Below are 72,089 nucleotides of genomic sequence, written 5' to 3'. Positions count from 1 at the left end.
TTTTTAGAAAAATCCAGAAAAATATTGGAAAACAATAGGTTTTAACAGGGATCCACAATATTTTTTAGAGAAGGATTAGGATCTCCCATGGGGGAAATCTCGGCTTCTCAAGTCTGCTAAAACAAAATCCGAAACTTCTAGAGGGTTCAAAACATATGCTAATCCTTTATTTTTTTCATGATGATAATTATTTCAACATAAATCAAACTTTTTGCGAGAATTTTAGGACAAACAAATCTAATAACCATAAAATTTACAAAATTTATTGATGAAGAAATTCACATAAAATAACATGTAGACTTTGTGCTAAAATGAAATCTATAGATTTTAGACTAAATATTAACAAAGCTATATAAAATGAATGAAATGATTAATAAACTAATCTAAATGCACATTATAACAAAAAATGACATGAAAAACAAAAATCAATATGGGGTATAATCTATATTTTTTTTGTTGTTGGCTTATGAAGTGAAAGATCCAACCCATCGAATGGATGGATCTTCCATTCTCTTAGCCCATACATGTAATATGTGTGTGCTTGAAAGGAGGTACCTCAAGGGTGACTACAAGGACGTTGATGTGGTGGCTGCTTTGAGGAAGTTATTGTTGATGATAACCGACTGCAAGGGGATGATGCTTCAAGGCTCAAAAGTGTGGTTGGAGATGGTGTAGATTCACCACAGGGCTGAAGGAAGATGTTGCTGCTGGCCGCAAGGAGGGAGCCGGTTCTCCAAGGGAGTTGCGGCTAAAAGTGGAAGGAGTTAATGCTGGAACCAATTGAAGGTGGCGCCAAGGAAGTGGGCTGTGATGATGCTGGAGCTAATGTAGGACCTATACAGCAGACAAATAATGGTAAGGTATAGATAGGGCTATATTGAGGAGTATGGTGCAGGAATGACTGAATGGGTAGTGAATAGGTGGTCTTGGAAGATGGAGAAAGTGACATCGAGTGATTCATTTACTGTTTGCTTTGATGACAAATCAGTTTCATCATCCGAAGATGATGACCAACCAAGTTTAGAGGCACCTCTTAACAAAGTACGAAAGTGCAGAACCAATTGTAGATTTTTTTTTTTTAGAAACTGAGAGCAAGGCAGCAGAGGTTCAAGAAGTACTTGAAAAGGGTTTGCTTTCTCATGTGAAAAATGAAGTTAGATTGGCAGAAAGCCTTCAAAGGCAGAATTTAGACATGGCTGTGAAAGTGGCTTGTGAGAGCCATGGTACAGGTGAAAATTCTGATGGTGAAGACCTATTGGCTGGTACAGAGGGGGAGGCGATGGCAAGTATAACAGATGGGTAGGTAAATGGTTGGAATAGAAAGTAGTGATGCTTAGCCTTTCTCACAACAATAGTGCTGCCAAGCTTAACACTGCACAGACATTCAGTCATTCCCCTTTATTAAGGCTTAAATTTAAGATATATGCATACTGTAGTATTAACATTAGAAGAGCCCAGCAGATTAGAACCTTGGATTAAGCTGGACTCCCTTGTTTCATGGCTGTCACACGTCATGCTTACCTTGAAACCAATGAATTTGCCAAAACGAAAGAACCAACCCAAGATCCATCTATTAAAAGTGACACAAGACAGTGCTTATAAATCTAAAAGAACCAAACTAAGGACCACACTACAGCAGCTTTGGCAAATTTAATTTGGAATTAAAACTAAAATGCTAAACTTCATAAAGAAAAGAAAAAAAAATCTCCAATGTGGACAGTGGACAACAATCTCCAGAAGTTTCTAACAAGTAATGGAGAACTTATAGTTTTTTTTTTTAAAAGACATAAAACGAAACAGAAATGCATGGTGAAGGAAAGATTATGTTAAAAGTCTACACGTCAAATATCAAGCATCATTTAACAGTTCTTTCACAGGAAACACAATATTTCTGCATAAAGTTTCCATACGAGATATTAAGATCGAGGATATATAAAAAAAATAAAAATAGAAAAGAACAAGAAAGATGGAGAGAATGAAGATAAATGATGAACGAAATTGAATACACAATGCTGGAACGAAATCATGCATACAAAAAGTCAAATACTGATGAGTGAATATACAGGTGACACAGAATCACGGAATTCTGATCAACAATCGAGTCCAATCTGCAGGATTCAGATTGAAGCGTCAGCCTCAAATCAGCCCTGGTTGATACTGACATCCTTATCTTTTGAATTCGTTCCATGATATCAATTTAAACCGATAGTGGAAAACACAATGAAACTAATAAACCCAAAATGAAAGGGAATATGGAAATATGCTAATTCTGCATTTTCATAAAGAGGCTGAAAGTGATGATTTCTAACGAAACCTCTGGATCACCAGCTATGCACTGTATGATTCATCGGTAGAGGGGTACTCAATACCCATCTGTTTCATTCGAAGGCCAGCAATTTGATGAAACCCGGAGGGAATTTATGAGAAGATCAATCACGAATGAAAGCTATAAAACAAACATCTGATGTAAAAAAAATGTTGAAACGAATATTTCGATTATTGTAGCAAGAGATGGATCGACCCTGCTATATGCAGGTTGATCACACCTCTGATGCCTTATACTGACAGTAAAAAAAAAACTGTGAAGGGAAATTTCTTCAGAAAATGGAAACAATAAGGGGCAGAGGAACTATATACAATCAGAAAACATGTGATAATGCAGTAACAAGAGGGGAGATCTCCTATGGAAAACAAAACGGGAAAGAGGATTGTGGCTTACTTGCAGTTATGAGCAAAAAGAAAGATGCTCTTCTGTGTCTCTTGCTGGAACTGGAGGTCCCTTCGCCCACCAGATGAGGATGTAGACAATGTTTTGGATCGACTGGTCTTGAGCTGATGTTGTAGGAATTGCTTCCTCCCTCCGCCAGGAAGAGAATTAGAGGTAGTGAGAAAAACAAAGGATATGATAGCTGGGTGGATAATCGTCGATCCTAGGGGCGATAGGGGTTGAAGACAGATGAATAGCTGAATCGTGAATGGTTGATGGATGGTGATGCTCCTCGATGGTTGATCCTTGTTTTACAGAGCTTCTATTTGAAGGAGAGAGCTCAGATGAAGGTGGATTGTAAGGGATCGTTACCGAAGAGACGGATGATCGGGGTGAAAAGATGCTGAAAAAAAATCGGATCCTGAGAAGACGCTTGGATGCCTCTTCTTATAGAAGAGGTGGAAGGATCGAGAAAGGGGTTTAGGGTTTGTGGTTGTTAGAGATGAGCGGTTCGGGAAGAAGATCGTTGGAGATGGAGGAGTGGAGAGGGGAGTTCGGGCCATGGAGGAGAGAGAGAGAGACCTAGAGTGAGGGAGGGCCCCTTTTCGCCTTCTTCCTTCCTTACGAAGGTTTGTAAAACCCTAAAAAGGTTTTTGCAAAAGACCTTTTGATTTTCAATTTTTTACAAAAAAAGGGCTTCTGAGGTCTTTTTAGCAAAAATCGATTTTTACACTCCTTTGTTTTTCTCATAATTTTTCCATTTTTTTTCTTTTGGTTTTTGCGTTATCTTTCCATTTTTTTTGTATTTTTAGAATAAAATCCTAAGATTTGCGAGAAAGCAAAGGTTAAAACTATTTTTTGGTATTTTTGCAAAAATATTTACAAAAGAGAATTTTTCTGAGAATTTTAAAGCCATTTTGAGAAAATTTCTTCAGAAATGGGTTTGGATCTGGGTTTTGAGGAAATTTGGATTTAAAACACTGGATTCGGATCCGGAATTGATTTTGAATACATTAATATGGATTTTAATTCAGAAAATCTGAAGGATGACTGAAATTTAGTTTTGAAATCGCTTTTATTTTCTCAGAAGATGGAGTCAGGGGCAAAAGGGTCATTTTGCAAGTCTTTGAAAAAATTGGGGTGTTCACATTTGCCACAGCCTCGACCCACTTGGACACATAATCAACCGCCACAAGAATGTACAAATTTTCAAATGAAGACGGAAATGGTCCCATGAAATCAATACCCCAAACATCAAAAATCTCAACAATCAAAATCGGAAGCAAGGGCATCATGTCCCTCTTGGACATGTTCCCAATCTACTGACATCTAATGCAACACGTACACAACTCATGTGCATCCCTGTGGAGTGTGGGCCAATAAAATTCGGACTACAAAACCTTTGCAGTCGTCTTCCTACTGCTAAAATGCCCTCCATAGGCTAATGAATGGGAAAAACTAAGAATGGACTTGTATTCCTTCTCCGAAACACATCTCCTAATCATCTGGTATGCACAATATCTGAACAATTCTGGTTCATCCCAATAATAGTGCCTCACCTGAGATAGGAATCTCTCGCGCTCATTCTTGTTCCAATGCTCAGGTATCTGTCTCGAAACCAAATAGTTCACAATATCTGCAAACCAAGGTAACTGCGATGTCCTGACTGACATGATCTGCTCGTCGGGGAAAGAATCACTGATCGGCCTCTGATCCTGCGTGGTCTCCACGATCAGTCTAGAAAGATGGTCTGCTACTATATTCTCGCTTCCCTTCTTATCTCGAAACTTGAGATCAAAGTCCTGTAGTAGCAAAACCCAATGAATCAGTGTCGGTTTGGTGTCTTTCTTATTCAACAGATATTTCAATGCAGCATGGTCAGAATAGACAACCACCTTCGACCCGAGCAAATAAGACCTAAACTTGTCCAATGCGAACACTACAGCAAGTAGCTCCTTCTCTGTCGTGGTATAATGCATCTGAGCATAAGCCAGAGTTCTACTTGCGTAGTAAATCACATAGGGCTTTTTATCAATGCATTGTCCTAAAATAGCCCCCATAGCATAATCAGATGCATCGCATATAATCTCAAATGGAAGAGTCCAATCCGAAGGTCTCAAAATGGGCACAGTAATCAAGGTCTCTTTGAGAATCTCAAAGGCCTTCATGCAATCCTCGCTAAAAACAAAGGGCTGGTCCTTCTTCAATAAAGTGCAAAGCGGTCGAGAGATTTTGCTGAAATCTTTTATGAACCACTTATAAAAACCCGCATGCCCTAAAAATGACCTAATCTGCCTCACAGAGGTGGGTGGAGTCAACCGAGAAATGGATTTCACCTTCGCTCTGTCAACCTCAATGCCTCGCTTGGACACAATGTGTCCAAGCACAATCCCCTCCTGGACCATAAAATGGCTTTTTTCCCAACTTAGGACAAGATTTGTCTCTGCACACCTACTCAGTACTCGAGTAAGTTTTTGGAGACAATCTTCAAATGAAGAGCCATATACTGAAAAGTCGTCCATGAAAACCTCCATCACATCATCTATCATGTCTGAGAAGATAGCAAGCATGCACCTCTGAAAAGTTGTTGGGGCATTGCAGAGCCCAAACGGCATACGTCTGAACGCGAAGGTTCTATAAGGACATGTAAATGTCGTCTTCTCCTGATCGTCAGGATGGACCGCTACCTAATTGTATCCTGAATACCCATCTAGAAAGCAATAGTAGCTCTGTCCCGCGAGTCTCTCTAAGATCTAATCAATGAACGGCAACGAAAAATGATCTTTCCTAGTTGCCACGTTCAGCTTCCTATAATCGATGCAGACTCGCCATCCTGTAGTGGTCTTCATCGGAATTCTCTCACCCTTCTCGTTCTCCACAACAGTGAGTCCTGACTTCTTCGGAACAACCTGAATCGGACTAACCCACTGACTATCAGAAATAGGGTAGATAATTCTGGCATCCAACCACTTCAGCACCTCATTCTTCACCACTTCCTTCATATTGGAATTTAGCCTTCTCTGTATATCTCTCATCGGCTTGACTTCCTCATCGCAATGAATTCTATGCATACAGAACAAAGGATCAATCCCCTTCAGATCAGCAACTCCCCAGCCAATCGCTGCCTTGTGCTCTCGTAGAATAATCAACAATCTTTGCTCCTGCTCCTCAGTGAGCAGGGACGAGATGATCACAGGCAGAGTCTTACCATCTCCGAGGTATGCATACTTGAGTGAATCCGGTAAGGGTTTCAACTCAAGTTTCAGAGGTGACTCGATCGAAGATTTGGCGGGGGATTCTGCAAGTGGTGGGAGAGGCTCAATGATAACTCTCCAAGGTGGGAACTCTAACGACACTCTAGACACATCTACACTAACTGTACAACTACTCTTCTCTATATGATACAAATCTAACTGATCCTCAGTAATGTACAACTCGGGCTGCTCCTCCACTAACTCCTGTGAAATATCTACATAGAAGCAGTCCATGTCTCCCGTTGGTCCCATAGCGGCATTGAAAATATTCAGCTTGACCTTTCTGTTGCTGAATGAGAGATCCATGGCTCCGGTTCTATAGTTGATAAACGCATTGGCAGTCGCCAAGAATGGTCTGCCCAAAATGATCGGAGTCTGGTGCTGGCTATCCACTCCTTCTATATCCAGAATAATGAAATCGACGGGGAAATAAAAATCATCCACTTTAACTAGCACGTCCTCCAAGATACCTCTTGGTACCTTGACAGAACGATCTGCCAGTTGAAGTGTAATAAGAGTCGATCTCATCTCTCCTAGCCCGAAAGAATCAAAGAAATACCCGGGTAGAATGTTCACGCTTGCTCCAAGATCGAGCAAAGCGCGTTCTATCCGGATGTTCCCTATGGTACAAGCAATGATGGGGGCTCCAAGGTCCTTGAGCTTTGGTGGTGTCTGATGCTGAAGTACTGAACTCACCTACTCAGTAAGATGGACCCTGTTAGGAACTCTCTCTCTGGATTTCCTCTTTTGCGTACAGAGCTCTTTCAGGAATTTGGCATAAGCCGACACCTGCTGAATCGCATCTAGCAAAGGTAAGTAGATCTGCACATGCTTGAAGATGTGAAGCATGTCCTGGATCTTCGCACCCTGCTTCCCTCTAAATCCGGGAGACTCTAATGCTTTGGGATAGGGTGGTGGGGGAATATACGCGGGTGGTTCCTCCTCTTTATGAGAAGGCTCACTCCTATCTTTCTTTTGTACTGAGGATGAAGATGATGAAGGTGATGGTGATGATGGGGATGGGGATGATAATGATGGCTGAGCCGACGAAGGTGAAACAATGGTCTCTGGCTCCTCGATCCTCTCTCTACTCTCTCTCTCTACTTTCGACATGATACTCACGTCCACTCCTCAGGGCCATAACAAATTTGGCCTGCTGCTATGACTCAGCATGAAACAGTCTTCCAATCATCTGGTCCTTGCCCTTCGGGTTCATGACAGTCTGGCTCGGCAATATACCCTCGGGTCTCCTACTGATAGCCTCAGCTAACTGTCCCATTTGCGACTCTAACTTCGCAATGGACTACGTATGTGAGCTCAATATCTGGCTACACTTCTCGAAGGCATTCTGATTAGAGGTTTTCACCTCTTGGAATGCCTGGAGAAGTCTCTCCTCAAAAGATGTCTGTTGGGCAGACTCCTGCTGAATCGGGGGAGGAAATGAGGGAGAAGACTAAGAATAACTCAGCCTCAGAAATGTCTGAAAAAAAGATGGCGGCCGAGCTGGATGAGAGGATGTAGGCATCTGCATGGAAGACTGTGGATTCTTCCATGAAAAATTAGGATGGTTACACCAACCCGGATTATATGTAGATGAAAATGGGTTGTTCGGCGGTCTGACATAACCCTGAGTTGCCTGAACTTGTTCTTGAACAAATTCAGGGTACTGAGCTGTCGAAGGACACTCAGTAATATCATGTGCTGGACTGGCACATAGAGTACACACCCGCTGGGTAGTGGGTGGTCCTGAGAGAAGCTGGTCCAGCTTCTGAGCAATCATGTCTACCTTGCACTATAGTGCAGTAGATGGACCAATCTCAAGAATACCAGCTTTCTTCTTAATGCTGGGTGTGGCTCTCTCCGAATGAGAGCTCGAAGCATGGTGGAGTGAATTCTCGGCCAATGTATCAAACAACCTCCATGCTTCATCCTCGCTCTTCAAAATGAATGTCCCCCAGCATGAAGAGTCGATCATCTGACGATTCCTGTCAGACAATCCATCGTAAAAGCTCTGCACCAGCTGCCATCTCGGCACCTGATGATGTGGACATTTCCTGAGGAGATCCTTTATTCTCTCCCAGGTCTCATGAAAATGCTCACCATCTAGCTCCGCGAAGCTAGTGATGGCTCTACGATATTGGTTCGTACGACCAATGAGAAAGTATTTCCGAAGAAACTCCTGCTGCAACTGATCCCAGGACCCTATCTCTACAGAATCTAAGGACTTTAGCCAATACTTGGCCTTGTCCTTCAATGAAAAGGGGAATAGAGTCAACTTCAAAGCGTCATCGTCGAAATTCTGTATCTTTACAGTAGAACAGATCTTGAGGAATTCATCTAAATGCCGGTAGGGATCCTCGTGACTAAGGCCATAGAAAGATGAGAGCATCTAAATAATGTTGGTCTTAATCTCGTAGTGAGACGCTCCTACATCGGGTCTCCGAATGCAGAATGCCTGGACATAATATGTGGGAATGAAGTATTCCCGCAGAGGACGTGGATGAACTGGGGGTGGAGGTGGAGGATCCATGTCAACCATTGTTGTCGAACTTCGAGGAGAATGTAAAATCCTCTCTGGGTTGTCAACAAATGGATGTAATGGTGCTCCTAGACCTCGTCTCCTCTGCATACACTGGTACTAAGACCAGATGTAAGCACACGACCTAATACTAAAACTAAAACAGGTACTAGAATGTAAATAACACAAATAAAAGCAACTAAGAAACAAATATGCTAAACTATTTATGTCAGAATTATGTAACTAAATAAATGAAATAACAAAGTAAACTACTCTAAAATACTGAAAAAAGAAATACAGGAAATCACAAACTAAGTTTTTCTAAAACCCATTTGTCTACTCGCTCCTTGCAGAATGAATATAAAGTGAATCCTATAAAACAGTACGTGAATCCTATAATTACTAACTATGTTAATCCTATATTCACTTACTAATCCTACTAACTAGAAAAGAAAACAACTAATTAGCTAACTAAAACAGATTAATAAATCAAAATCTAAGAAATAAAATAAGTAATTCGCCGTTCCCCGACAATGGCGCCAAAATTTGGTTGATATTTTGGAAGTGGTATTTTTAAAACAATAATTTTCAATAAAAGCTTTGGAAAATCGTCAACCAAAAGTAAATAACCGACTTTCCACGAAGTGGTAAGTACGGGTCAAATCCACAGGGAACAGGAACTACTCAAATATTTCTCAAAAATTTAATTTATTAATCACAAGTATCAGTCTACAATCACAATGTTAATAACAACTACAGATTAACACTAAAATAAAATGGAAAAGCTCTTCAATCTTCTGTGCACGCCAAGGGTATTTCTATCTTTTCGTCTATTATCCACTCTTCGTACTTGGACAAGAAACCCTGAAAAATGATTATGCTTTTCAACCTAAAAACAAAATAAAATGAAGAGTTAGTAACTTATTCTAATAATGTAAGCTATAGATGAAACTAAATCTAATTTTCAAAAATTTAATAAAACAAATCCTAATTTTGATAAAACAATTAAATAAAATATTAAACTAATTCAAAAATCAACTAACCTAAGTCTAACAATGCTGTATGATGCAGATGCAGCACCTAATATGCAAAAAATACTGAAAACAGTACGAAAATGTTAAAAAGAATGAAATTACAAATATGCCCCTAACTAGAGTAAAATAGACTCCTGACAGCTCTTCGAAAAACCACTGTTTGACAGAGAAAACGAGATTCGATTTTCCCAAAATGTATTATGTTCTGTAACTAACAGATTATAGAATCTGACAGTTTTTACAGAATGATGTAACTTCAGATATAAGTGTTTCAAAACTGAGAAAAATCAGGATATCGCTGGTCCCGAAATTTTCAAATCCGAAAAAGCGGTTTTCACAAAACACTTAAAAATCAGACCAAACCAACTCGAATCAAGCTGAAATTTGGTATGCAGACAGTTAACACACCAATAAAGTGAATAGAAGAATAATATTTTGAAAACTCGGAAGTTTTGCACATGAAATGACGACAGTGCGACAGAGCAAAAATCGAGTTTTGCTTTGAATGCACTATTCACTTTATAAATCTATTTAAACACTAAAAAATTGCAAATTAACCTAAGGCAACCTAAATGACACTAAATGACAGATTATATGCTGATGTTAAATGCAATGATGCTAAATGAACTGTAAATGAAATATGATATGCACTTCATGGCTAAAAACTTAATGAACTAATAATGCAATTGCAACTAATGTACTTAAACTTGCACTTAACTATATGATTGAATGACTGCAATTAATACAACTAAATGCAACTGAACTAATTAAACCACTGACAAAAAAAAACAATTATGAAACACACATTAAACAAGCAATGTAAACTCTACTAGATCGATTAAGTGAAAACCTACACTAACTTATACTGAAGTTAATATAACTTAAAAATTAATTGTACTAAATCACTAAATACTAACAAGTGGTGGATTTAAGATAGGACTAGGCTCACGCCACACTTGGCTAGGTTGACTAGGACTAGGTTAAGCTCGGTTGACTCGGCTAGGGTTAGCAATGACCAATTTGTAAAAAGATAAGTAAAAATCTAATTAATTAATTACAACTATTAATCTAATAACTCTATACCTAACACACCTAAGATATTATTTCTAAGTAAAATTTATCTAAATAAGGACCTAATTACTAACTAGGGTTGACACAACTAACTAAATTAATGAACACTAATTTATTCTATCTTACTATAGACGGTTAGTGAAATAGGCAAGAGTAAATGCTCAAAAAGAACAACTTTGGAAAGTTGGTAAGTTCAAAAATCGTCCAGCTTGAGGTTTGTCTTTACTTACCTTAAATATTAATTTACAAAGGTAAGAGGTGGAAATCGTCCAACTAGGGACAATTACACCTCTTTAATGTCTTTCACAAACTATTTAGGTAAGTAGGCAATTTGGAATAGTCTAATTCAAAATAGCCTCCACGATTTTGGCTTACCAAAAATTATTTTCAACACAAATAAATACCTTCTATAAAACCGTTTAAACCTTTTTAGAAAAGATTTGAACTTCAATGTAACTTTCCAAAAAAATATTGATTCTCTCTTGAACTCAAATTCAACTTGCCTAAATGGGAGCCAACGATTTTTTTTTTCTCAATCAATTTTTCTCAAAACGTTTTTCTTTTTGGAGCAATGACTCAACCATTTCAACTTTCCTAAAACCACAACAAAAACATTTTCTATATTATCTCTAATGAATGTAACCACTAAATGAAATTACCTAACCTAAGGAAACTTACTAAATTTTCACTAAAAACGTCTAAACTAACTCCTCTAATACAATGTATCTAGACACACTAAAATCACTTACCTAAATTCTAACAATCTATCAAAAGCAACCTAGAGCTCGAATTGAGCTCTAATGGCTGCCGCCCCACCTTGGGGAAGAAGACTACCTAATTAAAAAAATCAACCTTTCACTTAATTAACATAAAATTTCAAAAACTAAAATAATATTATGCTAATGATCTTAATTAATCTAACTACACTAATGAAAATCACATTAACTAAATAAGATGCTGGAAGTAAACATTATATAGAACATGAACAACACCCTAACTACATGCATAACACAACACACCACGGATTGAAGATAATTACCACTAAATTTACCACAAAATAAAAATCGACTTTAACTAAATATTAATCAACAAGGTAAACTACTGAAACAACTGGAATTTAATTGAAACTTTCCTACAACTGGCTAGACCCACTACAATCAAGAAAACAATGACTCGGTTTTTATACTTTTCTCAATAGACACAAAACACAAAACGCCAAATGATTAACACAATATTTAGACAATCCTACAATGCTAAACTCAACCAGGACACCTTTTTTTAAAACTGTAAAATCAACACAAGGTGCAGGTACACAATTTGAAGTTGAAGATTGCACGCACTTCACGAAAACGAACTCTAATTCAACGATTATTGTAAAAACAAAGCACACGACAATCCTAGACTCAAACCAACCTATATCTGTAATGAAATCAATTTAGAATCAACCTAAATGAGATCTGATAACCACGTTCTTCTGCAAAAACGACCAAAGGTCACAACTAAAATTAACCAAGATCGGCTAAAATGGATCTAGCCGATTTTGGATGTTCAATTGAAAACGCCCTTGTAGGGTTGAACCCAACGACCAGAATAAATCAACCTGAGATTTTTAAACTGTTTTTGCTGTAAAAAGAACATCATAAAACATGCTGGATAGACTTGAAGAATCGGCTAGTTGAGGATCTAGCCGATTTTCACGTTTTGGATGAAAAATGTTGGAAAGCAATACTCGAACATAAAAACAATGAAACAAAACCTAGATCTAGCGTGCTGGTCTATGCACAAACTCTATACTAAGGTTGAAACACGAAAAATACAGCAAACACACAAAAAAGAAAACACGGAAAACAAGCAAACACGTTTTAGGCTTTATCTAGAAGAAAAGAGAGGAAAAGACCTACCTCAAGGGCGATCCAACGATCGTGGGGAAGAAGAGAGCGAACAATGGCCTTGATTTGATGTCCCGAACGGTTTGAAAATGCTGGAATATCATCACAAACAGTATTTCCACAGCTGCAACACGTTGGAGATCCACCGAAGATGGAACGGGTGCCGATTCGCGATCGTAGGGCTCAGAAAACCGGATGGAGGTAGGGTCGGTTCATCTTGTTGGGGTGTTGCACACTTCCAAGCAAGATTAATGGTCTCCACCTCTGTTACACCTGCAAAAATACAGAAAATGGTGAGAAAACGAAGCAAGGAAGATAAAGAAGTGAATAGAGATGAAATGGGAGAAAGAAATATGCTTGATTTCCAATCATAAACCAATCTTCAATGCACAAATGGGATGGAATGAGAGGTTGGAAGGGGCTGGAGCTAGATTCACTGTAGGGGGTGCCAATCTCAATGCCAAAGACGCCTAGGGTTCTTCTAAAAAGTATATTTATACTTTTTGGAATTTCAAAAACAAGGTTATAATAAAATTTTTCACTAGGCGCCACTTTCTGAGGGGTTTTCTGCAAAACTTTTTAAAATGGATATAAATATGCGTGTGGATTGGATCTTGGGCTTTCTAAAGGTTGATCCAAGGTCCAAATAGCCTAATTGGGTCGGATATGGATCTGATCCACCTCGAAATTCATGCCTGAACGCTGAAATAGCCATAACTCTCTCATTTTAACTCCGATTTCTCTGAAATTCGAACCATAACCCCTTACTATCAAAATGCATCTAAACATGGGTTTAAAACCTTAAACTCATTACAAAATACACGAAAAACTTGTTAACATGATGTGCATTTCATGCATCATCAAAGTCTCTCTCCTCCTTCCCTTCTTCTCCAACCGTGAGTGTGAGAGAGTAGAGTGTGTGAGGAGTACCTAGTTGGAGCTCCAACCATAGCACACACCACCTCCATCTTCATCTCCTCCATTGTTCAAAGTCGCGAAGGTGAGACGCTCCTTCACAAGACCGTGATTGTGGATTTTGGTTGAGCCATTTTGTTCTTATTTCTCTCATTTAAGAATTTAATAGATAGGTTGCATGCATAAGAATATGGTTCTTTGTTCGAACACGCCTTCATGTCGTGGTTAGCTTGAGAGCATTTCAAGTTTTTCTTCACCTATGTGGATTTTATTGAGTACACTTGCATGCATTGTAAGTTGGGTTTTGGTTGGGCAAGCCATCATGTATTTGCTTTTCCTCATTTCGCCATTTAGTCATTGTTGGCATGATATTGTTTCGAGATTTACTTACCTATTGTTGGATACATTGAGTATTCTAGCATGCATCGTGGATATGTTTTAGGATTGCGCAATGGTTGGAAGCCATTTTATAACTATGCATTTTCCAGCTTGTTTATTGAATTGTTTCGTGTCAACCAGAGTATTTCTACCAAGGTATTTTTGGTTGGCTGGGAATCCCTAGACAGACTCTATGACCAGCTGTCGTGCCCAGCTGGGTCGACCCTCTTGGGTTCGGGCAATGCTGGCTCGGGATGGTCGGGCTGAACCCCATTTTCCCTTTTTCCACTCTCTAAGATCTCTTTTTGGACGTCTAGAAAATTTCTGGACGCACATTTGCTTTTGGATGACCCCAGGCCGACCACCAACGGGTCAGCCTGGGCGCCCCTTTTCTCTTTCCGGTTGATGGTGAACCCCTTGAGCCGAGCCCAGTCGGTGGCTTTGGGGTTTGGTCACCATGTTTGGCCTGACATGGACTGAACCGAACTCAGTCCAGACCTGTCATAGGCCCTGGTCGAACCCAGTTCAATAGGAGGGGCGCTAAGCCCTTTGTTTTTGGGTTGATTCAAACCTTGCTGCAGCCATGTTGTGTTTGGGCTGCAGCTGGGCCTGCACCCCACCTCCTTTTGGTGTTTGCTGAATGTCAGCTGGATCTGGACTCACGGTCCAAACCGTGCTCATGCCTGAGCACTCCCTCCATGGTCTGGACCAATCAGTCCAGACCTGGACCAACTTTGAGTGGCTGAGCCATGTTGGGTATGGACACCCAGTCCAGATCCCTTTCTTTGTTTGTTTTAGCTTGGAGCGTGGTGGGACTACACAGTCCAGACCCGGGGCTATCTTGTGTTGGCTGAGCCCCCAGCCCGTGACCTTCCCTGGACCAGCCCCACTCGGGCAAGGTGTAAACACCCCAAATTTTCACTCACCTCCCTGACATCGCCCTCAATCATCACATTTCAGTTCTCTGGAACCAACGAAGGTCAAAATGGTCATTTTCTGAGATTGAACCTGGCAGAAAGTCCAAAATTTTATTCTTGAGCCTCAAAATTTCTATATTTAGGTTCAGAGACATCTTCAAATTGCAAAATTTCAAAATCCTTTTCTGGACAAGAAGTTAGAATTTCTAATTCCTGGTTCAGAGTAACATTTCTTGAAACATGTCTTTGCATCACATTGCATGAACACTTTGCATCATTTCACTGCATAGCATGTCAGTTTAAGATCTAGAACTTCTGAGTTTCAAAATTGTCAATCCAGATTTGATTTTTAAACTTTTCAAAATTGATTTTTAAAACCCTGGGATTTCAAAAGTGCCAATCTTTCCCATTTTACCCCCAGGACTTTGAATTACAAAAGTTTTTTTCAAGGAAAACAATCTGGATATTTGGATATTGATTTTAAAGATTTTATCTCAAAACTTTTTGCAAAAAGATTTTAAATCTCTTTACAAAATTTTTTACATTTACTTTATCCATATTTTTTTTTTCTCTGAAAAACCAATTTTTCCAAATTCTTGAAAACAAATAATGTTTTTATCTTGTATTTTCAAATAAATAGAGAGGGACCCGCCTTTGAACTAGCATCATACTCAGATTCCCAGGAAAGTTTCTTGTTTTCAAGCGGGACCCACCTGAAGATCGCACCAATTTGCAAATTCTTCTTTTTAATGTCTTAATGTTATTTGTTTATTTATTTTTTTTAGTTAGTGGGCCCACACACATGTGGCACCCAATTGAAAATAAAAGATTTGCCAAAACAAAATAAAACTTTATTTTCCAAAAGGTTTTTAATAGTAGGTTGAGGTGGCATTTCCATAAAAGCCTCTCATTTATTTATTCATTTTTTTTCTTTTTATTTATTTGCTTGCATGAGATGCTATTTTCAAAAGGAAGCAGCATTAAACGTGCCCACCAGAGCCGAACTTCCCAAAAAAAAAATTCATTTTACCTAAAACTTAGGTAAATGAAACAAAACTTAAAAAAAATAAGATGCGCCCCTTTTGATTTTCAAATATCGGTTTCAAAAGAATTTCAAAAACCATAACGGTGCTCTTAAAAGAAAATACATTTTTTTTTGTAGAAAGGGGCTGAAGGTCTTTAAAAAGACCCAGCCATTGATCGATTAGGAGGAGAAAAAATTGATTTTTTCTGGTCTTTTGGGTTTTCGCAGGAAGCTCCTTCTCAGCAGCGTGAAGTAGCACTTCATCTCTTTCAGCCCAGCCGCAGGGCACCTCTAGAAGCTGCCTCTCATTATCTTCAGCACACCAACTGAAATTCAAAGGGGTTGTCGCGCATTCACCTTCTTTCAGCCCAGCTGCAGAGGTCCAACAAGAAACTGCCCCTTTCCTTCAGCCCAGCCATCGTTCTCACCTTTTTCTTCAGCCTATCTGCAGAAGATACAACAGCAATATGTGTGGCTGCTGCCTCTTCTTCAGTCCAGCAAATAGAGAACGTACCTGTTGTCTACAAGTCGATGGAAGCAGGATCTACAATGCTATTTAGCTAGAATTGAGGAAATCTATAATATTCACTTAAAGCAAAAAGGCCTCCCAGCTGCAAAAAACCAAAAGAAGAATCGACTCTTCTGGTTCAAGGTGAGCCGTGCCCTGTTTGATCTGGGCTCTTTCCCCTTTCCCTATTCAGTTTTTTTTTTTTCTTCTTTGGTTTTCACTTTGTTTCACTCCTTATTTCCATGATTTACCCCAAAACGCAATATTGTATCCTTGAGCTACCAATAGTAGTATCGATGTTACATGATCTGCAACAATATCAATGGATTATTGCAGCTGAGGCCAACATATATCGTGCGATTCATCCTTTTGCTCTTATTTGCGATTTTTTTTTTCTTTCTCAGCTTTTGATTTAAAGGTTGATCATCTTGTTTAGGCAGGTTTTGTATGAATCCAATTGCTTTAGTTTGTAGGTGATAGCATTCTTATTAATGGTTGGATAATCTTGTTTCTAAAAATGTTTGAACATTATCTCCTCATGTTTTATTCCTGCTTGTTATTGATTTTCTGCATACCGGGTGGGTGCATTTCTCACCTTGTTTATCCGAGATATTGCATTGTGTACATTAAAATGCCAATGGTAATATTAGTATTACATATCCTGTAACCATATTAACATACCATTCTGTTTGAGTTTTTTTTTTTTTAGTCTAACAATAGTTATGCTGTTTGAATGTCTCCAGTTATGATAATTTTCATTTTTTTTTTTTACAATGCTGGTAAAAGTTTACATGGCTTTGACGTCTAACCCTGTTTCCTATTTTCATAAGTCTACCCCCTCTGCTATGTCATTTGCATCTTGTATGTCATTTTTTTTTCTGTTTTTTTTTCTCTTTTATCATCCCAGCATGTTCTGCATCCTTGTATGCCGTTTTTTTTTTGTTCTCTTTCAGTTACGTACATAAGTGTTGGAGCTCTCAATAGGGCAAATGTTTCTAGTTTATTAAATCCTCTCAAAATAGCTTATAAGGATATATTTTAGAATTGGTAATTTATTTGAGTATATTCTGCAGACACCTGTATAGCCACCAATGGCTTTTCCATCTGTATATTATCATTCACTTGCTATAGTCATTTCAATGTCTAGCCCTACATATGCTGTCCTTGCATATTCCTTGTCCATCATCTACCTGTGGCATACCTATCATGGTTAAAAAAAAATTTCTGTAGGTCTTTGCAGGTTAACCATTGTCTTCTTCAGCCTATATGAGTCATAACCTGTAGCCTCTTGGTATTTTTGTTAATCTCTTATCAATTGAAGGGATGCTGCACTCTTTCACTTTTTGTTACAAAAGCCTATCACCCTTCACAGCTACCACTTAGCGTAGCCTCCTTTGTATCCATACCCTTCCAATTTTCTGCAGGTACCCAGTCTTGATAATTAGCCATCTTCATGAACGAATATATCCATATCCGTTCATGATCTCTATACCATCTTTTACATGCTTTATTATTGATATATAGGGAAGCTTCATACCCAATTTTACTGAGAAATATGGCATAGTTTGGAAACTACGGCTTTGTGAAATCCCCTACAGAAACTATATATACCTGTATTTTCTGATTTTACCCATTATATGGAATTTCCATTAATATGTATATTTTCTCATTATATGTATATATATATCTATATATATATATATGTATATCTACGTATATCTACCTATATGTATATGTATATATGTATATATATATATATATACATATATATATACCTATATATATATCCCTTCATGTGCACTTATTTCCATATATGAGCATCCACGTATCTATTTTCTCATATAAATACACCTCTATTGTTACATGTCATTTAGTACCAATTTTAGCATTTGGACATATATATATATATATATATATATATATATATATATATATATATATATATATATATATATATATATATATATATATATATATATATATATATATATATATCTTCGTTGTATATTTATATATATACCCATTTTCTTGGTTATCTGGTACTAACTCTCATTTTGCAGGAAAATTTGGAGGATGTTGATTCTTTCTACACTATGTATTTCATTTATTTTGATTTATGTTAGAGATGTAATAATCAAACTTGGAATAATATTTACTTTTACTGCTTAGATTAGGCTGCATCTCATATAGTTTGATTTAAGTAATATCCTGATTCTATGATGCATATATCTCAATTTTCAAAATTCACCGTGGATGAACACGAATGGCACGTGCACCAACTCTTAGAGAGTTGATGAACTCGGTGGAATCCATATTTACGGCCCTAGTCGGAATATGGACAAGACCCAGATCCATCATCTCTCTACCAGTCACATTGAGCCTACACTCTTAGGCTATCTTAAAAATGCACATCATATTTCTAAATTTTCAAAATATTGTGAATTAACTCAAGTAAACTCTGAACATATTCATGGCCACAGTCAGAATATGTGAAGGATTTACTTTGGCTTAATCCACATTTTTCCAACAAATTTTTCAGAAATCTTTTCAAAGTGCATTCAGCCATTCAAATCATCTGCATCATCTGTTTTTCTCATGATTTTCTCAAGATTTTCTCAAGAAATTTTCACTTCATGGAAATAGATTTCTCAAGAAACTATAAAGATTTTCGAAGTTGGATTTTCCAAATCAAAGTTTTCCTGTGATTTTCCCTGAAAATATTATTTTCTTAAGATGCTTTCAAAAGGAATTTCTCATCTTTCTCAAGAATCAAAGTTGATTTTCAGACATTTCAAAGACAAGATTCTCAAGATTTCAACTTCCTAAGTTTTAAATTTCCTTCTCCAATGAGTTTTCCTATAAATTTTCCATCATTTTCCTAAGAAAGTTCTCAAAGTCTGAGTTTTCCCGATAAGCATTTTCCTTTTCAAATGTTCATCTTTTCTCAAGAATTCCTTCCATTTTCCCGAGATTCTCATTTCTTCATGATTTTCCAAATTTTTATAAACTTTCTCAAGATTTTCCCAAAATTCTCATTTCTTCATGATTTTCTAAATCTTTATAAACTTTCTCGAGATTTTCCCGAGAATCTCATTTCTTCATGGTTTTCTAAATCTTTATAAACTTTCTCGAGATTTCAAATCTTCTTTGTCTGAGTTTCATGAGAGTTTGATTTCCATCTTTTCCTGAAAAATTTTCAACTCCAAATATTTTCTAAGCATACATCATATTTTTCAACTTGCATTTTACAAGATTTCATAGCACATGCCTGAATTCTCTGTGCATTTAGGATAGAATACAATTTCGATGATTTAACTATGTCAAGCACAATTTTGGTCCTTGGTTCGATTACCCCTGTTAAAGGCGGTAGGAACGGTCGAACCTCATACCGACAGGTCGAGCCCCATCCCATGGATTTTCCCACAATTTTCAAAACTGAGGCGAGTATTTCAAAACATTTTTCAAAATCCGGTCAAGTTTGAATCGTGAAAGCATTTTCCTCTCTCTTTCGCAAGGAAGGGAAGACGGAAAAAATTTTGCGACGACAACAGGTTTGGCGACCGTGATGGGACTATTTGTTGAAATCCCAATACTGACCAAATTGATGTTAATGCAATTGGATGCAAATGAATGCAAATTGATGCACATGAATGCACAAGTGCATGTAACTGGGAAAGAAAGTTTGATCATTATTTAAAGAAAATAGGAAGATTACAAAGGAAGAATAGAGGCTTCAAGTATAAAACTTTTTCAAGTGTCGAGCATTAATGGGATCTGATAATTCCACCCCATCGGCGTTGATGAGCCGATATGAGTTGCGGGGTAATGCTTCTTTGATGACATATGGACCTTCCCAATTTGGCGACCATTTGCCGCCGGGATGATGCTTGAGATAAGCTGTGGATCGAAGTACCAAATCATTGACTTTGAATCTTCTTTCAATGACAGACTTCGCATATTGCCTGGCTACTCTCTGGCGATAGGATTGAGCATGCTATGCTGCTTTTAGCCTTCTCTCGTCGAGCAAGTCTAGCTGCACCAGTCGCTGCTGTTGGTATTGATCAAGAGGTAATTCTAGAAGCGATGCGAATTTCAAAGTGGGCTTCTCAACATGTAGCAGCAATACTACTTCTGTTCCATAGACCAATTCTGATGGAGTAGCATTCGTTGGAGTGTGAATGGTGGTCCGATAGGCCCATAGCGCATCGTGGATTTTCTCATGCCAGTCACGACTTGTTTTTACAGTTCGCTCCAAGATACGAATTAAAATTTTGTTGGTGGCCTCTGCCTGACCATTCCCTTGAGGATAGTAGGGAGCAGAAAAATGATGATAGATCTTGAACTTTGAGCAGAAAGTCTTCATTCTTTCATTCTTGAAATGACTGCCATTATCTGACACAATGTCATGTGGGATGCCGAAACGGCAAAGAATGCTCTTGTGAATGAAAGAGACTACGTGTCGGCCTTCTACTGTGCGGAGGGTGATAGCTTCTACCCACTTGGTGAAATATTCTGTTGCGGCAAGAAAGTATTTGTGGCCATTTGAAGCAGAAGGAGTGATGGGACCTACGGCATCGAAGGCCCACATAGAGAACGGCCATGGAGAGACAACAAACTATAAATAAGTTGTCGGAGCATGAATAGAGGGTGCATGTATCTGGCATTGCACACACTTCTTCACATAATGATAACAGTTTTGTTGCATAGTCTTCCAATAATAACCTGCTCTGATGATTTGTTTAACAAGGGTTTGGTAGCCGACGTGGCCACCACAAATGCCTTCATGTGCTTCTCGCACGACTTCTTTAGCTTCATCTTCATCTAAGCATCTGGAATACTCTGAACTGAATCCACAACGATACAGAATGTTGGCCAAAATGAAATATCGAGTAGACATACGCTGGATTGCTCGCTGCTCTTTCTTTGAGAGTTCTGGAGGAAATTTATCGGTTTCTATGAAAGTTTTGATGTTGTAATACCAAGGCTTCTTCTTTTGCTCAACCTGGTTTACTTGTTCTGTTGGAAGAAAAGCAGGTTGAGCAAGTCTCCCAATTTCGAATGCACGACAAAATTCTCCATTTTTGAATGCCATAATGGAGCCTAAACTGGCTGGGCTATCAGCCACTTGATTAAAATCTCTCTTGATATGGAATAGCTGAAATTCTTCAAAATTGCTGACAAGAGCTGAAACGATTTTCTAATAAGAAAATAGCTTCTGATCTTTCACTTGCCATTCGGCTCAGACTTGATTGACAACGAGTAATGAGTCACCGTAAGCATGCACTCTCTTGACATTGAAGTCTAGTAGGATCTTTAGATCTTGAATTAGGGCTTCGTATTCAGCCATATTGTGGGTACATTGGAAATCTAACTTGAGAGAAAATGGAATCATCTCTTTCTCAGGAGTGATTAATAAGATCCCAATGCCTATTCCAGCCATATTCTTGGAACTGTCGAAAAACAAATTCCAGACCGGGTATTGCTGGATGTTGTATATTTGCTCGTTTGGGAAATCATCTTCGGCTTTCACTTCTTCTGCCAGAGGAAAGTCTGTCAATTGATCTGCAATTGCTTGTCCTTTGATTGATTGCTGTGAGACATATTCTAAGTCATACTGCATCAATAAGACTTGCCATTTGGCGACTCATCCGCTGAGGAAAGGTTGCTCCAAAATGTATTTGAGAGGATTGAGTTTAGACAAGATTTTGACTTCAGATGCCAGCAAGTAGTGTCTTAGCTTCTGACAAATCCATACCAGAGCTAGGCAAGTCTTATCTATGTGAGAGTATTTCTTTTCATAGTCTATGAAAGTCTTACTCACATAATAAATGACATGCTCTATCAAGCTGCCTTCTTTGTACTGTGCCAAGAATCCGCCGCATGCGACCTGATTGACTAAGATGTATAATAAAAGAGGTTTTCCCAATTCTATCGGCTTCAGGATGGGAGGATTAAGAAGATACTTCTTGATGCGATCGAATGATTGCTGACACTCTGGTCCCCATTCGAACTTCACTCCTTTTTTGAGCAAGTGATTGAAAGGTTCGTATCTCATTGCCAAATTGGAAATAAATCGTTGGATTGATTGCATGCGTCCCTGAAGGCTATGCAGTTCTTTGAGATTCTTTGGGGGTGGCATATCAATGATAGCCTTTGCTTTGGCTGGGTCGACTTCGATTCCCTTTTTGCTGACCAGAAAACCCAACAGTTTGCCTGATTCGACTCCAAAGACACACTTTTGCGGGTTAAGCCTTAACTTGTAAAGAATGAGTCTCTTAAAGACTTGATCAAGTTTTTCGAGGTGATCTTCTTCCTCTTTAGATTTCACGAGGATATCATCAACATACGCATCCATGATTTTAAGCATCTGATCGTGGAAGACAACGGCCATTGCCCGTTGATACGTTGCTCTAGCATTCTTGAGCCCAAAAGGCATAACTGTATAGCAGAAAGTGCCCCAAGGCGTAGTGAAAGAAGTTTTGGATTGGTCGTGGGCGACCAACTTAATCTGATTGTAGCCAAAATATCCATCCATGAAAGAGAACATGGCGTGTCTTGCCGTGCTGTCGACTAGGAGGTTGATGCTTGGAAGCGGATAATCATCCTTCGGAGTCGCTTTATTGAGGTCTCTGAAGTCTATGCAGATCCTTACTTTGCCACTTTTCTTTGAGACAACGACGATATTAGCTAACCAATCTGGGTAGTCGATAGCTCGGATAAATCCCACTTTGAGAAGATCTTCGGGTTCTTCTTTGACCTGTTATTCTATTCTAGGATCCATTTTTCTCAGCTTTTGCTTAACTGGCTTAACATCTGGCTTCAAAACGAGTCGGTGTTCGACCAATTTGGGATCTAAGCCCGGCATATCTTCATATGTCCATGCGAACACTTCTTCATGTTGCTTAAGAAAATTTGTAAGGAAAGCTTCATGTGCACTTATTTCCATATATGAGCATCCATGTATCTATTTTCTCATATAAATACACCTCCATTGTTACATGTCATTTAGTACCAATTTTAGCATTTTGACATATATATATATATATATATATATATATCTTCGTTGTGTATATTATATATATATACCCATTTTATTGGTTATCTGGTACTAACTCTCATTTTGCAGGAAAATTTTGAGGATGTTGATTCTTTCTACACTATGTATTTCATTTATTTTGATTTATGTCAGATATGTAATAATCAAACTTGGAATAATATTTACTTTTACTGTTTAGATTAGGTTGCATCTCATATAGTTTGATTTCAGTAATATCCTGATTCTATGATGCATATATCTCAATTTTCAAACTTCACCGTGGATGAACACGAATGGCACGTGCACCAACTCTTAGAGAGTTGATGAACTTGGTGGAATCCATATTTACGGCCCTAGTCGGAATATGGACGAGACCCAGATCCATCATCTCTCTACCAGTCACATTGAGCCTACACTCTTAGGCTATCTTAAAAATGCACATCATATTTCTAAATTTTCAAAATATTGTGAATTAACTCAAGTAAACTCTGAACATATTCATGGCCACAGTCAGAATATGTGAAGGATTTACTTTGGCTTAATCCACATTTTTCCAACAAAATTTTCAGAAATCTTTTCAAAGTGCATTCATTCATTCAAATCATTTGCATCATCTGTTTTTCTCATGATTTTCTCAAGATTTTCTCAAGAAATTTTCACTTCATGGAAATAGATTTCTCAAGAAACTATGAAGATTTTCGAAGTTGGATTTTCCAAATCAAAGTTTTCCTGTGATTTTCCCTAAAAATATTATTTTCTTAAGATGCTTTCAAAAAGAATTTCTCATCTTTCTCAAGAATCAAAGTTGATTTTCAGACATTTCAAAGACAAGATTCTCAGGATTTCAACTTCCTAAGTTTTGAATTTCCTTCTCCAATGAGTTTTCCTATAAATTTTCCATCATTTTCCTAAGAAAATTCTCAAAGTTCGAGTTTTCCCGATAAGCGTTTTCCTTTTCAAATGTTCATCTTTTCTCAAGAATTCCTTCCATTTTCTCGAGATTCTCATTTCTTCATGATTTTCCAAATCTTTATAAACTTTCTTGAGATTTTCCCAAAATTCTCATTTCTTCATGATTTTCCAAATCTTTATAAAGTTTCTCGAGATTTTCCCTAGATTCTCATTTCTTCATGGTTTTATAAATCTTTATAAACTTTCTCGAGATTTCAAATCTTCTTCGTCTGAGTTTCTTGAGAGATTGATTTTCATCTTTTCCTGAAAAATTTTCAACTCCAAATATTTTCTAAGCATACATCATATTTTCCAACTTGCATTTTACAAGATTGCATAGCACATGCCTGAATTCTCTGTGCATTTAGGATAGAATACAATTTTGATGATTTAACTATGTCAAGCACAATTTTGGTCCTTGGTTCGATTATCCCTGTTAAAGGCGGCAGGAATGGTCGAACCTCGTACCGACAGGTCGAGCCCCATCCCATGGATTTTCTTGCGATTTTCAAAACGGAGGCGAGTATTTCAAAACATTTTCCAAAATCCGGTCAAGTTTGAATCGCGAAAGCATTTTTCTCTCTCTTTCGCAAGGAAGGGAAGACGGGAAAAATTTTGCGGCGACAACACCAGGGTGGTTGGCTCTTACGGTTTGCGGGACAGCATGGTTGTTGTCCTTCTTCTTCAGTTCGTTACCTGCCGCAAAATGGTTGTTGTCACCTCATAGTGGTTGCTGCCACAGTTTGGCAACACGGCCCAGCTGGGCCTGCATGTGTGCGTTAGGTGCCCTATGGCACTGATGCGGCTGGTAAGGATGCCAACCTATATTTGGACAGCTCCAACCCAGTTGTGGGACATCCCTCCTTCTCGCCATAGTTTTGCTTCGTTAGTGAGCTTCGGACTGCAGCCTATGGGGCTGCATGAGTGCCCATCAACTCGGGATCCAATATTTCCAATGAAATCATTAAGTACTTTAACTGGTCACAACTTGTACGATGCGTGCGCGTGGTTCAATTAAAGTCACATACAAATAATTATCTATACGTAATGGAATGGTAAGAACCAACAATTGGTGTAGTATTGATTCACCCTCGTCGCTGGAATGGCCTCTTGTGCACAAATCCAAAAAAAAATGTTGCTTTGCACGTAAAATGTCCGCAATGCTTGCAATGATACCTTGTTAATGCCTTTTTGTTAAATGAGATTTTTACGAAGTTAAGAGGCTGATGGCATTTTTCTTGTCATACATGCTTGGCACCTTGGCACTTCACAACGGAAATATTCTAAGCGTATTATATTTGTGTTACGTAGCGTAGTGTCACAAAGAAGTCATGCACTGCCACACACTTTAGCACATAAGCTTTGCACTAATGAATGTAATTGTATGCTCACATTGGTGATTTTTGAATGTACAATCACATTGGAAAATTACATGTATTTTCCCTATGTATGAAAGGAGCTTGAGGCACTGTGATCATCGCAAAAATTTTTCCTCTCTTGTGGTTTCTCTCTCTTCCTTCTCTTTTCCTTTCTCAACCTCTATTTTCCTCCTTTTTGAAGGGAGAAAAATAAAAGACAGAAAAGAAAGAGAGAAGAGAAAAGAAAGAAAGAAAGAGAGAAGAGGAACTCTTTTGCGGGGTCTCACTTGACCTTGATTTGAAAATATTTAGCAAATAACTCGCCTCCGTTTTGAAAATATTTGCGGAAAAATGGAGAGACGGGATTCACTCGTCGGTACGAGGTTCGACCGTTCCTGGCGCCTTTACCAGGGATAATCGAACCAAGGATCGAATCTATTTCTTTTGCTTTGCCTAAATAGCATCTAAGAATTTATCCTAAAGATCTAAATGTACAAAGAATCATGCTTGTGCAATGCAAGGATGTATGCTCTTTTTGAAAGATGTTTTGAAAATTTCCAAGTATTCTGAGATGAACTTGGTAAGGGAGTGAAGAAATGATTGAATCTAACTTAGAACTTGAGATAGATCAGAGAAGTTCTAAGTCTTTGAAGTAAATCAGAGTTGGAAGAATAAATCTTGATTTTGAGAAAGAATGATTTGAAGCTTTGAAATGAAAGGAAATGAAGTTTCAAAATCAGAAATGGGCTTTGAATTTAATCATGGATTTAGGAGAAGAAGATGAAATTTTGAAGTGATATTGAATTCGAATCTTAGAATGGATCTGAGAAAATCAAATGGCATTTGAAAAATAGAAATGGATTTAGTAGATTCAGATTAGATCCGAAAATGGAATTGGATTCGAAATCTAGACTTGGGAATGTAATTGGATTCTGGATCCTAAAATGGAATTGGATCTGAAGTCTGAGATCCAAAGTAGAATTGAGTTCTGGATCCTAAAATGGAATTGGATCTGAAGTCTGAGATCCAAAGTAGAATTGGGTTCTGAATCCTAAAGTGATTATGGATCTGAAGCCTGAGATCCAAAAGGTGAAATTGGGTTCTAGACCCTAAGATGGATTTTGGATCTAAAGTCTGAGATCCATAGTGGCATTGGATTTTGGATCCTAAGAATGGATTGAGGTTGAATTCTAACTTTGGATTTTGGACTTTTGAAAATCCAAAATGGGGCTTTGAAGATGGATCTGGGTCTTATGAAAATCCAGATTGAATTTAAAACTTAGAAAAAGACTTGAGAACCAATCTCAAAACTTGGATTTTGAGGATAAGAAAAATAAACCTGATTTTGAAATGAGAAGATGAATCAGAGGTTTCAAGGTTTAAATTGAACTTTGAATTTGGTTGGAGTTTTGAATATAAGATGAATTTGGATTTTCAAAGTCAAATTGAACTTTGAAATCTGATTTGAATTGGAATTTTTGAATATAAAATGAATTTGAAATTTCAAAGTTAACTTGAACCTTGAAATCTGATTTGAATTGGAATTTTTGAATACAAAATGAATTTGAAATTTCAGAGTTAAATAGGACTTTAAGATTTGAAGATAAAATAGAATTGAAAATAAAAAGATGAATAGGATTTTACAAGAATTGAAGATTGATTGAAGAAGATATTAATATCACTTGGAGTTTTGAAAAAGGAATTTTTGAAAATATGATGCAGTTTTATCCTAAATGATGAATGAATTTAAAGAATTTAAAAATGGATTTTGAAAAAGCATATCTCATTCTTTAAATGAATTAAAATAAGATTGAAAATATAATACATCCCTAACTATGGTCATTGAATGTATTATATAATAATCTATATTTAAATTCAAAAGAAGAATAAAATACATTTTTGGTGCTTCCATAGAATTTAAAATGAAATTAACTCTCAATATACCCTGACTATGGCCATTGGTATATATTTTGAGTTAATTTTAAGTTAAACTCTAATAAAAGAAGGAAATATTTGAAAATATGATGATTTTTGAAGAGGATCCAGTGTGGATCCAATGTTATTTTATAAAAGATAAAAATCCTAAGTTTTGTTTACATCCTGACTATGGCCATTGATGTAAATCATTAACTTAGGATTAATTTACCTCTTACGAGATGGTGCACGTGCCATTCGTGTTTTCACCATTGTGAGATTTTGGAAAATAAAGGCAAAAAGCATGAAAATCAGCAAGTTATGATATTTACAATGCTCATTCATTCTATCTAAAAGCTGGGAAGGTGTTATCATCGCAAAATTTTTCCCCTCCCTTGCGAGAAAGAAACGAATTTCGCGAGTCAAACTCGACCAAAGTTTTGAAAATTGGTTTTGAAAATTACTCGCCTCCTGTTTTGAAAATTTGCGGGAAAATTCCGTAGAATGGGATCCGCCTGTCGGTACGAGGTTCAACCGTTCCTGGCGCCTTTACCAGGGGTAATTGAACCAAGGATCAATTATACGCTCTAACTTGACTCAAATATCTAAATTATGCTCTATTTTCCTAGAATGCATAAAGAATCAGACTTGTGCTATGAAATTTAGTAAATAATGCAAGTTTAAGAAAATATGATGTTTGCTTTGGAAAATATGCTTGAAAAATGGTTGGAAAAGTGCTTGAAATTGGAATTCCTGGGAAAATCATTGAAGTTCATTGGAAATCAGAAATTTGCATTGGAAAATGAATACTCAGGAAAACTTGTACTTTGGAAAATTGATTTTGAGATTTAGATTGCTTTTCTGAGGAAATGGATTTGAGAATTCTGAGAAACTCAAGAAAATCATTGGAAAAGGATTTCTGAAAAGGAAAATGAATTCTCAGAAAAACGGGAATTCTGAGAAGATGGATTTCTAAAAACTTGTGATTTTGAAATTTGAGAATTTTAAAGCATAGGAAAATCTTGATTTGAACTTGAGAAATGCTTTGAAATGTCATTTGAAAACTTAGGATTTTGAGAAAATCAGATCCTGAGAAAGACTTGGAAATTCTTGAGAAGACTGAATTTTTTTTAAATTGAAATTGGAAAATGAATTTGAAAACAATGAAATTTGAATAATATGAATGAATGAATATGAATTTGAAAAGGGAATTTCATTGGGGAATTGAGAAATCCTTTTGAAGTTTTGAAAAATGCAGTGCATTTTTGAAGTTAGTCTAAGTGTGTGGGCTGAATGTGGCTAATATGAAGATCATAAATCTTGGTTTTCTTCGTATTCTAACTATAGCCATAAATATGAATCCCACCGAGTTTATAAACTCCATAAAAGCTTGTGCACGTGCCATTCGTGTAAACCATAGTGAATTTGAAATAACTATGCATGAATCATACATCACATATTGAAATTTGCAGAAATTAAACTATATGCAATGCAGTCCTATTCTAAGCAGAAAATGTAACTCTTATTCCAAATATTACATTGATTTTTACATTGAATTGAATAAAATAAAGAAATAAAATAACTAAGTCTTCTTCTTGAATGTTCCTGCAAAACTGGAAAACAAGGTTAGCACAAAAATGTAGGTTTTTCTGAATTTATTCGAAAATATGGGAAATTATCTGATATTATTCAGATATAAACCCAAATTCATGCCCCCTTTGATATAAACATAATAAATAATGAATAAATTTTGAAAATAAACTTGGAAATTCGAAATTAGGGTCAAAATGACCAAAATGGCCCTGATGACCTTAAAATCAAGGTTTTTTGAAAGAAATTTTGTAAATTTTGTAAATTTGAAAATCAAATGAAATAAATCAAACATAATATAATGAAATATGATGATATGCATGAAAATTTATGGAATTAGAAATTGAAATTTCGAATTTTAGGTCAAAATGACCAAAATACCCCCGATAACAAGACTATGGCCTTGAAACCAGGGTTTTCTGAAATAAATTTTGCAAAATTGAAAAATATGAAATGCAAAGGAGATTGAAATTAACCCTAATATGATTCTACATTCTTATGTACATGATAAAAAACCCTAAAATGGCGAAAATATCATAAAATATCAAATTTAACCTGATTTTCGCCTGATTTTCGCTTCTGAATTTAAAGATAAACTAACACATGGAGCAAATGAACTTGGAATTAAACCAAATTTGGCATGAACACCTAAAATAACCCTAAAAACATAATGGAGCTCAAAAATCTAATTTTTTTGTATTTTTAAACATAGAAATTCAAATAAAAATCCTAAATTTTATGATTTTTGCCTAAAATGTTGATTCTAAAGGAGATTTAGGATATCCAACTTCCATAAAATTTTCTCAAATTTTATGGGGTGACAGGGAACAGTAAGGCAAGAATTTTTTACTTTTACACTTTATGGTTTTGACCTATGGTCGGAGCTGTGCCACTCCGGCAAGTCGGATCAGAATCCGGCGACTCTAGGATTTAGGGGAAACAGACAGATTTCGGTAGAAAACATGGGAAAAATGGCAGATAGATGGTAAAAAGACTGAAATTGTGGAAAACTGTTCCTGACAAACATAAAAAGATTTGATCTTTTGACACCATTGGGATTTAGGTTATGGTTTGGAAAAAGCCATACTGTTATCAGAGACCTAAATCTTTGAGATTTCTGGACATTGGAATCTGTTAGACAGAAAGAGAAAATCCGGGAAAAATAATGAAACAGATCAAAAAATTCCCCAATTTTGGGAAATGACAGGAAATTATGTTATAAACAACTTTAATGTTGAACGTTTTTGCAGAAAGACTACGGATTGGGCAGACTTGATGCATTATAATCTGTCTATACCCTGACGAAGGAAAATAAAGAGTTTCCCAAAAGTCTGGAAAATACGATTTTTTTCAAAGGTCAAAACTACTTGGAAAACTGTCAAAATTTTCATATCATCAGTAGATTTGATTATGAATCTACTGTGATTTTTTAAGAACGATTTGAATCTCCCACAGGGGTGATTCCAAAGATTCTTGTCTGCTAAAGCATAAATTGGAAATTCAGAGAGACAAAAAACCTGGTGTAGGGTTTGATCGGTTTAGATAGGTTCTGAAACCGGGATTGAATCAATTTTTCGACAGTAAAACAAAGACATGTAAACCTAGTTACTCTAAAATTTACAAAAATTTTAAATGCAGAAACTCACATAAAATGATGCATGGACTTTGCACAAACTTGAAACTCTACAGATTCTAAATCAATCTATTAATAAGACTATGTAAAATGAATAAATACATGATGAAATTTAGCTAAATGCAATTTTTTTTTAATTTAAAATTATATAAAGCATGGAAATAAAAATTAAAATCATCATGAAGGGGCATGACCTATTTTGATGTTGGCTCTCAAAACGAGAGAATCCATCCAATAGATATATGAATCTTATCGTTTTACTGAGCCTAAATACGTGAGATGAAACTACTATCATGTTTCTCAATTTAAGAATTATGGAAAAGCATTCACACACCACCAATTCAATTTTTTAATTTGATTCCATAGCATCCATAAAAAATAAAATAAAATAAAACTTCAAATCAATGGACGACAAAGATGAAGTGTATAGGGGTTTCACTAAGAACGAGGAGATATGAAATAAGGGGACGATGGGCTCACCTTGGAGGGTTCGACTACTACGAATGAAATTGAGACAGCACCGGTGGAAGGTAGTGGAGCTGAACTTGAAAGGGGTGCAAGGTAGGTGCTGGAGTGAGTATGTGCTGGTCGACCAACGAGATTACTCCAAGATGGCTGCTGCTGGACTCAACCGGAGATCGCTGCAAGTTGGACTCGAGATGCCGCCTAGGTTGATTGAAGGATGAAAGCTCAAAGGGGCGCCGGCTAGAAGGAGTTGAAGGTGGTGTTGCCAAGAAGGCTGCCTTGCTACAAGGAGGCGTGGCTGGAGGTGTTGCTGGAGTGATAATGGCGCTGCAGCTGGAGATGACCGGAGGTGCTGGGCATGGAGCTTCAAAGAGGTGCTGCTGGTGGCTTGAACTGGCTGTTGGCTGGAACTGCTATAGAGAGGTTGGAAGGCTGCCGGGCATGGAGCTGCTAGGCGTGTAGTGGAGGCTGTGTGGTGGCTGTTACAGCAAAGGGGAAAGAGAGAGTTCAAGGGAGAGAGAGAGAGAGACGTGAAGAACCCCCAATAGCCCAGTCGTTCCTCTTTTTGGTATTGAACTTAGGGAAAAATCAAATTTTCCTTAAGTTTTTTTAGGTTTAATGAGTGGAGAATGAAAAGATGGAGAAGTATTAGGCGTGAGGTGTGTTTCAAGCTTGAAGACGATGGAGGGTGTGTTGTGGTGGCGCTGAAGCAGCTGCGATGAAGGTGCTGGCTGAAGCCGTAGGCTGATGATTTTGGAACAGTGGAAGGATGCACCTTGAAGTGGAGAGGAGATCAGAGAGGGAAGAGAGAGAAGGGGCTGGAAGGAGAGCCAATGGGAGAGGCAGCTGTGAGATCCTCCTTTTTTTTTATTGAACTTAGGTTTTAATAAACTAAAAAACCTAAGTTTTTAAGAAGGGATCGGTTTTAAATGAGAGGAGAAGTGCGTGAATGGGGAGGGAAGCAACAGCCGTATGGAGTGTGGAAATAGAAAGAGAGTAAGGGAGAAAGGGGAAAGAAGGAAGGGAAGGAAAAGGAAAGAAGAGGGGAAGAAGGAAAAGGAAAGAAAGGGGAAGAAAGGAGAGGGAAAGAGGGAGAAGGTGAGGGGCTGGAAAGACTATACGTGAGTGGAGAGGGAGGAAAGAAAGAAAGAAAAAGGGAAGAAGAAAGAAAGAAAAGAAAGAAAGAAGGAAAGAAAATAAATAAAATAAATAAAAAAAAGAAAATGGAGGAAGAAAGAAAGGAAATGTGCTGGAGGTTTGGGTGACCCCCTTGTGGGTCCCACCTTAGGAAGAATAAAATAATTAAAATAAATTAAAATAAATAAAATAAAACAAACCAAAAAAATAAAGAAAAAGATAAATTTTTTTCTTTTCTTATAAATTAAAACAAGAAAATGCAAATGGATGGGCCATCTCAGAGCGGGTCCAAATTTCACTTTTGAAATTCATTTTGACGATTGGAGGGGTAAAATAGTCTTTTCAAAAAAAAAATCCAGACGAAACGAGTTATTTTTGGCAGTTTTTGAAACGAGCTCGGATTTTGAAGTTCAATACCCCGTTGCGAAGCAAATCCAGTGTAGAATTTGAAAATTTGATTTTGAAAGAAATCCAGATTGTTTTTCTCGAGAAAATATTTCCAAACGAAATGAGCTATTTTTGGCAGTTTTTGAAACGAGCTTGGATTTTGAAGTTTAATAGCTTGTTGCAAAGCAAATCCAGTATAGAATTTAAAAATTTGATTTTGGGAGAAATCCATATTGTTTTTCTCGAGAAAATACTTCCAAATTTAGAATCCCGAGGGTAAAAATGTTAATTTTGAAAAACCCGAGGTTTGAAATTGATTTCTGAAAACTTTTAAAACTCAATCTGGATTGAAATTTATAAAACTGGAGTTCTGGACTTCGAAAATGAAATGAAATGTGATGAAATGTTATGAAATGCTAAGTAATTATATGAAATGATGAGAAATGACATGCGAAATGCAGACCCTGAATGAAGAAATTTAGATGTTAGACCCCGATTGGCAACTGTACCAGTTTAAAAAGCATTAAAATTGATAAAATTTGCAAAATAGCTCAAGAAATGGTTTTCGGGACTCTACTGGGTCAGAGTGACACTGAAAATTGGGGTTCGAGCTGGATTTTACTGAGATGAGCTAGATTGAGCTGGGTTTTAGAGTTTCAGAACTCAAATGAACTGACCAGGCACTGACTCAACTGACCTTTTTGACTGAATTTTCAAGAAAAACTGCTATTTTTAGAGAAATGGTACAGAATGGTCACTGGAGTGAAGTGAATTACGAACTTGAGTTGACTTTGAGCTAAAAAAAAAGGTCAATAATACTGACATGAACTAAAATCAAAGCTCGAACACTAGCTCAATTGGTTGAACTCAGCTCAATTTCAGCTGAAAGAGCTGAAATGGACTAAAATGGGCTCCTGGACACTTGGAAATGATTTTGAACTGAAACTGGAGCGCTTGAACTTCTGGTGAGCTCAAGTTAGACTCTGGGGAGTATGACTGACTATGAATGACTGACTCAGAGACAATTGGCTTGGATTTGAGTAAGAAATGAGCTCATTTATGAAGAAATGATCCCATTTTGGCAGGAATGATCAGAAATGAAAATGACTTTCTCACTGTGAGCTCAAATGAACTTGAAATGACTGATATTCTAAATGTTCTGAACTAACCAATGAGCTTAATTGACTCCGATTGACTGGGGTTCAGGATGACTTAAGGGTAAAATGGTAATTTTCCTAATGAAAAATGGGTAAAATGGTAATTTTCTGAAACTAACTCAGGGTTTGACTCCTACACTGACCTAACAGGGTTGGCACTGCACGAGGAGGGTTGTTTGAGAATGGATGTGGAAAATTTGGGGTGTTTACAGAAGGTAAATTCTCATTAAGATCTAACTTATTACAGTCTCGAATTGAAGTTATAAAATTCCTGACAGGAAGTTTAAATCCTTCATGCTTTCCCTGCAAAATGAATTAACCTAAAGCAAGATGCAAGATACAGAAATAAATGAGGAATTCTATACTGATGTGCATATTCTTGTATTTAATGAAGCAAGTGGGTGGGATTTTCTAAGTGTGATGTATGAACTTAGTGAGAAGATGCAACATATATACTTAGAGACAATGCTTAATCCTAATGAGAAATGCATGTATAATGATATATTAGACATGGGCAAGACTGAATGGATATTCAACTAGGCATATATAGTACATAGGCTGGACCGGATATATACATATAACACACAAACTTGGGTTGACTGTATATGCAACCTGAAATATATGTAATGTTGGACTGTGGAGTGCACAGGTGTTGTGAAGTGTGGTTGACAGGGGTGAAACTCAGGTGGCAGTGATGGACTACCCGGTGATCAACTCCAACCACCTGGCTCAGTTTACCAGGAAAGAGGCTATGAACTGATTTATAATACTATAAATGGAGGAATTTTCAAGGATATCTCCCGATGGTATCTCTAGCTGATTTCAGCACTACAGCTTATTGAAACCACATGCCAGATTTTTTTTTTTACACAGCAAAACAGTAAGTTCTTTCGACATCATTTATAATGTCTCAAGTAAAACTGTTGAATTCAGCAAGCCAAACTTGGGTTTTTGGTATATATGATGACTGAATCATGCATTGGGAGTTCGACCAATGGATATGAATAAATTCATAGATTGACTTTGCGCTGTGACATATAGGAAATATGCAATGCAGGATAGCATACTTGGAAAGCATAATTACACAGATGAACATTATAAACAGAATTTATCTACAAAAAGTGACCTAGGTCATTTTATATACCATGTAGATATTAGGAAAATCACCACGACCAACCTAACTTGAACCACTAATCTTACATAATCCCCTGATTATATCATAGCCTAATGAACCATCTTCAGATACATGTTTTCAATAAATCATAAAGCAGAGCATCCCTTCTCCATTGCAGTAAATCAAAAAGGGAGAATCAAAGCTGATCTTCAAGGAAAACAACACTATCGACAAAATCGAATTATAATTTGAAGAGAAAAAAAACTAGACTTGTCGTACTATAGCAACTTACCCAAAAAAAACTGCTCTTCAAGTCTTTGTCGAAATTCACAGCCTGGATAAGGGTTGTGGCTGGACCGACAGATCTTTCCAAGTTTGGGGAGAGGGCCCAGTGGGACACATCTGCCGCAGTGCTTAATACCAATGATGTTTGGTAGGAGTTGTGGAGTGGATCTTTCTGGAGGGTGGCCACGCACAAAAATTTGAAAGGTTGCTGGAGGTCAATTCATCGATCCAGATTATAAAATGCTCAACAGCAGCTGACGTCTGTAGCAAAGATTCAATATATCAGACAACTATATATATCAACCTTAGTAAGCTTGATTAACCCTGCCGATAAACTCAATTAAGCTCATCAGAATTCAGTTAAAAGCTTGTGGTTATTGGAGGCCAGAGATGGGCTGACAATGGAACGATATTGAGATAGTCCTTGATCTTCACAATGTTGATCTTTAATAATCCATTAAGAACAATCAAGGAATACATTCTGATAGAGAAGCAAGATGTGGTGAAATGGAATTATTAAGTAATCGAAACAAGAGAATTCAGGTTATTTTGAAAACTGAATGTGGCAGAAATTTGCACTTACCTGTAAATAAAAAAAAAGAAAACTTACCAAAAATTGTGTAGTCGACTCGGACATTTATACACCCACTTGATTGAAATCGGATAATCCATACCTGAGATTATTCAGCTACTGATGCATCGAGCTTCTATTGGTGCTTGCCTCCTCCCCTTTGATAAACAAATGTTTAACTTCAAGCAACTTGAGCATGTTAAGACAGATATCTCCTATATCCCTTTAGGAGATAACACGTGCGGTGTCGACTGATCAGAAGGATGAGGCGCTTCAGCTTCAATAACATTTGGTTCTGCTACAGCTAATTTGACAAGTTGATGCTTTTTTGCAAAATTCTTTGTGGATACTTTGCCGTCAAAACTTCTTCGCTTGCTTCATAAATGACGAAAATCTAGGAAGCTTATGGTATGTTATGGAGAGTCCTCAAGGTAGTCATTTAGACATATTCAGGAGATCAATTCAATAACGAAATTAAACTTAAAATGTAACAATATTAAACTTCACAGTAGGGTTCAAGTTTAAGAAGTTCAGCAATCCATTTCTGAACCAGCGATGTCCACCAAGAGGGGATTGACAGCGTCTCAAAAAGGCAGACTGGATAGTTAGCAAACCACCAAAACCATTTTCAATTGATGGTCGGGTATGGTAGTGCTACCCTGACTATTTATTACACTTAATGGTCACTGGGATCCCTCATAATTTGAAGATATCTTGAAAATTTTAGAGCAGGAACAATGTTTATCACATAGCCCAGAGTAGTTCCATCCCATGAAATTCAAATTACCTGCAGAAGACCGACCATATAACCAAGTTGTTCCATGACACATGCTTAGAAACCAGGGAAATCATAAAATAAAAAAAAGAACATATACACGATGCAAGAAGGGTTAACATACTAACGATCAATTAAATGCAACTATACCTTAAGGAATCCAATGCAGACAAACAAACAAATGAGCTATGGAGACAGGCTGAGCCATGACCAGAATCAGATTGATTCTGGGTATTTCCTGTGACAAAAGGGTTAGTACTTGAACTAAACTGAAAATCGAATGAAATAAAGTAAAATGAACACACGCCTAAAAAAAGAAAAACAAAAAGAAGAAGAAAAGAAAATCAAAAGGAACTCAGAGATAAGTCGCAGAAGAAAGAAATATATGTCAGAATTGGATAATTCCATTGATATCGTGCATACGCGGATCAATCTTGCTATAAACAAGCCGTGCACTCCCACACACTTGCGATTTCCATAAGTGTGATGGCCACTTGGCGAGATGAGCTCGCTTATGGTTATAATACATGGTTTAAGAACTTTGGCACAGCTTGTGAGTCACGCTTTACCATGGCAAAATGATTCTAACTGTCTCATCCTAACGTGCAATGTTTGTATTGTTGCTTGGCTAGTTCTTGCACTTATGGCATGTTGCACATACTTGTCCACTTGTATCTATGCACAGTTTACGATGACACATCTGTATGCATGTCACAGTCTTTTATATTGTTACATTAGTGATTTACGTTCTGTGATGCATACCATGTTACAAACTGTATTAGAGATTTATGTTCCTTGATGCATACTATACTACTTGATGTGAATTGTGAAATGAAATGTCATGCTTTGCTTAATCGCATTAACTTTTGCTAGTTATATTCTCTTGTTGCTTCATGTGTAGTTTTATTACTACTTTATTTTCCACACATGGATATATTGTGGTTTGGTTTGTCTCACCAGCTCGAAAGAGTACTGACCCCGTTTTATGGGGATACAGGTGTTTTACTTAGGCGTGCAATGGAGCTCGATGTGCGGCAGCGGACTCTAAACCCACACTTCTGGAAAGTTTGAGGATCTTGGCAGTTGTTGGTTTTGGTATAAGGGATTGGTTGTACATTTTGTAAATATTAATAAAAAGTTGTTTCAAACCTTGTTGTTTCACTCCTGCGACCCGCCTCGGGGTTCGCCGCTTGTTTTCCTTTTCAGTACTTCCGCACTTGCACAAATGTTTTCAAAAAAAAAAGTTTGCCCAAAATCCAAAGGATTTTTAAAGGATTTTACAAGTCGGGAATTCTGGGGGCGTTGCATTCGAAGCAATCATAAAAAAAAGGGGGATTCAAATGTATGCAACTAATTACGACTAACAAAACAAAATCAAAAGGGAAAGAACATAATGAAATCAGAAGGGAAAATCAAATGTAACTAGAACAAAAAATTGAATGTAAACTAGGAATCCAACGCAGTTTGAAAATCGGGATGAAAAATCAGAAATACAAACGAAACGTCAAGGTTAAAAACAAGAAATCAAAATCATAAAAGAAATCCCAATGCAAAATACAATCAAGATGGAAAGAAGAAAGACACGGATCAAAAAAAATTATAAATAAATAGGAAAGAAAGTGTTGGAACGCAAGTGTTTCGTTGTTGTTACACATACATAGGTTGATCTCGTTGTAAACAGATCGATTCTACGTGTGTGCTTTGATTGAAAGAAAAAAAAAGAAAGAAGGAAAAACCAGGAAATAGGATGAAAGAAGAAAACAAAACACAAAAAAGAAAAACAAAGGGAATGTCGCTTACCTTAGCCTTGGCGTTGTAGGTTGATGGGCTTCCTTCAGCTGATAGGAAGAGGGAAATTATGAGAATCCAGAGAAGAAAGAAGAGGGAGAAGAAGAAGATGCATATGGAGGGGTGAGAATGGGTGACCTCAGGGTTTCCCTTTTGCCCGTTTTTAAAGAAGAGGGTGGAAGAATCGGGAATGGTGGAGGTTATGGATCAACGGCTAATGGAGAGGAAGAGGATCGGAGGGTGATGGGGAGGAAGAGGTTTTCAGAGGGTTCGTGAAGGCTGAAAGAGAGAGAGAGAGCCACCCCATTTTATGAAAAATCGAGTTTTAGGGTTTTCTCTTTTTTCCAAAACAAGCCCTTCAATTTTTAGAAAAATTTCCAAAATAAGACTCTTTTATAAGATTTTTTTTTCAAAAAAAATAGATTTAGAAGACGATTTTTCAAAAGGTGGTTCTTATTTTTTTGTATTTCTTTGTGTTTTCTGATTTTTTTGTGTTTTTGAAATAAAACTCTAAAAAACTAAGAATTTTAAACTAATTTTGCAAAAAAAAATTAAAAATATTTACAACAAAAGGGTTTTTTGAGAAATTGGGGTTATTTTCAAAAAATGTCTTCAAAAAATGGGTTTGGATCCAAGGTATTTGAGAAAATATTCGAGTTTTGAACCTCGAATTGAGGAATATAACGCGATGGATCCAAACGGATATTGGACGAACTGTCTGAGCTTTTCAAAAGTTATTTTGGTAATTTTGAGAATTTGGTTTAAAAATTGGATAACGAAGCTCAGATTTTGATTTTGATAATAGATTCGGGTCCAAAATCTAGTCAAATATATAAAATGAATTTAATTTTAGTAAAATTTGAGAAATAAGCTGGAATTTAGATTTAAAACTGACTCAACTACTCAGAAAATGGGGTCAGGGGCAAAAAAGGAATATTTACAACCTTTTAAAAAATTTGGGATGTTCACAGATGCCCCTCTTTGCTACTAAGCCGGTTGAAAGCCAAGCTTAGTGGCAAAGAAAACACTCCAAATTTTGAAAAATGTCCCAGTCAGCAGATCTGAACTGGGTGTGGAAGAATTTATTTGAAAAGACATGATTCCAGGCTTAAAACCTTATCTTGAATGGCTTTGGGGAGACGAAATCCTCGAAAATGATATGACTGAATTAACAAAAAATGAGAAAATCATGGTGGGACTTTGGATGAAAATCCCGAAATGATGAAAGATAAGAATTTTGATCAAGTCTCATGGTCGAGACAAGATCAGCCTTTTGGAATGACTCAGGTTTAGCCCTTAACTTGGATGGGACGAATATACATGAAGATGAATTGAATGGGGAAAGGAATATATGAGGACCTTGATGGGACATTTTTGGAAAATGCCTCATGAGATGATGCTCAAGTGGGATCCTATCCTGGATGGATATACAAAGCATGGATTCCTTGATGGGAAGAACCATGATGGGACTAGAAGAAAACACCTCCTCAAAATGAGGAACCTCGTTAGAACGAGACTCAGGTTTAACCAAAATCTGAGAAAGGAAGATACCTCGTGGCACGAGGTTCAGGCTTAATCCTTAACCTGAAGGGGACGACCATATGGAATCCTTGAATGAAGAAACCGTGATGGGACCTTCGGAATTGGACGAACAAATCCGAAAGGGGTTCGTGAAAGGAGAAAAATGGAGTTCCCTAAAGCTTGGAAAAATGAATGATCTTGGGCGCCTCATTGCTGAGACTAAATCAGCTTTTGAAAACGATGACCTCTCGCAGAAAGTTCGGGTTTGACCCTTAACATGAGTGGGTATGACCATACGGATTTCTTAAACGAAGAAACTGTGATGGGATAGGAAGAGATACCTCTCCTGAATGAGGCAACTCTTCTGGAAGATATAAACAACGCTAGGTTGCATCAAAATGGATATTGAATATTTATTTCATTCTTGGAATAGCTAGAAAATTTTGCCAATAAGATAAAATTATAGTTGACTCAAAAAAATGTGCACGTATGTGCAAAAAGACATTCCCTCTTTTACCTAGAGTATTTCCTCCAACGATGTTAACTCCTCAGTCTTAAGAGTTAAATTCAAAATTTTAGCGTTGATGATTTTCTTCAAGGAAGCTATCCATTTCCTTGATATGAGAAGAGAAAAAATATCCTTAATATCATAAAAGCAAGTAATGAAAAGATATTGATAAAAGAATTTCGCATAAGAAAAGATGACTTCTGGCAATTTTGGCAGTTTGATATCTGGGTGTTTTCCCATGATGATCTTCTTGCACTCTTTTTGAGTTATTAAGCTTTCTTGGGCTTTTACATCATCCTTTATTTTGGAGATGTCCTGACTTTTCTCCCTTTTTTGGGGAAGGGTATGTCACAAACTCCTTCATCTTGAGATGTTTTGATCCTTCTTTTGTCTCAGAAATTATACTGATGATGTTGGCTCAAAAGGTCTTTAGATGATAGCAGAAATCAAATATCATTTAGGGTTTGTCGGTAGGTTCATCACACTCGCCTTCATCTCGACGGTGATCTGAACTTTCCCTGAAATGATCCTTCATAAACTCCTTCATCTCAAAGATGATCTAAATCTTCTTTGGCCCCGGGGGTCTAGCTCGCATATTCGTCTTCATCTTGACGACAATTGAGAGATCCCTTTTGCAAATATTTGATTGCAACTTAAATGGTTGAGAAGACATGGATTGAGTGGGTTCTTGTATAGCTCAAGATATTTCCACTGCCTGATTGCCAGATAGTCGTCTTTAAACATGCGCCATAGCTATGATCAATATCAATTCGGTTCTGGCTTTTCAACATCAATGAATATTTCTTTCGCTAATCATACCGAGGATATTTCTTTCATCCTTTTGGTTGATCAACAGGGAAAAGTTCTGAATTTTATCCCCTTTTCGCAAAAAGTTTCACCTTTTTGGAAAGAATACCAGAGGAATTTTGAGGTGATTCTTTTGTGCAGTACAATGTTTGGAATTAACACATGCTTTTAGCAAATTGGCAAAGTTTTCATGAATTCTTTGTGAAATAATCACTCAATATAGATTTTGATGAGACCTTGAGTTGAATCTTTGGTTTTGGAGATTCTGACCAGTAAAAATTGGGACCTTTTATTTAACGGCCAGCGAAGAAGCTGGGGCTTTTTATTTAACGACCATTGAAGACTGAAACCTTTGATTTAATGACTAGTGAAAACTGGGACCTTTCATTTAACGACCAGCGAAGGAGCTGGGACCTTTGATTTAACGACCAGTGAGAACTGAGACCTTTCATTTAACGACCAGCAAAAGAGTTGAAACCTTTAATTTAATGACCAGTGAAAACTGGGACCTTTCATTTAACGACCAGCGAAGGAGCTGGGACCTTTGATTTAACGACCAGTGAAAACTAGGACCTTTCATTTAACGACCAGCGAAGAAGCTGGAACCTTTGATTTAATGACCAGTGAGAACTGAGACCTTTCATTTAACGACCAGCGAAGGAGCTGGAACCTTTGATTTAATGACAAGTGAAAACTGAGACCTTTCATTTAACGACCAGCGAAGGAGCTGGAACCTTTGATTTAATGACCAGTGAAAACTGGGACCTTTCATTTAACGACCAGCGAAGGAGCTGGAACCTTTGATTTAACGACCAGTGAAAACTGGGACCTTTCATTTAACGACCAGCGAAGAAGTTGGAACCTTTGATTTAACGACCAGTGAAAACTGGGACCTTTCATTTAACGACCAACGAAAAAGCTGGGACCTTTGATTTAACGACCTGATTTGAGACTTTCTGAGAGACAAACAGCATAGGGACCGAGTCTTGTGACTGAACTTGATCTTTAGACTTGAAGATTTTGAGTGGTAACCCGTGCGAGGACTAGGTTTTTCAATTGAACTTGGTCTTTAGATTTGAAAATTTTGTAAAATAACCAGTGCGAGCACCGAATTTTCCCAAATGAATTTGATCTTTAGTTGAAAATTTTGAGCGATAACCAGTGCAAGAACCGGGTTCCTCAAATGGACTTGCTCTTTATTTGATAAATTTGAGGGATAACCAGTGTGGGGACTGGATTCCTCAAATGAACTTGCTCTTTATTTGAAAATTTTGAAAAATGACCTGTTCAAGGACGAAGTTCCGAAAAATGGTTCGATCTAAGATCGAAAATTTAAAATGACCAGTTCGAGGACTGAATTTCGAAAGCATGCCAGTACTGAATTTTTTAAAACGTACCAGTACAAGCATTGGATTTTCCCAACTAAGGGTCGGGAAGGAGACCGGAATTCTTAAGATATTTAGAGATCGAAGCAGGAATGATTGTCAGGGTTTCAGGATTATCCCTTATCCTGAAGGGAAAATAAAATAGACATTTGATGAGAATTTTAGAAAATCATAAAAAATGATTCAGGTTTATCCCTTAACCTGAAAGGGAAAAAGAAGATTTCGTGAAGAAATAACCTGAAACTTGAATTTAGAAGGGATATGGCAAGATTTATGATTTACGATCTATGATTTAGATGGACCAGCACAACTAGCTGTATGCGGTCCAATTTTCAGGATTAACCCCTTATTCTGAACGGGGAGAAGAAAGAATAATATTTGAGAAGATAGAAGGAGATAGAATTTAATGAAAGATTTGATAAAAATGGAGAAAATTTGAGGAAATTGATTTATTTTGTAAAAAAGAATTCTCACAAGTAGCATTGTTGCTCCTATGAGTGATCTCAGGATTATCCCTTATCCTGAATGGGAAAAAGAATACCTCGAATGTCGAGGTTCAGGTTTATCCCTTAACCTGAAAGGGGAAAAGAACAAAATTTATAAAAGTGGAGAAAATTGAAGAAATTTATAAAAATTTTGTTTTTGAAAAGAATTCTCAAAGGTAGCCTTGTTGCTTCTGTGAGGGGTCTCAAGATTATCCTTTATCTTAAATGGGAAAAGAATAGAATTTTAAGGAGAATTAATGAAGAGAAATTGATATAAATTTAGAAAATCAATAAAGATGGATGAAACTTGTATTTGCAAAAGAATTCTCATAGGTAGCATTATTGCTCCTACGAGAGGTCTCAGGATTATCCCTTATCCTGAATGGGAACACCTCGGACAGCGAGGGTCAGGTTTTTCCCTTAACCTGAGCGAAAAAAAAAAGAATAAAAGAAATACCTCATGGAAAGGAGGCATCAGGTTTATCCCTTAACCTGAAAGGGTAAAGATTGATAAAATAATATTAAGGAAAATTTGATAAAATTGATGAAATTTTGATAAAGATATGAATAAAATGAATGAAACTAATAAAGATAACAATATTTAACTGAAAATTTTATAAGATTTAAGAAAAACGAGTTTGTCTGATCCTGCCTGCATATGGGATCTTTAAAGTGAGAGAAGAATATGAGGAAATCATTTTTGGAAAAGAGGATTAACCGTGAGAAGAATGATCAGCGTGAGAGTTGATCTTTGAAAGGGAATCAACACGAGAGATCATCATGAGGGTGAATTTTTTGAAGGCAGCGGTTTAAAAACCTAATTCTGAAAGAAGATCAACACCAAGGTTGACTTTTTTGATAACAATGGTTCGAGACCGATAATAAGATCGACATAAGGGTTGATTTTTGAATATAATGGTTTGAAACCCATTTTTGGAAAATATGATCAACACGAGGGTTGATTTTTGAATGCAATGGTTTTAAAACCTAATTTTGAAAATATGATCAACACGAGGGTTGATTTTTCAATGCAATGGTTCGAAAACCTACTTTTGAAAATATGATCAACACGAGGGTTGATTTTTCAATGCAATGGTTTGAAACCTATTTTTGAAAATATGATCAACACGAGGGTTGATTTTTGACAAAGGTTGGATTAAAAAAATATTTAAACTTTTTGGTTATTATAACGAAGACTTTGTAAAAACTTTCAAAATTTCAATATTTTTGAAAAACCCTCATAGGTAATATCATTTCTCTCATGAATGATGTCAGGATTGTCCCGTATCTTGAAAAAGAACAGGAATTTAATGCTCCAGTATGGCAAAAGAAGGAAGTATTGAATATCTAAGATATAAAGAAAATTGACATTTCATTGATAAGCAAAGGTTGATAACAAAACTAAATATTTACAAGAACTTTGAAAGAAAAAGATTCATAAAAGACTGGCCTGACTTGCCCCTACAAGACGACTGACAAAAAGAGACGAAAGCAGAAAGCTTTGGCTTTATCAATTCTTCGAGTGGTCCGGAAATGGATCGGTCAGGACTATCAGGTGATCTTCTTCCTCGTCCTCCACCAAAATATTTCTATCAATGCAGTCTTGTATCATATGCTTGAGGACGAAGCAGTGTTCTGTATCATGCCCCGTTGCTCTATGGAACTTGCAAAATTGTTCTTTAAACTTTCCCAAGATTATGAGAGGATCCGCGACTTTAGGGAGTTTGATCATCTCATGTTTTAACATGTATTCCAAAATTGTTTCCAAAGTTTGATCTAAAGGAGTGAAGACTCGATCTTTCTCCCACTTGATGTACTTGGGCTTCTCTTGAAGATCTTCTTTTTGTTGGAGGCCAGTCAGAACTGGTTTGTCATTGTTCTTAAAAAACCTTTCCTTCTGCCCCTTGTTCTGATCTACTCTCGGGTCACTGCCACTATTATTTCTATTTCCCCTGCTGCTACTGCCATGATTATTGATGGAGGTATCGGCTGAATTAGTGAACTGTGCCTTCTTCTTTTGGTCTTGGATATTTTTGACTAGAGGCATGCCCTCGTAGAGCCCATTTTCTATTCCTGCCTCGAGCCATTCGGCTCGCTCAATCAACTTGATGAAGGATTTCGTCGGGGAAGTGGCGATGAGGCTCCTCATGGGCTGAGAGAAATTGTTGAGGATTATATGCAGTGTGTGCTCCTCTAGAATGGGAACCTTCATCTTATTACAGGTGATTTTCCATCTATGAATGAATTCTCCTGCTCTTTCATTTTTACTTTGCTTCAGGTTGTAAAGGTGATTTAATGTAGGTGAAGCTTCAGTGTTGAATAAGAAGTGTTCAATAAACAAATTTACTACCTTATCGAACTCTCGTAGTTTGATAGGATTGATGTGGTCGGCATACCACCTGGCTGCTACACCCTCTAGACTGCAGGAAAAGCAAATGAACAGAGCCATGTTGTCCTTTCTGAAACGGCAGCATTCTGCATAAAAGGTGGCTAAGTGAGCCTTAGGATTGCCAGTTTCGTCAAACTTTAGAAACTTACGAGGAAGATTCTACAGGTTATCATCCCCATCTAGGTCATCATAAAAATCCTCACCAGTGTAGGTCTGCTTGCCCTTACTCTTAGCTTGAATGTCCTTGATCGCTCGATTCATCTCCTTTAGTTGCTTGCTCATCGGGTCCTCTGTTGGAATCCCAAATTTGGGCTTGTTGACGGATTCAGGCTCTTCAGTGGCCATCTTTATGAACTGTCTCGGAGGATTCTGGCTGAACACAAATTGTTCTTCTTCTTCTGATTCTTCTTCCTCTAATTCTGTCCTCTAAGAAGTATTGTCCGGCTGCATCTTCTTTTTGACGATCCTGACGTGTTTTTTCATAGCCTTCTTTTTCAGTTTGCTCTTAGAGACTGCCTTTTTCAGACTGATCTCAGCCTACTCTGACACCATCTTGTCCATCATCTTCTAGAACAAACCGTAGATAACTGGATCAACATCATCTCATTTTTCCTAGCTCTGTCCTCTGGATGACCTAGGAGAGTTCATTCCTTCTATTTCACTGTCGCTGTATTGCTGAAAAATCTCATTTCCTGTCCTTGTCTGAACCATTTTTGAATATCAGTGCTTTCTGCAGAGAAAAGTGGAGATTTTCATATTGAAGAATTTTTGGGAGAAGTTTTTGACAAGAGAAGGAAGTAGGTTTAAAAACTGATATCCCATTTCTAGGGATCGAGTCGTCACAGAATTCATGACAATTGCGTTGTTACTCCCTGAGGAGGAGTAAACAACTAGAAAAATGCTATTTTGAAAAAGGATATCTCTTGACGAAAAGAGATTTTATTTATGAAAAGATAAACAAGAAAAATAGAATTTAGATGATACATTGGAAAGATAGGGGGAAAATGAATTTGAAAATAAATGGTAAAGATTTAAAATTTTGAAGAATTTGCAGGCAGGATCAGAAGAATTTGAAGAAATCAGAAGAAGAAAAGGAAAATACACTTGGGTTCTAAAAACAAAGAGGAAATTTTGAATAATATATACCCAGGGTTTTAGAGAATATAAAGAAGATATAAAATATCACACAATCATAGATGTACAAACAACACTCCCTAAAGGCTGACTCTAAATGCAATATTTGAAATAGTTTGTAGGACCTTAATCCTAACTCTAAGATTTAGATCATTTGATTTCAATCAAGGTATGCCGATATACTCAAGCCGAAGCTCGAAGTATGTGGCATAAAAATATTTCCCTGGTTCTAATGTAATGGCTTCCCAACATCCTTGAGCACCTACCGATATACCTCAGACTATGGCCCTTAGGTATGTGGTAGGGAGGTGTGAACCCAAATGAGTGGTCCAGTTGTGAGGCTCTCTCCTGAACTATGGTTCAGTGAGACAGCCCAACAACGTGAAGACTGGGACAATATAGGTAGGGATGTTTTCGAAAACATGTTCAACATGCAATAAAACCATAAAGCTCTAATGCAAATCCTAAAGAGATATAATTTAAATGAATAAAAGCATATACTTGCATATATTGTTTGCATTCAATCCCTAGAATTGAGGAGAGTTGTATTTCAAACCTAAGTCTAATGTGAACATGGAATAATCTCCTCAATATGGTCCTACCAAACCATACTTAGATCCTATATGCAATGATGACAGCTTAGGACAGAGTCTAGGCTCCTAAGGTTTGCATGGAAGTGAAGCTGACATTTGTTAGAATAAAGACTTAGATAATATCAGAACAAAGCAAAAGGCAAAAATTCGACCGGACGGAGACGGGTCCCATCTCGGTCGCCAAAACTGTGATCATCGCAAAATTTTTCCTCTTGTGTTTCCTTCTCTTCTTTGTATTTTCCTTTCTAACCTCTATTTTCCTTTTTGAAAGAGAAATAAAAAGAAAGAAAAAAAGAAGAGAGAAGAGAAAAGAAATAAAGGGAGAGAGGAACTCTTTTGCGAAGGTCTCACTTGACCTTAATTTTGAAAATATTTAGAAAATTATTCACCTCTATTTTTGAAATATTTGCGGGAAAATTGGGAGACGGGGCTCGCTCGTCGGTACGAGGTTCGACCGTTCCTTGCGCCTTTACCAGGGGTAATCAAACCAAGGATCGAATTTATGCCTTTTTGCTTTGCCTAAATATTATCTAAGAATTTATCCTAAGTCTAAAATGCAAGGATGTATGCTCTTTAGAGAAAATGATTTGAAAATTTCCAAGTGTTTCTGAGATGAACTTGATAATGGAGTGAAGAAATGGTTGAATCTAACTTAGAACTTGAGATAGATCAGGAAAGATATTGAAAGTTCTAAGTCTTTGAAATAATCAGAGTTGGGAAGATAAATCTTGATTTGAAAAGAATGATCTGAGGATGAAGTTTCAGAATCAGAAATGGATTTTAAATTTGAATTTTGAACCTGAGATTTGAAGTGGAATTGAATTCCATATTTAAAGTTTGAAATCAGAATGGATTTGAGAAATCCAAATGGTACTTAAAAATAGAAATGGTTTTAAGGAGTCTAGATAGGATCTGAAAATGGATTTGGATTTGAAATCTAAAAATCAAGACAGATTTGAAATCTGGAATTAGGAATGGAATGGGATTTGAAATCCGGGATCCAAGATGGAATTTGAATCCAAAGTTTGAATCCTAAATGGAATTTGGATCTGAAGTCCGAAATCCAAGATAAAGTTGAATTCTGGAATCCTAAATAGAATTGGATCCGAAGTCTGAGATCCAAAATGAAGTTGAATTCTGGAATCCTAAGTGGAATTGGATTCAAAATCTAAGATCTTAAATGGAATTGGATCCGAAGTCTGGAATCAAAAAATGAAGTTGAATTCTAGAATCCTAAAGAGAATTGGATTCGAAGTCTGGGATCCAAAATGGATATTGGATTTGGAAATCTGGATCCCTAAATGGAGTTGGATTCTAATTTTAGAATTGAATTTTTTAAAATTTAAATTTAGAAGATGAATAAGGAATTTCAAAGTTAAATTGAACTTTGAAATTGGATTTTGAGTTGTTGATTTGAATTTTGAAACTGAGTCCTGAAAATGAATTTGGTTTTTGAATTGGAAATTGAATTCTGAATATATAAATAAATTTGAGATTCCGAAGTCAAATTGGACTTTGAAATTAGAATCTGAAGATGGTATTCAAATTTACAAGAGCTGAAAATTGATTTGAGAAGTGAAGAGGATATTTGAAGGAAATCACTTGGATTTTGAAAAAGAAATTTTGAAAACATGATGTAATTTTATCCTAAATGATGAATGATTTTAAAGAATTTGAAATTGGATTTGAAAAGCATATTTCATTTTTTAAATGAATTGAAATAAGATTGAAGACATAATACATCTCTGACTATGGTCAATGAATGTATTATATAATAATCATGTTTGAATTTTGGTGAAGAATAAAACATATTTTTATGCTTTTATAGAGTTTAAAATGAAATTAACTCTCAATATATCCTGACTATGACCATTGATATATATTTTGAGTTAATTTTAAGTTAAACTCTGATAAAAGAAGAAAATATATTAAAAAATATGATGATTTTTGCAAAGAGATCCAGTGTGGATCCAATGTTATTCCATAAAAGATGAAAATCATAAGTTTTGTTCACACCTTGACTATGGTCATTGATGTAAATCATCAACTTAGGGTTTAATCACCTTTTATCATAATAGTGCACGTGCCATTCGTGTTTCACCACTTGTATAGTTTTGAAAATAAAAGAGGACAATGTCATGAATCAAGCAATTCTAGAAGATATGTACATGCTTATGCATTCTATTGTAAGACGAAGAATGTAAATCTTCATTGTATCTAGCTATTGCAATCATGGAAAGGAGATTTGAGATGATAGAATTCTAATCTAAGAGAGGAAATCAATATTTTCCATATATCCCTGCAAAACAAAGTTACTGTAAAAACAATAGGCTAAAGATATGGAATATGTCATGGCAAAATTGCATATTTATAGCTAAGTGTGGCATCTACCTCTGATATATGTATGTATGCTAATGAGAGAAACATATGCAGATATATACATCGATTAAAGAAATGCGTAGGCAAGCATTCATGCTAAAGGGGAAAATACATATGAAAAGAAATGCTCATAACATGAAGAAAGATGTACATTCTACGCTAATGAAAGGAGTACCTATATATAGACATATATATATAGAGAGAGAGAGAGGGGGGGAGATACACGTATATATATATATATATATATATATATATATATATATATATATATATATATATATATATATATATATATATATATATATATATATATATATATATCCAAGTAGGATATTTATATACATATGCTCATATTCAGTATGTTTGACATATTGTGATAGCAAATGAATGACAATTGCCATGAGAGTGAAGATACTGATAATGAGTGAAGAGTGTTGTTATGGGTGTGTGGCAATGAAATTGGAGTGATAATAGTATGGGTGTAGCAATGTTGACAGGGCTGGGCAAGTGGAGTCAGCAAGGTAAAGAGGTTGTTGATGAGAATGGAAATGTGATGAACAAACAATGGAGGATATTAGTATGCTGGGGAAAATGAAGAGATGAAATGATGGGGGTGGCAGGGTATTAAGTGCAGAAATATGCATGGACAACAAACACAAGTGAGTGGGATTTTATGAGGAAGTCACAGCAGGGCGGTGCTGTGTGGCAGGGCAAAGCGTTGGGAGGCTGCTAACTGAATTTTGCTCATTTCTAGTTTTGCAAGAAGGAACTTGTGGCAAGATTGTGCAAGCAGGTTCACTAAGCAAATCACACACCGATTCATTGTTTGTTAAGTAGATGTGCAATATCTTCTGCAACACGTCACCTCTACTTCTCCAGCCACTCTCATGGTCTCGGCAGTCCCAGTCATAAGCTAAGAGCCTCTGGGCTAAGACTCCAAGCCTCTTACGCAGGGATGGGAGGATTCCAGTTACAAATCCTATACAGTTCTTCCTATTCCCTTCTAACTTCTTATCCATGAACATCTGGACAGAGTTCACAAGTGATTGAAGAGTAACCAGTACCTCTGATGCCAATGAGAATGAGGATGAGCATGCTATATCTATTATAGAATCAAAGAATGAATAAGCAACACAGAAGGAGTAGTCTATATTTTCAGATGGAGATGGTTGGATACCTGAGAGGATATCATCCAGTATTCTACTTGACTGGAATGTGTCCAGCAAATCCTTAAGGATTCCAACGTTCAGTCAAAAATATATATCTGGAAGACTCAACATCTTGTTGTAGCAGCACGGAATTTCTTTACAGACAGAGAAGGCCACAGAAGACCTCGATCTTGGCAGTTGAGCTATGCCTGGATTACCAGCTGATTCAGATTTACTTCCCCAATGGTCTTGACAGGTTTCAGAGCCCTCCTTCAGCACACATACTGCAATGTCAAGATGCTTCGTGAGACAGGGAAACAATGGCCTAATCTTATTTAAGAATTCTGTGATGGACATCTTGCAGAGACCACACGAGGTCTTGCAACCTTTCATACTAGCAGCAACAAAATGTTTTCTTGTGGGCCTCAACCAATCGAACTTAGAGTTAAGATCACGAAGAAGATATAAGTGCAGGGGCAGCTCTGCTGCAGAATCTCGACAACAAGGCTCCTGCTTCTCTGAAAGAGATATTATTGACAGAGTCCACAACTAAAGGCCTGAAGTTGTGTCTTTGCTTATCCAAAACCATGGTTTCCATGGAAATCTTTATAAGATCAAGCACATCACTCAGACATTCTCCATCTGCTAAATCTTTCTTTGTTGAGATTGAGCAATCTTTTGATACCTGCTGGCTCATGGCAGCATCAGCTCTCTTAAGGGTTTCCAAAATGGTAGTTTGTCTGAGGCTTCCACGAAGGTCTGATGCTGGATTACCTGAGGCCTTTTTCTGTCTTTTCTTACTGTTATGCAAAGTTTCATTAGGTACCATTCTCTTGTTTGTCTTAAGATCGTCATGCTGCAACTGTTCATAATTACTGAGGAATGAAGTTGATGAAAGCTCAGTTAAGCTCTGGTAGGGAATAAGAGTGAAACTCAAGACACGCATTCAAAAGACTCTCCAAGAAAACCAAATTTCTCAAGCGCATCAGTAACTTTGATTTTGCTTCCTCCTTCATAGCATGAGTAATGCAATCCTCTTTGCTAAAAATTTGTGAAGAGAAGGCATTAAGCAATTCCCTCATCCAGTTGATGGAATAATAGAGTGACAAACACACTATTTGCTTCTGCTTTGCACTTAGAGATTTTCAAACAGTTTCCATGAAATACTTGGTAGAAGGAAGATATAGTGGACAACCAAGAAGTGCATCGATACCTCCAAGAGAGCCTTGATTAGTCAACCTCTCAACAACTGGTAATAATAGGAAGTTGGCTGGAAGAAACTGCAAAGCTGTTGATTTCTGTTGTGAAGATGAAAGTAGTGACAATATGTTCAAACAAATTGGAGATAGATCACCATCTAAATTTACAAAAAATAGATTTTCGAGCTCCATTCTGTTTTTAGGGTTATTTTAGGTTTTCATGCCAAATTTGGCTTAATTCCAAGTTCATTTGCTCCATGTGTTAGTTTATCTTTAAATTCAGAAGCAAAAATCAAACGAAAATCAGGTTAAATTTGATATTTTATGATATTTTCACCATTTTAGGGTTTTATTCATGTAAATAAGCATGTCATATCATATTAGGGTTAATTTCAATGTCATTCTCATTTCACATTTTCCATTTTTGCAAAATTTATTTCAGAAAACCCTGGTTTCAAGGCCATAGTCTTGTTATCGGGGGTATTTTGGTCATTTTGACCTAAATTTCCAAATTTCAAATTCCAATTTCATAAATTTTCATGCATATCATCATATTTCATCATATTGTATTTGATTTATTTCATTTGATTTTCGAAATTCCAAAATTTACAAAAATGCTTTTAGAAAACCCTGATTTCAAGGTCATCATAGGTATTTTGGTCATTTTGACCTTAATTTCAAATTTTAAGTTTATTTTCGAAATTTATTCATTATTTATTATTTTTATCTCAAAGGGGGTATGATTCTGGGTTTATATCTGAATAATATCCGATAATTTCTCATATTTTCGGATAAATTCAGAAAAACCTACATTTTTGTGCTAACCTTATTTTCTAGTTATGCAGGAACATTCAAGAAGAAGACTTAGTTACTTTATTTCTTTATTTTATTCAATTCAATGTAAAAAACAATGTAATATTTAGAATAAGAGTTACATTTTTGCTTAGAATAGGGTTGCATTGCATATAGCTTAATTTCTGCAAATTTCAATATGTGATGTATGATTCATGCACATTTATTTTAAATTCACTATGGTTGACACGAATGGCACGTGCACAAGCTCTTATGGAGTTTATAAACTCGGTGGGATTCGTATTTATGGCCATAGTCAGAATACGAAGAAAACCAAGATTTATGATCTTCATATTAGCCATATTCAGCCTACACTCTTAGGCTAACTTCAAAAATGCACTGTATTTCTCAAAGTTTCAAAAGGATTTTCCAATTCCTCAATGAAATTCCCTTTCAAATTCATATTCATTCATTCATTTTATTCAAATTGCATTATTTTCAAATTCATTTTCCAACTTCAATTTAAAAAAAAATCAATTTTCTCAAGGATTTACCAAGCCTTTCTCAGCATTTGATTTTCCCAGAATCCTAAGTTTTCAAATGACATTTCAAAGCATTTACCAAGTTCAAATCAATATTTTCCAATGTTTTAAAATTCTCAAATTTCAAAATCCCAAGTTTTCAAAAATCGATTTTCTCAGAATTCCCATTTTCTTGCGAATTCATTTTCCTTTTCAGAAATCCTTTTCCAATGAATTTCCTGATTTTCTCAGAATTGTCAAATCCATTTCCTTAGAAAACAATCCAAATCTCAAAATTGATTTTTCCAAAGTTCAAGTTTTCCTGCAAATTTATTTTTCAATCAAATTTCTGATTCCCAATGAAATTCAAAAATTTTCCCAGGAATTCCATTTTCAGTCATTTTCCAAATGCATTTCAATTTTCCAAAGCAAACATCATACTTTCTCAAACTTGCATTTTTTCAAAATTCTATAGCACAAGCCTGATTCTTTGTGCATTTTAGGAAAAATAGAGCATAATTTAGATATTTGAGTCAAGTTAAAGCACATAATTGATCCTTGGTTCAATTACCCCTGGTAAAGGCGTCAGGAACGGTTGAACCTCGTACTGACAGGCGGATCCCATTCCACAGAATTTTCCCACAAATTTTCAAAACGGAGGCAAGTTAATTTTAAAAAAAAATTCAAAACTTTGGTCGAGTTTGACTCGCGAAATTCATTTCTCTCTCGCAAGGGAGGGGAAATTTTTTTTGCGATGATAACAGGTTTGGTGACCGTGATGGGACATGTCTTCGCCTGATCAATTATGTGCTTTAACTTAGCTCAATTATCAAAATTATATTCTATGGAATGTCAGTTTTAATTCCTGATATCATGTGAACCTAGGAGTCTAGACTTGAACCAAGCTGACATGGATTGCATGTAGACTAGGCATGGTTTGGTAGGACCAAATTGAGGAGAATTATTCATGCTCACTTAGACTTAGGTCTGAAATACAATAGTCCTCAATCTAGGATTTGTATGAAAACAATGTTTGCTTCTTCAAATATTTTAAAATTCTATCTCTTTAGGACTTAGAGCCCTTTGTTTGTCTGCATATGCTCATTTTTTCAAAAACCACCCCACCTATGTCTACCAGGTCTTCACGTTGCTGGGCTCTCTTCCAGAACCATAGTTCGGGACAGAGCCTCACAACTGGGCCACTTATTTGAGCTAATGCCCCCCTGCCACGTACCAAGGGCCATAGTCCAATGTATATCGGCAGGCGCTCAAGGATGTTGGGAAAACACAAGCCTAGACCCGAGGATGAGTTCTATGCCACGTACATCGAGCCTCGGCTCGAGTATATTGGCATAGCATGATTAAACACAGCTGATCTGAGCCTATAGTCAGGATTATGATCCTAAAGCTCTTTCAAAATTGATGCATTTAGAGTCAGCTTCTTAGGGATTGTTGTATGTGCATAATTGTTTGCGATTGAATGTATGATTTTTCGTCTTATTTTCTCATATTTTTCCCAATTTTTCTAAAATATCGGACAATTTTTCAAAATACCTCATTTTCCATCTTTTGTGAAATATATCATTTTTCTCAAAAACCCTGGATGATTTTTCCAAATTATCCACCTTTTCTTCAAAACTCCAGGAGATTTTCCATTCTTTCATTCCTCTAGACTTCGAATTTCCAGCTTTTTATTTTATCCTGCCTGCAATTTTCAAAATTCTTGTATTTTTCCAAAGTCTAATTCCAATCTTCCTATCTTTCAGTCCAATGGCATCCAGTCAGCTCAATTCTGTTTTTCTTGAGGTTCACATCTCCTACGAGGTGCGACAAAGTCTTCCCGAGCATCGAGCTCTCAGCATCGGACCCTTCTTCTCCCGGTGGTACTATGTCTGGTTCAAAAACTTCTCTCGTATGTTTTCGGACCATTTGAGTGATTGCGGGTTGAAACTGGCATCTGCAGTGGGAAAGTTGACAATTAATGGCAATTTGATTCATGCACTGGCAGAGTGATGGAATCCGCGCACTTGCATATTCTGGTTCCCATGGGGCGAGATGACACTACTGATGGATGAGTTTTCAGAGATCATGGGATTGCTCGAGCCAGCCGGTCAGCCTGGAGATCCATTAGAGCAGCAATTTTTTATCGATGTCAAGGGTCTGGACCCTAAAGATGTTGTGGCTCGCATGACAGAGCGCAAGTCTTGGCCACTGATTGAAGAAAATGGAAATGAGTATGTGAGCCTCATCGAGATCTACCGACAATATAGAGAATTCGCAGAAGTCATCTCGTTGTCCAGGATAGCTCGAGAGAGAATTCAGCATGCGATGGTTCTGTGCACTGTGGGACTTGCTTTCTTTCCAGACGGACAGAATTATGTGGATGTCAGAATAGTTCAGCTTCTAAGAAGATGGGAAAGTCAACAGACCAGCCGTCTTTCGATAGCCATGGTCGCACTTGCTTTTCTATATAAAGGATTAACTCGCTTCACACTTGGAGAGTCCATCTTAGTCGAGGGATGTACCTACGCCCTTCAGTCCTGGTTCCTTCAGCATGTGCCAACCAGAGCTAGTTCGTTCAGATACAACGGCAAGGAGCTCCTTCCAGTTGCACGGTACCGGTTCCTGATCGATTATCTGCAGGAGGAGGAAGTGGTATGGGACTATTTTGATCAAGAATTATCGCCTCCCAGATACACCTATGCATATGGCAAGAGATTCAAGCTGCTTGGTCCATTCTTTTGCGCCTATTATCATTCAGAGCGGTGTGTTCGACAGTTTTCTCAGAGATAGAAGCACATAAAGATGCAGCTGTTATCAAGAGTCATGCCAAAGTTCGACCTTACATCAGTACAGTGGTCCGGAATATACCATTCTGCCAGATATGGCTGAGACTCTTTTGTTACTCTTCCACTTTTTTCCGGTCCTCGTGTCTCTGCTAGTTATAAAGAGTAGTGGCAAATTGTCTGTCTGCCCCCTCTTTCCCAAGTCTATTATTGATGTAATTATATTTTCCTTTCAATAAATAAAAATCTTGCAAATTCTTCAATTCTTGGTTCGACAACCTCGCTTAGGTAACAAGGCATGATTTTCAGTTGTTTATTTTCTTTGCAAAGGAATGACAACGCAATTGTCGTAATCTCAGCGACGACTCAATCCCTAGTAATGGGATACTCTTTCAATTGCCTACCAAAATTCTCAACAAATATTTTTCTTTAAATCAAAATCTCTCTCAACAGCCTAACCATCAATTTTGCCCTGCAGAGAGCATTCGTGACATTCAATGGTTCAGACAAGGTCAGAGAAGAAAACTGCACCAGTTGAAGATATCACATATTCAACATCTTCGGGCGAGGAAATGGATTCCCCGCGCTCAGGCAAAAATCAAGGGCAACAGGTCAAGGGTGACATTGATCCTCAAATGTATGCCATGTTCAAGAAGATGATGACCAAAATGCTGGCAGAGCAAGCGGAAGCTAGTACAGAGCTGTTATCATCGCAAATTTTTTAACTTTTTGCGAGTCAAACTGACCTTTGAAATAGTTTTTGAAAATAACTCGCCTCCGTTTTAAAATGCGGGAAAATTCCGTAGAATGGGACTCGCCTGTCAGTACGAGGTTCGACTGTTCCTGCCACCTTTAACAGGGGCAATCGAACCAAGGATCAATCTACTGCTCTGCTCTATTCAATTTATCTAAATCATATTCTAATTTCTAAATGCACATAGAATCAGGCATGTGCTATGAATTTTCTAAAAATGCATATTTGAAAACATGATGTTTGCTTTAAAGATTAAAAAAATATTTGGAAAATAAACTCTTTGAAAATCGTGAATCAAGGCTGAGATACAGTATTTGAGAAAGTGAAAATCAATTTCTAAAGTATTCAAGAGATTTTTGTGAAAATCGATTCTGAGAAATGTGAAATAACTTTGAAAAACTTGATTTCTTTGAATTCAAACTTTGAAATTGAAAATATAACTTATAAAATCGAATTTGGAACTTGGAAAATACTTGAAATATCATTGGCAAATCATTGTTTTAAGAAAATCAATTTTTGAGTATGACTTAGAAAATTTTGAGAAAATGAATTTCTTTGAATTGAGATTTGAATTGGCATTGGCAAATGCATGAAATGAATGAATATGGATTTGAGGAATTGAGAAATACTTTTTGTATTTTTGAAAAATGCAGTGTATTTTGAAGTTAGCCTAAGAGTGTAGGGTGAATGTGGCTAATGTGAAGATCATAAATCTGGGTATCATTCATATTCTGACTATGGCCATAAATACGAATTCCACCAAGTTTATAAACTTCATAAAAGCTAGTGTATGTGTCATTCGTGTAGACCATAGTGAATTTATAAAAATATGCATGAATTGATATACATAGCAGGCATTTAATATTTGCAGAATTAAACTATATGCAATGCAATCCTAGTCTAAGCTGAAAATGTAAATTCTTATTCCAAATTTAACTTAATTTACATCACTATTAAAATTTAAATACATGAAATTAAAATCTTCAATATACCTGCAAGACTAGAAAGCTTGGTTAGTGAATATATGTTGGCTTTTCTAGGTTTATCCAGTAATATCTAGAAATTACTGGATTTTGCTAGATATAAGCCTTTTTGCCATGATTCCCTTAAATCAAAATTGATAAAATATGAAATAAGATTGAATAAATAAAGAAGATAAGATATGAAATTTTGAAATTGGTGTCAAAATGACCAAAATACCCCTAATAACAAGACTATGGCCTTGAAATTAGGGTTTTCAGAAAGATATTTGGTAGAATGCAAGTTTTGAAGTTCAAATGAAAATAAATCAAACCAAATATGATATGACATGATTACAAATATGAAAATTAGGGTTAGGGATTTCAAAATTTAGGTCACATGACCAAATTGCCCCCGATAGCAAGACTATGGCCTTGAAATAAGGGTTTTTAGAAAATATTTTGGTAAAACTTAGGTTTTATGCACTAAATGAAATCAAATGAACATCAAATTTAACCTAAAGTATCCTAATGTGATTATGAACATGATTAAACCCTAAAAATATATGCTTACACACGAAAATCCAAGAATATCACAAATTTTGTGATTTTTGCAGTGTTTTGGAATTCTTCGGGTGCCCTGTTTTGCAATTCAATCCATTCAAGCATCAAACAGATTCTGAAAATCCTCAAAATTGGTACCTGCACTTGTTATAACCTTAATGTCAAATTAGAATTATGAAAATATTTTTTTGGCATTAAATTAATCCGAAAATAGCATCAAACCCTAAAAATATGCTATTTTTGACCTAGTTCACCAACCAGTCTGAGTCCAAGACCCGAACCAGGGGTCAAACCTCCATGGAAATCTATGCAATTTTACAGAGACCAAATAGACAGGAAACAGAACTTTTCCTTTTTACAGATCTGAAAAAGCCTTTAAAACCAAAGAGATCTGAGAATTTCACAGTAGATAGATCTAATCAACATGAATCCATAGCAATTTACAGATCTAAAATCGAATATAGGATGAAAAAAATATCATAACAACAAGTTACCCTCTTGATTTTAACAACGTTTTTAAAGTTTTAAAAACCCGACTTGATGTCTGATTTTTCTGACAGGGTTCCCGAAGTCCAAAATCTCTGATTTTTTTACAGTAGATCGATCACATATGCATTCATCACATATAAAAAAATCAGAAATTAACAACACATATTTCAATCCGAAACAGCATGCTCTTTTCTGTTCTAAACTAAAAACACACAGAAATCTAAGAAACTTAGGAAACCATGCATTAACTAATGAAAAATAATAAAATAAACACTAAAACAGTAAAATAAAATTGATTTCTATGCTGGAAAACATATAATAAACATGAATAAGCAAATAAAAAAATAAAATACAGGGAATCCATGGCTGGAATTTGCTTTCACCTTTGAAATCATGGATTTAACCCATTTAACGGGTAAATCTCACGTTTTGTCGGTTAAGAACATGAAAAACGTACCTCTCATCGATTCTAATGGATTAGAATCCTTGAAATCACCCTCAAACTGAGTTAGATCATCTTCTTGGGTCGATTTTGGGGTTCTTGGATGAAATCCATGGTTAAATCCATGAACACAAGAGTTTCCATGGTGAAATCTATTGAAAAATCATAAAAACTAGTAAAATAATAATAAAATAATATTAAATAAACTCACCTTGGGGCTGCAGCTGCAATAGAGGAAGGTGGAGGTTCTGGAGAGGAGAGAGAGGCCACGAAAATTTGAGAGAAAAGGGCCCCTTTTGACCTCTTGAAGTCCCCTATTTATAGGTTTTCAAAACCTCCTTAATTAGGGTTAATTAAGGAGTTTTATTTTTTTAGAACTCTTTCTAATAAATCCAATAAAGGGGGCAATGATTTTTTGGATAATTATAGCCTAGGTGGGACTCTAATTAATCCCTAATTAGCCCCTAACTAAACCTAGAAAACCCCCAAATCTGATGCCACTTGGCATCTTCCACATTTGGTTTTTTTAAAAACCTTTAAAAACACTAGTTTTAAAAACTAAACTTAAAAATGGGTTTTCAAAATGATATTAACTCTTCTAAACACTAACCAAGACACTGACTAACCCTTGTCTAGCCCTAACTTACTCGAATATGGCGCCACTCCGAGTGGGCCCTACTTGAGTTTTTCAAAAAGCGATTTTAAAACTTGAAATTGAAGGAGTTTTCAAAAGGATTTTCAAAAGCAATCTTAAAATTAGAATTTTTGAAATGGCATAGGGTTCTAACCAAGTCATAACTCCTCTGGATATGGAGCCAACTGAGTGGGCCCACATCGAGTTTTGAAGAATTTTGAAATAAACACTGAAAATGGTTTTGAAAAGGGGTTAAAATCAGTATTTGAAATTCAAGATCTTTGAAAATAGGGTATCAAGCGAACTGGAACTCCGAGTTAGAGTCCTGAACTCTTAGGATTCTGAGATTTTAGATTTTAGAATTCAAATGGAAGAGTTTTCGAAAGATTTTATCAAAAACTAACGAAATAAGTCAAAAAAACACAGTCAGGGGTAAACTCCTAACTCGACCGACCTCTAAAATAGAGTCCTAAATTAACTGGACTCTGTAAAATGACCTAAATTTTGAAAACAATAAAAATGAAATAAAAACAGACTTCAAAACAGACTCCTGACTGGACTAGGACTCTGGGACAGAGTTCTGATCGGACTGAAACTCTAGATTTTTTTTGGTATTTTCTGAAAAACAGACAAAAGAACTTGTCAAAACAGTGAAAACAATAATGAATACTGGAATAAAACAGAGTTTTGATTCAACTGAGACTCTGAGGACAAAGTCCTGATTGAACTAGGACTCAGATTTTTTAATTTTCTGAGAAAACAAATGAGAGAATTTTGAAAAACAATTAAAAACATGATAAAATTGAAGTTTTGGTTCAGAGTCCTGATCTGATTAGGACTCTGAGAAAGAGTCCTGATTCAATCAGAACTTTAAGAATTTTGGTTTTTCCGGTAGGCAAATGATGAATTTTAAGCAAAGCTTTTGAAAACCAGTGAAAATGAAGTGAGAAAATCAATTTTGGAAAGAGTCCTGATTTGATCAGGACTCTGAGATAAAATCTCAGAATTTTGAAATTCTTTGATAAAAGTGTAATAGTTTTGGTAGATTGAAAGATTTCTGAAAGATTTATCTCAAAATTGAAATCAGGATCAGAGTCCTGGTCCAACTAGGACTCTCTGAACAAAGTCCTGTTTTGACTGAAAATCTGAGTTTCTGACTCATTTTGAAATATTTTGAAAGATTTGATTGAAAATTGATAAAAATAGTTGTAAAAGATTAGAGTCCCAATCCAATTAAAACTCTAAAGAAGAGTCCTGATCCGACTGGACTCTTGAAGAAGAGTCCCGATCCAACTAGGACTCTAAAATTTTGGCCAAAATAGAAGATTTTGAAAGGTTTTCTTCAAAAACAGGTAAAAAGGTAGTGAAAAGTAGAGTTATGATCCAACTAGACTCTAGAAAAAGAGTCCTGATCCAACTAGGACTCTGAAATTTTTGGAGATTTTTGACAAGTAAAGGAATCCAGAAGCGACACCACCTAAATGGGTCCCATCTGAGAATCGAAATCAATTGAAATTGAGTTTGAAATGAATCCAGATTGTTTTCTGAGAAAATGCTTCAAAATATAAAGTCCTGGGGTTCGAAAATGATAGAATGTTGACTAAAAACCCAGGTTTTGAAATTGATGTTGAAAGAAAGCTTTAAAACTCAAATCTGGATTGAATGTTTTGAAAACAGGAGTGCTGGATCTCGAAAATGAGATGTAATGACATGCAATGCTATGCAATGCGATGAAATGATATGCAAAAATGTATGCAGTGATATGCAATTACATATGAAATGGACAAACACTGGATGAGGGTGAAAATTTGGGGTGTTTACAGATGCCCCTCTTTGCTACTAAGCCGGTATAGGGCCGAGCTTAGTGGCAAAGAAAACATACCAAATTTGAACCATAAAAATGCCTCAGTTAGATAAATCTGACTGGGTATGAAAGAATTAATTCAAATGATGATGATAGATATGAAATAGAGAATAAGGAGAAAATTTTACTTCAAAAAGAAATGAGATTCAAGTTTTTCCCTTAACCTGGATGGGACGGGAAATACCTCGTATGGAACGAAGCTCAGGCTTAACCCTTAACCTGACCGGGTTGAAAATGGAATACCTCATCAAAGGAGGCTCAGGTTTGTACCCTTGACCTGATTGGGTGGAAAATGGAATACCTCATCAGAATGAAGCCCAGGTTTATACCCTTAACCTGATTGGGTAGAAAATGGAATACCTCATCAAAGGAGGCTCAGGTTTGTACCCTTAACCTGATCGGGCAGAAATGAAATACCTCATCAAAATGAAGCTCAGGTTTAACCCCTTATCCTGATTAGGCGAAAAATGAAATACCTCATCAAAGGAGGCTCAGGTTTATACCCTTAACCTGATTGGGCAGAAAATGGACGGAATCCTCGAAAGAAGAGACCGTGATGGAACCTTCGGATTTCTGCACAATGAATCCGATAGGGGTTTTGCAAAAGGAAGGAAATTGGGGTCCCTAAAGCTTGAAAAGGGTTTGATTTTGGGCGTCTTATTGTTGAGACTAAATAGCTTTTGAAATTGCCTTTTGCTGAAATTGGTGGCTTAACCTCAAGCCGAAATTGGACTGTCTATGGTGGGACAGTGGGGACACAGAGAAGTGTGTGAATCTGAGAACCCAGACGCTCAGATTATACCGAAGAAGGGAAGGAATCTTGAAAACTCCCGTTATCAAGTCCTAAAAAGGGATGGTGTCAGGATGCGCCAAAGATGAACCTCAAGCTCTCGCTTCATGCCAGGATAACTAGAAAATATTGTCAGAATGTTGAAAATTGTTGTTGATTCAAAATAATTGAAAATGATGCACATTGTTTTGAAAGTATTCCTTCTTTTCTACCTGAAGTATTACCTCCAACTGGGCTTAACTCTGTAGAATCAAGATTCGAATTCAAATTGCTTGCGATTGACTTTCTTTCAAGGAAGCTATCAATTTCCTTGATATGGAAGGAAAAGTAAGTATTCTTGATATTGTGAGAGCTATTGGTGAAAGAATATTGATAAAATAATTTCACAAAATTAAAGAAGATTCTTGATAGATTTGGCAGTCTGATATCCTGGGATTCTTTTCTCATGATGATCTTTCTGCACTCTTTTTTTTTTTAGCAGATTGGAGCTCTCTTGGATTTTCGGGAATTACATCATCCTTCATTTTGGAGATGTCTTGACTTGTCTCTCTCTTCTTTTTTTTGAAGGGTACGTCACAAACTCCTTTATCTCAGAGATGTTCTGATCCTTCTTTTCTCTAAGGGATTATCATGATGATTATTGGCTCTTTGGTGGAAAATCTCTTGATGATAGCTGGAATTAAATATCTTTTAGGGTTTGTCGGTAGACTCATCACACTCGCCTTCATCTCGATGGTGATCTGAACTTTCCCTAGAAGAATCCGTCACAAACTCCGTCATCTTGGAGATGATCCAAATCTTCTTTGGCCCCGGGGGTCGACTCGCTTAATTCGCCTTCATCTTGATGACAATTGAGAGATCCCTTTTGCAGATATTTAATTGCAGCTTAGATGATTGAGGAGATATGGAAATTGAGTGGATTTTTCTGTATCACCCAGGATATTTCGACTGCTTTATTTTTCAAGAATGGTCTTTAAAAATGTGCCATTGACTGCGATCAATATCAATCAATCATGGCTTTGCAACAACATTGAATTCTCTTTGCTGGCCATATCGCGGATTTATTCTTCATCCTTTTGGTTGACCAATAGAAAGATTTTGAATTTTGAATCCTTTTTCGCGAAAGCATTGTCCTTTCGGAAGTAATACTGGAGGTATTCTGAAGTAATAATTTTGTGCAATAAAGGTTTTTGAAATCAACAAATATTTAATGACAAATTGGCAAAAATTTTCTTGAAATCCTTTGTGAAAGCGAGCATTCGAAGCACAATGCAACACATCTATGACAGAAATTCTCTTCTCCTTTCCCCAAAGAAGACGATTTAGAATTTGGAATTAGGAATTACTCCTCTCCTTTCCCCAAAGGAGAGACTCAGAAATTGGAAATAGGATATTGGATGACCTGGAGATCGAAATTGAGAATTGGTTTACTGGGAGCGACATGGGTTCCGTAGGGATTCATCCTAAGAACGACATTGGTTCGATTGAGAACGACATTGGTTCGATTGAGAACGACATTAGTTCAATAGGGATTCAGCCTAAGAACGACATTGGTTCAATTGAGAACGGCATTGGTTCACTGGGAACGACATGGGTTCAATAGGGATTCAGCCTAAGAACGACATTGGTTCTATTGAGAACGACATTGGTTCACTGGGAACAACATGGGTTCAATAGGGATTCAGCCTAAGAACGACATTGGTTCATTTGAGAACGGCATTGGTTCACTGGGAACGACATGGGTTCAATAGGGATTCAGCCTAAGAACGACATAGGTTCAATTGAGAACGACATTGGTTCACTGGGAATGACATGGGTTCAATAGGGATTCAGCCTAAGAACGACATTGGCTCAATTGAGAATGATATTGGTTCAATTGAGAACGACATTGGTTCATTGGGAACGACATGGGTTCATTGGGAACGACATGGGTTCAATAGGGATTCAGCCTAAGAACGACATTGGTTCAATTGAGAACGGCATTGGTTCACTGGGAACGACATGGGTTCAATAGGGATTCAGCCTAAGAACGACATTGGTTCAATTGAGAATGACATTGGTTCAATTGCGAACGACATTGGTTCATTGGGAACGACATGTGTTCAATAGGGATTCAGCCTAAGAACGACATTGGTTCAATTGAGAACGGCATTGGTTCACTGGGAATGACATGGGTTCAATAGGGATTCAGCCTAAGAACGACATTGGTTCAATTGAGAACGGCATTGGTTCCGCAGGGGTTCGACCTACAAACTATCAATTCCATAGGAATTCAACCTAAGGATCATAGCTTAAGAAGGAATGATTCCAACTTATGAGCTTTGAATGGACCAGGTGCTAAACTGGGTTTTTGAGGGAAGATTCGAATCGAAATTCAACTCTTCAAGGAAAACTAGATGAATTGGATTTTGAAAGAAAATTCAAGTCAGAACTTAGATTTTCTAGACCAACTCTGAAGGAAAAGAAAACTCGAGTCGGAACCCGAATCTTCGAAGGAAAATCAGGTCCATTATGGAAGGAAAAGAAATCTGAGTCGGAACTCGAATCCTGAAGGAAAGCTAGATCAATTTGGAAGGAGAAGAAATTCGAGTCGGAACCCGAATCCCGAAGGAAACTAGATTAACTAGAAGAAAAGAAGATTCGAGTCGAAACTCGAATCCTGAAGGAAAACTAAACTGGTTAAAAGGAAAAGAAATTTGAGTCGGAACTCGAACTCCTAAAGGAAAACTAGATCGATTAGAAGAAAAGAAAATTCATGTCGGAACTCGAATCCCAAAGGAAAACTAAACTGGTTAGAAGGAACAGAAATTCGAGTCGGAACTCGAACTCCTGACGGAAAACTAGATTGATTAGAAGAAAAGGAAATTCGAGTCGGAACTCGAATCCCAAAGGAAAACTAAACCGGTTAGAAGGAAAAGAAATTTGAGTCGGAACTCGAACACCTGAAGGAAAGCTAGATCGATTAGAAGGAAAGGAAATTCGAGTCGGAACTCGAATCCCAAAGGAAAACTAAACCGGTTAGAAGGAAAAGAAATTTGAGTCGGAACTCGAACTCCTAAAGGAAAACTAGATTGATTAGAAGGAAAGGAAATTCGAGTCGTTACTCGAACCTCAAAGGAAAACTAAATCGGTTAGAAGGAAAAGAAATTCGAGTCGGAACTCGAATTCCTGAGGAAAACTAGATTAATTAGAAGGAAAGGAAATTCGAGTCGGAACTCGAACCTCAAAGGAAAACTAAACCGGTTAGAAGGAAAAGAAATTCGAGTCGGAACTCGAATTCCTGAACAAAACTAGATTAATTAGAAGGAAAGGAGATTTGAGTCGGAACTCGAACCTCAAAGGAAAACTAAACCGGTTAGAAGGAAAAGAAATTCGAGTCGGAACTCGAATTCCTGAGGAAAACTAGATTAATTAGAAGGAAAGGAAATTCGAGTCGGAACTTGAATTCCTGAGGAAAACTAGATTAATTAGAAGGAAAGGAAATTCGAGTCGGAACTCGAACCTCAAAGGAAAACTAAATCGGTTAGAAGGAAAAGAAATTCGAGTCGGAACTCGAATTCCTGAGGAAAACTAGATCAATGGGGCTACTGAATTTTAAAATTAACTAGTGTAAACACCGGATTTTGAAAATGTACCAATATAGGCATTGGATTTTGAAAAATTACCAGTACGAATACTGGGGTTTGGAAGATTACCAGTACGAGCGCTGGATTTTAGAAAATTACCAGTACGAGCACTGGATTTTGAAAGATTACCAATACGAGCACTGGATTTTAAATGGTTACCAGTACAAGCACTGGGTTTTAAATGGTTACCAGTACGAGCACTGGGTTTTGAAAGTTTACCAGCACGAACACTGGATTTTTGAAAAATTACCAGCACGAACACTGGATTCTGAAGAATTACTAATTGATTTTGATGGAAGATTTTCAGTCTTTACCCTTACGACAACTTGGACAACTGTCGGGGTCTCAGGATTTATCCCTTATCCTGAATGGGAAATTCGATGCAAATGCAAATCGATGCAGATGAATGCAGATGAATGCAGATGAATGCAAATGCAAATGAATGTAAATGGGTGCACATGTGTGCAAAATGAGAGATTTGTTTGAACCTGCCTGCATACAGGGTATTGGTAGATAAAATGAAATTTTTTAAAAAAAATGCCCCAGTGTAATGGGGGAAGAATATTTTGAACAAAAGGGATAAATGATTGATGTTCGAAGAGCGCACGACAACTGCCTTTTGATTGATTCAGAAGAGACTCGGAAGAGGTTATCCCTCATAAAAGAACATTTTGCCGAGGAGAATAATAAAAAAAATGGCACTGAGCTTGCGAAAAAAATTGACAACTTTATTGATGTATTGAAGGAAAGGTAACAAATAAGGGAAAGACAGACGGGGTTACATCATCCCTTTGAAATAATAAAAGCAAGATGAGAAATTGGGAAATCGCTAGTGTTATCAATTTTTTGAATGATTGGAGTGAAACATGATCAAGATGAATGGTCCTCCTTTTCATATCCAACGAGGAGATTCTTGTCAATGTCGTCTTGAACAATATTTTTAAGGACAAAACAATGCTCGGTATCGTGACCCATTGCCCGATGAAATTTGCAGAACTGATCCTTAAACCTTCCCATGGTCACAGGAGGATTTGCTATCTTGGGGAGTCTAACCTTCCCTTTGGCTATCATGTATCCCAGAACTTGCTCCAGTGGCTGTTCTAAGGGGGTAAAATGGCGATCGTATCCCCAACCATCATGCTTTGGTTTTCCTTGGAATTTTAATTCGAATTGGACACTTGAGGAAGACTTGTCATCTTGCTTGTCCATTTTATCCTTCCGACTTGCGAGGTCATTTCTCTCTGAGTTTGGATTTTCTGAGCCTCCAGTATGATTTTTTCTACCTCCGCTTTTGTTTTGTCCATTGCTATTTCTGGTGGAGTTGGTAGAAAATGTGGAGTGAGCCTTCAAAGACCCGACTGTATCTTTTGTGTGCATGTATTCCAAGAAACTCTCGAGTATTTGATCTAACGGGGCCATCTTGTGGTCCTGGTTCGGATCATCACGCTGCCTTTCTTGTCGAGTACTTGATTTTTGCTGAGACTTGGATATGACAGTTGACCAGTACTCTTTCTCATTTTCAATGAAGAGATCCTTGTCGATATGATCTTGGACAATGTTTTTTAAGACGAAACAGTGGTCGGTGTCATGCCCTACTGCCCGATGGAATTTGTAGAACTGGTCTGTGAATCCTCCCATGACTGTGGGAGGATTTGAGACTCTTGGAAGCTTTACCAATTCCTTGGCCAACATATATTCAAGGATTTCATCAAGAGACTGCTCAAGAGGAGTAAATTGGCGATCGCAATCTCAGCCGTCTCGCTTTATCTTTTCTTTGTGTTAAATCAATTTTCCACTCTGCTTTAAAGATTTCTCTTTCTGACTTGTATGATTTTCTTTGCTATCCTTGCACCCCTCGCGGTGGGCCTTGACAAAATTTGTCTTTTTTGAATCTTGATTATTCTTGACGGGAGTGATGCTCTTGTAGAAATCTTTGCTCGTGAATACTTTCTTGCCCTTGTCGCGGGCTTGCAGATCTTTAATCTTCTTTGCCATTTCCTTCAACTGTATTTGGACTGGATCATCCATTGCTTGATCTTTCAATTTATAGGTTGTCCCTTGCCTATGAGGGGATCTTTGAAGTGCTTGCCAGACTTCATACTCTTCATCAGTGCCACCTACTGATTCTGATTCATCAAATGTATCCTCGTGTTGGATATGTTTCTTGGATAGTTTCAAGACTTTCTTGGCTGACCGGCCTTTTGCCCTCTGCTTGACCTGGATCTTTTCTATACTAGCTTCAGCTTGTTCTGTCGACATTTTGGTCATCATCTCTTTGAACATAGCATATATCTGGGGATCAACATCATCCTTTGCTTGTTGACCCTGACTTCTGACTGATCGGGGTGAGTCCATTTCTTCTTCTGAAGCGATCGAGTATGCCACACCTTCGACAGATGAGGTTTTCTTTCCGGATCTTGTATAAACCATCGAGTATCACGAGTATTCTTTTAGATGTTGCTAATGCTCTCTGCAAGGTAGAACTGATGATTAGGCTTTTGAAGGAAATTTGGTTGAAGGAAAATATTTGTTGAGAATTTTGGTAGACAATTGAAATAATATCCCATTACTAGGGACTGAGTCGTCGCTGGAATTACGACAATTGCGCTGTTATTCTTTGCAAAATAAACAACTAGAAATATGCCTTGTTACCTAGGCGAGGTCGTCAAACCAAGATGAAATGAAGATTAAAGGAATTTTATTGAGGGGAAAAACATGATTTTATCAATAATACGCTTGACAGAGGGGAGGGAGACAGACAATTTTCCACCACTCCGGATAATCAGAAGATACATGAGGGCCAGGAAAAATAGTAAGATTGACAAAGGAATCCCAGCCATGTCTGGCAGAATGGTATGCTCCGGACCACTGATCTGATGCGAGGTCGGATTCTGGCAGAACCCCTGCTAGTGGACGAATCTCTACGCGCTTCTGCCTCTGAGAGAACTGCCTGACACACCGCTCTGGATGATAGTATGCGCAAAAGAAGGGGCCAAGTAGCCTGAACCGCTTGCCATAAGCGTAAGTATATCTAGGAGGCGATTCCTGACGATCAAAGTAGTCCCATACGACTTCTTCCTTCTGAAGGTTGTCGATCAAGAACCGGTATCGCACAACTGGCAGAAGCTTTTCACCATTGTATCTGAAGGAACTGGCTCGGGCTGGCACATGCCGGAGGAACCAATATTGCAATGCATAGGTGCACCCTTCGACTAGAATTGATTCTCCAAGCGTGAAGCGGGTCAACCCTCAGTATAGAAAAGCGAGTGCGGCCATGGCAATGGAGAGGCGGCTGGTATGACGACTCCCCCACCTTCGCAGAAGTTGTACTATCCTGATATCTATGTAATTCCGTTCATCTGGAAAGAGAGCGAGTCTCACAGTGCATAAGACCATCGCATGCTGAATTCTTTCTCGAGCTGTTCGAGACAACGAACTGACTTCTGCAAATGTCTCATACTGTCTATAGATTTCAAGCAGGTCCACATATTCGTTTCCATCCTCCTCTATCAATGGCCAAGACTTGCGTCCTGTCATGCGAGCTAAAGCGTCTCAGGGATCTAGACCCTTGACATTGATAAAAAAATGTTTCTCCAATGAATCTCCAGGCTGACCGGCTGGCTCGGGCAATCCCATAATCTCTGAAAATTCATCTATCAGTACTGTCATCTTTCCCCATGGGAACCAGAAGGTAGAAGTGCTAGGATTCCACCGTTCTGCTAGTGCATGGATCAAATTGCCGTTGATTGTCTGCTTTCCCACTGCGGACGTCAGTTCTAACCCACTATCGTCCAAGTGGTCTGAAAACATACGAGAGAAATTCTTGAACCATAAATAGTACCACCGGGGAAAGAAGGATCCGGTGCTCAGGACTCGATGCTCGGGAAGACTTTGTCGCACCTCGTAGGAGATGTGACCCTCAGGGAAGACTGAATCAAGCTGACTCGATGCCATCAGACTGGAAAACATGGAAAATTGAAATAAGACTTGAAAAAATACAGGAAATTTGAGGAAAATGCAGGCAGGATAAAAATAAAGCAGGAAATTCGAGATCCAGAAGACAGGAAAGATGGGAAATCACCTGGAGTTTTGAGGAAAATGGAGGAATTTTATGAAAATCGTCCAGGGTTTAATGAAATATAAGGAAGTACTTCATGAAGTGTTTTGAAAATCGTCCAGGATTTAAAACATGGACAGGACATGGATTGGGGAATTTTGAAAAATCGTCCAGTATTTTTAGAAAATTGGAAAAATATGGAAAATAAAAGGAAATGACTATAACATATTCAATCACATTCTGCACAAACAAGTATGCACATACAGCATTCCCTAAAAGCTGACTCTAGATGCACAAATTTTGAAATGGCTGTAGGACCTTAATCCTAACTCTAAGGCTCAGATCATATGTATCCAATTCAGTTATGCCTATATACTCAAGCTAAGGCTCGATGTACGTGGCATAAAATCAATTTCTCTGGTTCTAGGTTCAAGTTTTCCAACATCCTTGAGCACCTGCCGATATACGTTGGACTATGGCCCTTGGTACGTGGCAGGGGAGTTTTCACCCAAATAGGTGGCCCAGTTGTGAGGCTCTGTCCCGAACTATGGTTCTGGAAGACAGCCCAGCAACGTGAAGACCGGGACAATATAGGTGGGGGTGGTTTTTTAAAACATGAGCACATGCAATCAAACAGAAGGCTCTAAGTCCGAAAGAGATAGAATTTTGAAATATTTGAAGAAGCAAACATTGTTTTCATACAATTCCTAAATTGAGGAGTGTTGTATTAGACCTAAGTCTATGTGAGCATGAATAATTCTCCTCAATATGGTCCTACCAAACCATACCTAGTCTACATGCAGTCCATGTCAGCTCGGTTCAAGTCTAGGCTCCTTGGTTCACATGATATTATAAAGTAAAAGCTGACATTCCATGGAACACGATTTTGACAATTTGAACTAAGTAGAGCATTAGATTGATCAGGCGAAGACATGTCCCATCACGGTCGCCAAACCTGTTATCATCGCAAAATTTTTAACTTTTTGTGAGTCAAACTGATCTTTGAAATAGTTTTTGAAAATAACTCGCCTTCGTTTTAAAATGCGGGAAAATTCTGTAGAATGGGACTCGCCTGTCGGTACGAGGTTCGACCGTTCCTGCCACCTTTAACAGGGGTAATCGAACCAAGGATCAATCTACTGCTCTGCTCTATTCAATTTATCTAAATCATATTCTAATTTCTAAATGCACATAGAATCAGGCATGTGCTATGAATTTTCTAAAAATGCATATTTGAAAACATGATGTTTGCTTTAAAGATTAAAAAAATATTTGGAAAATAAACTCTTTGAAAATCGTGAATCAAGGCTGAGATACAGTATTTGAGAAAGTGAAAATCAATTTCTAAAGTATTCAAGAGATTTTTGTGAAAATCGATTCTGAGAAATGTGAAATAACTTTGAAAAACTTGATTTCTTTGAATTCAAACTTTGAAATTGAAAATATAACTTATAAAATCGAATTTGGAACTTGGGAAATACTTGAAATATCATTGGCAAATCATTGTTTTAAGAAAATCGATTTTTGAGTATGACTTAGAAAATTTTGAGAAAATGAATTTCTTTGAATTGAGATTTGAATTGGCATTGGCAAATGCATGAAATGAATAAATATGGATTTGAGGAATTGAGAAATACTTTTTGTATTTTTTAAAAATGCAGTGTATTTTGAAGTTAGCCTAAGAGTGTAGGCTGAATGTGGCTAATGTGAAGATCATAAATCTGGGTATCATTCATATTCTGACTATGAACACAAATACGAATTCCACCAAGTTTATAAACTTCATAAAAGCTAGTGTATATGCCATTCGTGTAGACCATAGTGAATTTATAAAAATATGCATGAATTGACATACATAGCAGGCATTTAATATTTGCAGAATTAAAC

This window comes from Nuphar pumila, chromosome 9 (genome assembly GCF_984573655.1).
Source record: "Nuphar pumila chromosome 9, dmNupPumi1.hap1.1, whole genome shotgun sequence".
Lineage (NCBI taxonomy): Eukaryota > Viridiplantae > Streptophyta > Magnoliopsida > Nymphaeales > Nymphaeaceae > Nuphar > Nuphar pumila.
Note: the sequence above shows the minus strand (reverse complement) of the source record.